Source organism: Plecotus auritus (assembly GCF_963455305.1).
Source record: "Plecotus auritus genome assembly, chromosome: X".
Taxonomy (NCBI): Eukaryota; Metazoa; Chordata; class Mammalia; order Chiroptera; family Vespertilionidae; genus Plecotus; species Plecotus auritus.
Window position 1 is genome coordinate 42,582,742 of NC_137784.1, and position 72,089 is coordinate 42,654,830.

At 44.9% G+C, this 72,089-nt stretch overlaps 2 protein-coding genes across 2 annotated transcripts; one reads left to right on the forward strand and one right to left on the reverse strand.

Annotated features, from left to right (window-relative positions):
* Window positions 1-24,347: 24,347 nt before the first annotated feature.
* LOC308240107 (uncharacterized protein) lies at window positions 24,348-25,541 on the reverse strand (the record flags this gene model as incomplete). Its single annotated transcript, XM_080653076.1, has 1 exon — window positions 24,348-25,541. The coding sequence occupies one exon, from the start codon at window positions 25,539-25,541 to the stop codon at window positions 24,348-24,350; it is 1,194 nt and encodes a 397-aa protein (XP_080509202.1).
* A 36,635-nt stretch (window positions 25,542-62,176) lies between these two features.
* On the forward strand, window positions 62,177-63,676 carry LOC308239918 (germ cell-less protein-like 1; the record flags this gene model as incomplete). Its single annotated transcript, XM_080652777.1, has 1 exon — window positions 62,177-63,676. One exon carries the CDS (start codon window positions 62,177-62,179, stop codon window positions 63,674-63,676), a length of 1,500 nt encoding a protein of 499 aa, XP_080508903.1.
* Between the last annotated feature and the right edge of the window lie 8,413 nt (window positions 63,677-72,089).

Consider the following 72,089-nt stretch of genomic DNA (forward strand, 5'->3'; position numbering starts at 1 on the left):
TCAGTATACATGAGGCATATGAAGCACTCATTTATGAGGTCTTAAATTGACCATCCATAGGTACTAGTCATTTTTTTTCTTTTTTAAAAATTTCATTATTGATTAAGGTATTACATATGTGTCCTCATCCCCCATTACCCCCCAAACCCCCCACTCTTGCCCTCACCACCCTGTTGTCTGTGTCCATTGGTTAGGCTTATATGCATGCATACAAGTCCTTTGGTTGATCTCTCCCCCTTGCCCCCACCCTCCCCTACCTTCCCTCTGAGGTTTGACAGCCTAATCGATGTGTCTCTGTCTCTGGATCTGCTTTTGTTCATCAGTTTATGTTGTTCATTATATTCCATAAATGAGTGAGATCATGTGATATTTAACTTTCTCTGACTGGCTTATTTCACTTAGCATAATGCTCTCCAGTTCCATCCATGCTGTTGTAAATAGTAAGAATTCCTTCTTTTTTTTACCACAGGATAGTATTCCATTGTGTAGATGTGCCACAGATTTTTTTTAAAAATATATTTTATTGATTTTTTACAGAGAGGAAGGAAGAGGGATAGAGAGTTAGAAACATCGATGAGAGAGTAACATCGATCAGCTGCCTCTTGCACACCCCCTACTGGGGATGTGCCCGCAACCAAGTTACGTGCCCTTGACCAGAATCGAACCTGGGACCTTTCAGTCCACAGGCCGATGCTCTATCCACTGAGCCAAACCGGTTTTGGCAGATGTGCCACAGATTTTTAATCCACTCATCTGCTGATAAGGCACTTAGGCTGTTCCCAAATTTTAGCTATGGTGAATTGTGCTGCTATGAACATAGGGGTGCATATATCCTTACAGATTGCTGTTTCTAGCTTCTTGGGATATATTCCCAGAATTGGGATCACAGGGGCAAATGGGAGTTCCATTTTCAGTTTTTTGAGGAAACTCCTTACTGTTCTCCACAATGGCTGCACCTGTCTGCATTCCCACCAGCATTGCAGAAGGGTTCCTTTTTCTCCCCATCCTTGCCAACACTAGTCTTTTGTTGATTTGTTAATGATAGCCATTCTGATAGGTGTGAGATGGTACCACATTGTCACTTTGATTTGCATCTCTCGGATAATCAGTGACTTTGAGCATGTTTTCATATGTCTCTTGGCCTTCCTTCTGTCTTCTTTCGAAAAGTATCTATTTGGTTCCTTTGCCCATTTTTTGATTGGATTGTTTATCTTCCTTTTGTTAAGTTGTATAAGTTCCCCATAAATGTTAGAGATTAAACCCTTATCAGTGATAACATTGGCAAATATGTTCTCCTGTGCAGTGTGCTTTCTTGTTTTGTTAATGGTTTCCTTTGCTGTGCAAAAGCTTTTTATTTTGATGTAGTCCCATTTGTTTATTTTCTCTTTAGCTTCCATTGCCCTAGGAGCAATATCAGTGAAGAAATTGCTTAGGCATATGTCTGAGATTGCGCTGCCTGTGGATTCCTCTAGTAATTTTATGGTTTCCTGTCTTATGTGTAAGTCCTTTATCCATTTTGAGTTTATTTTTGTGTATGGTGTAAGTTGGTGGTCTAGTTTCATTTTTTTGCATGTATCTGTCCAATTTAACCAACACCATTTATTGAAGACACTGTCTTGATTCCATTGTATGTTCATGCCTCCTTTGTCGAATATTAATTGGGCATAGTGGTTTGGGTTGATTTCTGGGTTCTCTATTCCATTCCATTGATCTATATGTCTGTTCTTGTGCCAGTACCAGGCTGTTTTCAGAATGGTAGCTTTGTAATACAGCTTGATATCTGGTATTGAGATCCCACCTCCTTTGTTCTTCTTTCTCAGGATTGCTGCAGCTATTCGGGGTCTTTTTTCATTCCAGATGAATTTTTGGAAAGTTTGTTCCAGGTCTGTGAAATATGCCATAGGTATTTTGATGGGGATTGCATTGAATATAGATTGCTTTGGGTAGTATGGACATTTTTTTTAAAATATATTTTATTGATTTTTTACAGAGAGGAAGAGAGAGGGATAGAGAGTTAGAAACATCGATGAGAGAGAGACATCGATCAGCTGCCTCCTGCACGTCCTCTACTGGGGATGTGCCCGCAACCCAGGTACATGCCCTTGACCGGAATCAAACCCGGGACCCTTCAGTCCGCAGGCCGACGCTCTATCCACTGAGCCAAACCGGTTAGGGCTAGTATGGACATTTTGATGATGTTGATTCTATCAATCCATGAACATGGTATGTTCTTCCATCTGTTTATGTCTTCCTCTATCTCTTTTTTCATTGTCCTGTAGTTTTTTGCATATAGCTCTTTTACCTCCTTAGTTAAGTTTATTCCTAGAAATCTTAATTTTTTAGGTACGATGGTAAATGGGATTGCTTTTCTAGTCTCTCTTTCCGTAAGATCACTATTAGTTTATAGAAATGCCATAGATTTCTTGGCGTTAATTTTGTATCCTGGTACATTGCCAAATTTATTTATTAAGTCTAATAGTTTTTTGATGGAATCTTTCGGGGTTTTTATGTACAATATCATGTCATCTGTGAGTAAGGACAGTTTTACTTCTTCTTTTCCAATTTGTATGCCTTTTATTTCTTCTTCTTGTCTAATCGCAATGGTTAATACTTCCAGTACTATGTCAACCAGGAGTGGTGAGAGTGGGCATCCCTGTCTTGTTCCTGTTCTTAAGGAGAAACGGTTTTAGTTTTTGCCCATTGAGTATGATGTTGGCTGTGGATTTGTCATATATGGCTTTTATTATGTTGAGGTATGATCCTTCTATTCCCGCCTTGCTGAGAGTTTTTACCAAGAAAGGGTGTTGGAATTTGTCAAATGCTTTTTCTGCATCAATTGATATGACGATGTGATTTTTATCTCTCAATTTGTTTATGTGATGTATCACATTTATTGATTTGCTGATATTGTACTATCCTTGCATCCCTGGGTTAAATTCTACTTGGTCATGGTGTATGATCTTTCTGATGTTCTGCTGGATCCCATTTGCTAGAATTTTGTTGAGGATTTTGGCATCTATGTTCATGTGGGATATTGGCCTATAATTCTCTTTCATTGTGTTGCCTTTATCTGGTTTTGGTATTAGGGTAATGTTGGCTTCATAGAATGAGCTTGGAAGTGTTCCTTCTTCTTGATTTTTTTGGAATAGTCTAAGGAGGATAAGTTTTAGTTCTTCCTTGAATGTTTGGTATAACTCCCCTGTGAAGCCTTGTGGCCCTGGGCTTTTGTTTGCTGGAAGTTTTTTGATGACTGCTTCAATTTCTTCCATAGTTATTGTCCTATTGAGAAGTTTAGAATCTTCCTGATTGAGTTTTGGAAGGTTGTATTTTTCTAGGAACATGTCCATTTCTTTCAGGTTGTCTAGTTTGTTGGAGTACAGTTGTTTATAGTATTTTTTAACAATCTATTGTATTTCTGTGGTGTCTGTTGTTATCTCTCCTCTCTCATTTCTGATTTTGTTTATTTGGGTCCTCGCTCTTTGCCTCTTGGTGAGCCTGGCTAGAGGTTCATCAATCTTGTTTATCTTTTCAAAGAACCACCTCTTGGTTTCATTGATCTTTTGTATTGTTTTTTTGGTCTCTATGTCATTTATTCTTCTCTGACCTTTATTACCTCCTTCCTTCTGCTCACTCTGGGCTTTTCTAGTCGCTCTCTTTCTAATTCTTTGAGTTATAGAGTTCCATGATTTACCGCCATTTTTTCTTATTTTTTGAGGTAGGCCTCTAGAGCTATAAACTTCCCTCTCAAGACTGCTTTCATTATGTCCCACAGATTTTAGATTGTTGTGTTTTACATTGTTGTGTTGCATGGTACATAGGAGAATTATCAATGGAAACACTTTTTAAAGTATGTAATGTATATGATTGTCTTACCACTCTGCTCTACACCTGTAACTAACACTAAATAATTTTGAATGTAAACAGTAATTTAAAAAAGAAAATAAAGATGCTCCTGCATCTTTTGCATCTATGTACAATTGATGTTCCTACCCATTTTAAGTTACAGAGTCTATCTTTTACTCTGAAACATTTATTAGGAAGGTATATTCTCTGTGATATAAACCCTAAAGAAAAGAAACTAAATTAACAAACAATTCTATGATTTTATGTCCTTCTCTAACCTCAACAAGACAGTGTGTGTGCAGTGATTAGAGCTTAGTCCTGGGAGCCTGAAGAGAGGGACAGGGGAATGGTTGTTTCTGTTTTGTGTTTTTTTTTTGTTGTTGTTGTTGTTTTGCCCAAGAGCATTTCATCTTAGAACATTTCAATCAGTGTGAGTCTAAGCATTTAAACATGAAATAATAAAGCCTCACTACTATATTAATGTAAAAAATACTTTAAATGTTTCAAATCATGTATTATTTCTAAGCCAAACAGAAAGCTGCTCTTTATTGGAAATAACCTTTTAGAAATTTCTGTGACATATACATTAATTATCTGGTTGATCCAACATCTGCCAGGACCCTCTTAAAATTTTCCACAGAAAACTGAAAAGTAGGTATTAACTTGCATATTTCAAGTTAAAATTAATAAGGGTATAAATGATGCTATTGAACATTTGAAATCTAGTGCTACTGTTTGCTTTTATTGTTCACTTAAGAAAATAAACATCCTTACCAGATGTCTCCAGATGCCACAGTGACATGCAACTCAGGAAGAGGTTCCTTGGAGGTGATCATCCTGTGAATGAGTGTCTCCTCAGGCCTGGGTTAGAGATGGGGGGTAGGCTCTGTACAATCAGAAAAATTCGGTCTGTAAGATTGCTTAGGGGCCCCATCTGTAGCTCTATGTAAACCAGGATTAAAGAGACTACCGCGTTTTCCCGAAAATAAGACATCCCCGAAAATAAGACCTACTTACAGGTTTCCTTCTGAGTGAAATATAAGGCATCCCCCGAAAATAAGGCCCCCAGGCTCTGTCTCAGAATGAAAGTTAATTTACCGTAAACTGGTCGCTAGGGCCGCCCCGACTGGCGTCTAGCAACCAGTGACGTTACGCGGAGTCCTGACGTCACTGCTGTGTGGAGGCGGAGCGGAGGTCGGAGTGAGCGGTGAGCGCGGGGCGGGAGAGAGGAGGAGACTTTCGCAGATGCGTGTAGAAGAACAGGAGGATTAGAGCGGACGGGATGCGGCGAAGGTGGTGAGTGCTGGTCTGTCTCTGGTGACAATACCTGATGCTCGCGGCCGCCTTCATGATGACTGAAGGTTCTCAGTCAGTGGCAGACCCTGCTCCAGCCCAGATCCAGGCCCCAGCAATCCCAGTGACAGTCCCCAGGCAGGCCCCAGGGGGTAAATGTCTGATAAAGGGGGAGGGGGACTGTCTGGTGAAGGTGTTCAGTGGCACAGGGGTGGGGGAGGGGGATCACTTAAAATGACACAGGAGGATCAGAGGGGACAATCAAAATGACACAGGAGGATCAAAAGGGGTTACTAAAATGGGAATCCCCCCTCTGATTCTCCTGTGCCATTTTGATTCCCCCCTCTGATCCCCCCTGTGTCATTTTGAGTGATCCCCCTCCCCCCACCTTGATACCCCAATTCCTTTTTTTTCACCCCTAGAAATGAGCGCAAAAAGAAAAAGCTACTCCGTGGAGTACAAGAAAGGAATCGTGGAAGACTCTTGGGGCCAAAATCTTACTGCTTTCTGCAAAGAGAAGATGTTGAGTATCCGATTGGTCCGAAAATGGCGAGCAGAGGATGGTAACCTCATTGAACAAGTGGACAAGGGAAATGCTAAAAAGCGCAAGTGTGGATCAGCTCGGCAACCATTATTTTCCGAGCTGGAAGACTTGATCTGTGAATGGGTTGTTGACAGGAGAGCAAAGGCTTTGGTTGTGAATAGGGCTCAGATTCAAGAATTTGCCCTTGCAATGGCACCACAGTTTGACATAGCCCCTGAAGACTTCAAAGCATCACAACACTGGCTGGATAATTTCCTTCAGTGAAGTGAACTGTCTTTAAGAAGATCTACAACATTGTTTAGGTTGGAAGATACTCAAGTTATTAAACGGGCACTTGCATTCAAGTCCTTTATTGATGATGCTGACTTCTCTAAATACAATCTTTCCAACATGATTGCTATGGATGAAACTGCAGTGTTTATGGGCCAATCATCTCAAACAACAATTGAACAGCGGGGTGCCTCCTTAGCGTACATTCCCTCCACTGCTTACGAAAGTGCATGTGTTTCCTGTATTTTGGCAATTCGTCTGGATGGCACTAAAATCCCACCTTTAATCATTTCTAAGGGCAAGAAGGAAAAGATTGAACTTGTTTTGGGCGTTTTTATTCTTGAAACTGAAAAAGCCTGGGCCACACAAGCAGTTATAAGGAAGTGGGTCGATTTAATGCTGCCGCTTATTATGCGAGGGAGCCAAAGAGGTCTGCTGGTCTGGGATGCAGCCAGCACTCACCGCGCTAAAGACATGAAGACATTTCTTCACGAAAGAAAAATAGATCAGATAATGATTCCCGCAGGAATGATGGCCTATCTCCAGACTCTTGATATTGCAATAAACAAGCCATTCAAAGACAATTTGCGCATGGAAATTAATGACTACATTGAAAATAGAATGGAGAGAAATCAGCGTGGAAACTTTGTGAAACCTAAACTGTAAGACGTTGTGACTTGGGTGAAGAATTCATGGGAGAAAATCACTGACAGTTGCATTGCACATGCACTGCAAGCAGGCTACCTTGACAAGAAGTACTCATTTAAAGACAATGCTATTGCTAAACATGAGACATTTGGTCCACTGATTCTGAAAGAAATGGAGTCACAAGAAATTCACCAGGAAATTCAGGAATTGGATTGTTATGATGATGTTCCAGAAGATGATGACATGATTGTCATTGAATAAATGAGTAAATTCTTGATACTGTAGGATTCACAGTTTGTCTGGTTTGTGTTGACAACTACCATACTACCATACCGTATACAGGTAATAAATTTCCTTTATTTTCACTTAACAATAAATGTGTACGGTATTCTTCTTCATGGAAAAATAAGACATTCCCTGAAAATAAGACCTAGCGTGTCTTTGGGGGCAAAAATTAATATAAGACACTCTTATTTTCGGGGAAACAGGGTACATATGCAGTGATGTATTAATGTGCACAAATGCCCAAGAACCTATGGGAAAGAAGACTGATAGAAGAAATAATCTTTTCCTAATTTTATAAATGCATTTGAAATTAAAGAAGAGAATCAAGGCTTATAATTCTGACTAAAAATATTAATAATTTTAGTAGAGTGAAATGTTCAGAGTTAGAACTAACAGTTAAAGAGGGTTTTTTAATCATATAATTAGCTTTAAATGTGCAATGAACCTGATTTTGTAAGAGTAAGCATTTCTTATTCACAAAAACCCTGGTGTTCATGTCCAGAGTCTCATTCAGCAGGTGTTTTAAGTAGAAATGGTTGTAACTGAGCAAAGGCATAAAAGGCATATGGGAGCTAAATGTAAGAGGTAAACATATAGAACACTTAGATGAAAACATAGGTATAAATCTTCATGACGTTGCATTTGCCAGATTTTCAGATATGACGCCAATACCAAAAGAGAAAAATAAAATAAGAGAAATTGGTCTTCATCAAAATTAATGCTTCAGCCTGGCCGGTGTGGCTCAGTGGTTGAGCATTGACTCAGGAACCAGGAGGTCACAGTTCAATTCCAAGTCAGGGCACATGTCCAGGTTGTGGGCTCAATCCCCAGTAGGGGGTGTGTAAGAGGCAGCCGAACAATGGTTCTCTCTCATCATTGATGTTTTATCCCTCTCTCCCTCTCCCTTGTGCACTCTGAAGTCAATAAAAACATGTTTTTTTAAAAAACGTAATGCTTCATTGGATCCCTGCCCTCTACTTACCTGAAGAGAGCACCTGGCAAGGCACATTGGGCATTTCTTTAATTATTGTCAGCTGAGTCCAGTGGCGTTAGCAGAGCCAGGTCCTGGAAACGCACCATGCTAGAGGCAGGTACATTGCCAGCCTAACCCTTAGCTCAGGTGCCAGGGGGTGGGTTTCATTGTTTAAGTTCAGCCAGGTGCAAGGAACAGACGCAATTATCCAGGCTTAGCCAGGAGTGACTATTACAAAGAAGCCACAAGAATGAAAAATTACAGCTTGATCTTTAACCATGACTATAGCTTGATCTTTAACCATGATTTCACATAATTTCCTTTGTTTTAAACTCTAGTAAAACTTCCTGGAATTATACTGTATATAATAAATGGGCTGCACCAGCTCTGGGTCACTGTCTCTCCATCAGAGGACAGCTGTCCCACCTGGTCCCAGCTTTCCCTACTGTTTCTGCATCTGTCTCTTTCATTTTCTCAATCCCCCGTCACCCCTACTCAGGACTCCTGTCCGCTCTCTAGCCGTGCTGGTCATGGAAAAGAGAGAAATACTTAATATCTGGTGCCACAGAATAGGGACTGAATTCTGGGGAACTCTCAGCCAGGCAAGGGGCATGCTCCAGGAGTGCGCGCACAACAAACTCAAGAAGTAAGGTAAGGAGCATAAGGTAAGAACTGGGTGTAAAACATGGGATATTCAGGGTCTCAGGAAAGAGATCTCTACTCTCAAATGCTTAAAACTATGCTTAAAGGTAGAGGATGCTCTGTTAAGCGTAGTCAAATTCTTGGTTTCTTAAGTTTTATTAATGAAACTTGCTCTTGGTTTCCTGAAGTGGGGAACCGTCAACTTTCAAACCTGAGAAAAGGTTGGAAAGCAGTTGCGTGACTGATACAAAGCAGAAGATCCAGAGAAAATTCCTATTCCCACACTCACACTATTGTCTGTAATTCGTGATTGCCTTGATCCAGAGCAGGAGAGTTTTAGAATGTCTAAGCAGGAGAAACCAAGATGGCGGCATAGGTAATCACCTATACTTGCTGCCTCTCACAACCACATCAAAACCACAGCTAAACAGCAGAACAACCACCACCCAGAATTGTGAGAAAGCTGGCTGAGTAGAAGTTCCACAACTAGAGAGGCGAAGAAACTGCATTGAGACTGGTAAGAGGTGCGGAGGCACAGAAAGTGCTGGCACCTGGATGTGCTGCTCTTTAAACTGGGAGGGAGATACAAGCTCCCGCTTGCTCTGAACTCCAGTTCCAGGCGAGACTCTGGGGGACCCAGGCACATATGGAGAGAAACTCGACTGTCTGGCATCGGGATAGGAACGTGAGGGCAGCTTACTCTTAGAGGTGCTCACAGCCATCGTTGTTCTTGCATGGGGGCATGGGATGTGGAGAACCAGGGATTTATCTGGTTCAGGGCAGCCATTGCTGGTTGCTCCGCCCTGGTGATTCCCAGAGACCCTGCCCCACCCAGTTTACAACACCACCCAAGCTGTGCACATCGGCTTTTGCACATTAATGGCCTGTCCTTTCGCCTTAAACAAACTGCAGCTGGGTCAGAGAGCCCCAGAGATTCCAAAAGAAGGCCCACTGCCTGGCAGCAGCAGCGGCCTTGCTTCACAGCTGGGCCTTGTCTGAGCACTTCCAAACCCCATACAAAGAGGAGGAATCTGCAGATGTCTCTGTAGCTCCTGCTGGGTGGCCCCAGAGGGTGGCTGACCTTGCACCACCTTGGAGATCCAAGAGCCAGTGTACCCAGTGGTCAGTGTGAGACCATACCGGATTACAACTCTTCACATCCATAAGAGACACAATCAAGGGGCAGACTCATTGAGCACCAGAGCCCTACTGAAGCAAGTCCTGCCCCATAAGGCTGCCTCCTGCACAACAGATCTTCCAGTGTAGACAAAGCTGGTCATCACAGCCAATTGGCCTGGAGGTCAATTCCTCCCAGTGATACCAACAGCAATCAAGGCTTAACTACAACAAGACTGTGCAAACAGCCCACAAAGGGGTGCACCAAGAACGTCCACCTCAGGTGACTCGGGAGGCTGAGCCACTGGGCCCTATAGGACACCAACCACACAAGGCCACTATATCAACTCAAGGAGAGTTAGAAGCTACCTGGTATATAGAAACAAACAGAGGGAAGCAGCCAAAATGCAGAGACAAAGAAACAAGTCACAAATGAAAGAAATGGATGAAAGCAAAATACTGGATATAGAGTTCAAAACCACAGTTATAAGGTTACTCAAGAATCTTCTAGAACCCTCGGAGAAATTTAGTGAGACCCTCAAGGATATGAAAAAGGACCAATCAGAAATTAAGCATACACTGACTGAAATAAAAGATAATATACAGAGATCCAACAGCAGACTAGAGGATCCCAAGAATCAAGTCAAAGATTTGAAATACGAGGAAGCAAAAAACACCCAACCGGAAAAGCAAAAAGAAAAAAGAATCCAAAAATATTAAGAGAGTGGAAGGAGCCTCTGGTACAACTTCAAGCATACCAACATCCAGATTATGGGAGTGCCAGAAGAAGAGAGAGAGCAAGATATTGGAAACCTATTTGAAGAAATAATGACAGAAAACTTCCCCTACCTGGTGAAAGAAATAGACTTACAAGTCCAGGAAGCTCAGAGAACCCTAAACAAGAGGAATCCAAAGAGGACCACACCAAGACACATCATAATTAAAATGCCAAGGGCAAAAGACAAAGAGAGAATACTAAAAGCAGCAAGAGAAAAACAGTTAGTTAACTACAAGGGAGTACTCATACGACTGTCAGCTGATTTCTCAACAGAAACTACTAGTATTCAGGCCAGAAGGGAGTGGCAAGAAATATATAAAGTGATGAATAGCAAGAACCTACAACCAAGATTACTCTACCCAGCAAAGCTATCACTCAGAATTGAAGGTCAAATAAAGAGCTTCACAGACAAGAAAAAGCTAAAGGAGTTCATCACCACCAAACCAGTATTATATGAAATGCTGAAGGGTATTCTTAGAAGAAGAAGAAGAAGAAGAAGAAGAAGAAGAAGAAGAAGAAGAAGAAGAAGAAGAAGAAGAAGAAGAAGAAGAAGAAGGGAGGAAAAAGAAAAAGGTAAAGATAAAAAATTATGAACAACAAAGTGACAACAAATACATATCTATCAACAAGTGATTCTAAAAATCAAAGGAATAAAAAATCTGAGGAACAGAACAAAGTGGGGAATGTAATAGAATCAGGGGCATGGAAAGGGATCGGACTGACATTTCTCAGGGGGAAGGGGGTGTGGGGGGTGCGGGAAGAGATTGGACAAAGAGCTTACACCTATGGATGAGGACAGTGTGGGGGGTGTGAATGCCTGAGGTGGGGTGGGAACGGGGTGGAGGGGAGCTATGGGGGGAAAAAGAGGAACATCTGTAATAATCTGAACAATAAAGATTTTTAAAAAGGGGGGTTTATTGGGGATTACAGGGTACAACTAGTCTCCTGGGAGTTAAAAAGGATGTGTAAAATAGACTGGCCATCTTTTGGAGTAGGATGGCCATTGGAGGGTATATTGGATGTACCTACGATTAGGAATGTTCACTGAATTATCACAGGAGACCCAGGTCATCCCAACCAGTTCCCTTATATTGACTAGTAGCTAGAAATAGCAGAGCTTAAGTCGCTTTGGATCCAGTTTTGTGTATATAAGGGAAAAGGGCAGGCCCCCTCAGAAGGAGAATAAGCCTCCTATTCTGCAGGAACCGCTTGAGGAAGCCCTGCCAGTTCTACCACCTCCATATGTGCCTCATCAAGCGGTACCCAGTGCCCCTTTGCCTAGCCAGGGAAGCTTAGATACATCACCTCCTTCCATCTCCCCCCAACCAGACTCTCCAGAGCCAGTTGGATGCAGTATGGAGGTTTGCACTCAGCTGATCGGGGACCCAAACCGCTCCTGGCTTTCCAGATGCCTCTCCAAGAAATGTGGGGTCCTCATATAATTGAAGAAAATGGGACCCCCACAAGAGGGGGGATCGGTCTTTTACTACCAGCCTTTTACTATGACCGATCTCTTAAATTAGAAGCATCACACTCCCGCTTATTCTGAAAAACCTCAAGCCATGGTTGACCTTCTGGAGTCAATTTTTCAGACCCATAAGCCCACCTGGGTCGATTGCAAGCAACTCCTTCTCACGCTTTTTAACACTGAGGAGCGCATGAGAATAATAACAGAAGCTCAGAAATGGCTCCAGACCCAGGCCCCGCCAGGGACATTAGACCCAGACAGATGGGCCAGGGAGGCTCTCTCAGATGTGGAACCCAGATGGGACCAAAATTTGGAGGACAGGAGGGCCAGATTAGAGAGATATCGGCTGGCCTTTCTCCAGGGGCTCCGTGCTGGGGCCAAGAAGCCCACTAATATGGCCAAGACCTCTGAGGTTTTCCAGAGGCCTGATGAAACTTCTTTGCCCTTGCTACTCTGACAATCCACTTGAGGAATGTGGGATCCCTTAACACGACCCGCGTGGTTCAGGGCCCACTGAGGGTCCGGTTTCTGGAGGAGGCCGCACACTAAAATGAAGAGAGAGAGACTAGAAAAGAGTTAATTTGGGAAAATGGGGGGCCAGGCGGGAGTCAACCTCTAGTGGCCTTGCTATTCCTTTTATTGAGGCTATGGGATACACCTATTACCCTTAAGCAGCTTTGGGAAACACCCATAGCCCTTAAGCAGGTAATAAGCGGATCATCATATCAGTAAGGATTTACATGATTACAAGATGGGGAAGTTGCCTCAGTTACCATTGTCTCAGTTAGATAAGGAGTGGTTGGCTCTGACCTTTCAGAGCTTCAAGGTTGACCAGCCTCTTTCTATTAGTGAGACAATGATTGGTTTCTGGCAGGGGAAGATGGTAAAGACTCGGGATACTGAACCCACTTTTTCGTCACGTCCCTCAGCAGGAAGTAGCTAGAGTGGTCCTTGGCCTTATTCCCAACTCCTAAGTCTTTTGTAATCCCCAAGGCTAAGAATAACTTGTGGAACAAGAGGGGAGAATGAAAAGGAAAATGCAGGGGAGGGGGAGCTTGCAACCTCGTTCAGTATCTGGTTAAAACTGTAGTCTTACCCACTCTGACTGACTTGGGTGGAGCTGCAGAGCCCAACCCCAGGGCCCCACCACAGCTGACTTGGGCGGAGCTGTGGAGCATGGCCCCAAGAGCCGCCAAGATTGACTTGGAAGGAGCTGTGGGGACCCTCAGGGACCCCTCACAGGAGGAGATATATAGGTCAGAGCCTCCCCACTAGTTCAGTTACGGCTTTGGATCTGGAATTCCCCTGGACTAGCAGATCTGCGAAATAAAAGTTAAACTTTCCTCACTCGGAGTGCTGGCTGATCTTTCTCCCATGCAGTCTGCCACAACAACATCATATCCCTAACACTTCTGATTCTGAATCTACTTTTCAAACAGCAGACCACCGACCTCCACCCCCTTACACATCCCCTCCCTCACCTGCAGTAGATTCTTAAAACCCAGACCCTCCTAACCTGCAACCATCTTCTCCCTGGCCCCTGAGAGCCCAAATCCCAAGAACACATGCTCCAAAACAGCCTTTTCCCACCTAACACTTGCTCTCGGGCCCCCCAAAGACCACCCTCCTCAGCAGCCTCTTCTATTCCCGCCCCCATTCTACCCCTGAGGGAGGTTGCAGGAACTGAGGGTATTATGGTCAATTATGACAAACTTACTGAAATCACTCAAGACCCTGACGAAAACCTAGCTCTCTTTCTCTTCCTCCTCCCAGAGGCCTTACAGAAATTTACCTCCTTAGACTCCAGCTCCCCAAAGGAGCCCTTCTTCTGAACACCCATCTTACAATCCCAATCAGCCCCCAACATATGCTGTAAACTTTGACAAATAGACACAGGTCCACAAACCCCTCAACAAGAACTCATTAACCTAACTTTTAAAGTCTTTAATAATAGAGACAAGGATACCCAAATCCCAAAACAAAGGCGAGATCAAGCCAAGGCTGAGGCCCAGAAGGAAGCCTTCCAGCTCCTAGCCAGCACTCTCATGAACCCCAAACGAAGTGCCAGTCCTCCTACCGAGGGTAAGTCAGGGGCTAAGCCTCCTCCGGGCCCATGCTTCAAATGCAACAAGGAAGACACTGAGCCAAGTCCTGCTCAAACTCGAGACCCCTGCCTGGCCCCTGCCCAAGGTGTGGAAGGGAAGGCCACTGGAAATCAGACTGTAGTCTGGCTCCTCCAGGTTGGACCTCAGCCAGTCCAGCAAAGCCGCCCTCTGGATCCAGTTTGGAGCTCCCAGACCTCCTGGGACTGGCCACCAAAGACTGAAGCTTCCCGGGCCCTGACAGGGCCCCACAGACTTACATCACCAGGACAGAGCCTCAGGTAACAACTGAGGTGGCAGGTAAACCAATCTTCTTTTTAATGCACACTGGGGCCACTTATTCTGCCCTCTCTGAATTCGCTGGGACCCTTGTCCACTCCTAAGACTCTACTATGGGGGTTGATGGATTAGTCTCACAGCCATTAGCCACCTCACCTCTACACTGCATCTTACTAAATGCCCCCATTCACTCTTTTCTCATTCTGCCTTGGTGCCTGGCCAGAACTACCATGCATCCCCTCATAAAGCCCAGTTGTCCCAAACCACAGTCACCTACCTCAGTTTCACTATCTCACCTCACAAGACTGAGCCATTCCTTGGACTGTAAATGCCTTATCTCTTCATCTCCTCCATGACTATACCCTCCTCTGAACAAGGAATGGTCTCCTTTCTTGGGCTCGCTGGATACTTTCACCTCAGGGTTCCCAACTTTAGTCTTCTCCCACTGAGCAAAGGAATCACTCACTGAGCCTTTAGATCCCAAGGCCAGCATTCTCACCCCTTTAATGCTCTGAAAACTGCTCTCACCTCAGCACCTTCCCAAAGAACAACTTTCTTTACTGCACATATTACTTAACGGTATGGCTGCTATCAGAAGCTGAACTCATTATCACCCAAACCTTAGCATGTTATCTCTAAGGAAAAATGTGGCAGTTTTAAATCCAAGCGGCTAGAGGCCTGGGAATAGTCTGCTGGGCCTGCTTCTTCCTCCCCTCCCCCCGCCCCCCACTTTTTCTCCAGTCTCACATGCCTATACATAATTTTTCAAAGTCTTTATTAACTTTAAAGACTTTGGAGCATTTCTGGGTTAAGTGATAAACATCTAAATATTTTAAAATAGCATACAATACTGAAACATTGATGGCTAGATACGTTTTAATTCACCTGCTCTTAGTTTTTATTACAGAAGATCTCTTGTACTTTGTTGAATGTATATTTTCTTGAAAGTAAGAGTGTGTTTAAAGTGTGTTCATAAATGTAAATGCCGGTTGTTTACTTTTTGACCAAAGCTGCTTATTTGTGAATGGGTAGAAGGTTTGTGTTGTCCAGTGAGTCAGGACCTGATCACCCCTGACGTCTGAAGGGACCCCTTCTCTCCTAGTAAGCTAAAGCGGCCCTGCCCAGGCTCTCTCCTGATGCTTTAAGTCCTTATATCTGAGCCTAGACTTTCTTTATTTCCACCGCTCATTCACAGTTCTTGGCACTATCATTGAAAGCCTCAACAGGTCTTCCTGCTTGGTATTTAGGAACCTCTCTCCCCTCTTCTAGCCTTCTTAAAAGTCATACACTGCAAAAGACACAGAGTCAGGAATGATCCTGTAATACAGGGAGATAACAAAGCAAACCAAGAGGCCAAGACAGCAGCTCAGAGGAAGCCTCCGTCTTCCCAGCTCTTAGCTATAACCCATATAACACCCTAATACACTCCAGAGGAACTTCAGCCCCTATTGGCTCTTGGGACCACTCAGAAGATCCATGGTTAAAATTTCAGGGAAAACATAACCTTCCCCAGGGTCAGGCCTATGATATCTTATGGGATAGTCACAATTCCCTACATATAGGATACATTTACAACTCTTAAAACCCCTCATCACATGTTCTATCCTAGCCTTCCTACTGCAACATATCACCAAAACCTGTTCTACTTATTACTCCGTATCTCCCCAAGGACAGGTTAGGTCAGACCTCCTTCTTTCCCCACTCATCAGTTAAGGGGCCAAATCCCTGGACAAGACTGGCAGATTGACTTCACTCACATGCCCTCTATTTAAAAAACCAAATATCTTTGAACCCTCATAGATACTGTCTCTGGGTGGGTAGAAGCCATTCCCTACTACTTCTGACCTACCTCATTACAATCATAAAATGAACCTGCTTTCAGATCTCAAATAACTCAACAGATCTCCTGCACTCTTAACATCCACTGGAACTTACGTCCTCCTACCAGACCCAAACTTCAGGCAAAGTAAAAAAGGCAAATTCTTAATTAAGTTTCACCTAACTAAATTGACTTTCGAAACTAAAGAAACTTAAACTACTCTCATACCTCTAGCCTTTATGCACATCAGGGCCCTTCCCCCATGCACTCTCCTTCCTTAGTCCCTTTGAACTCATGTATGGAAGACCCTTCTTATTAGGAAACTTCCCTTCCACAGAGACCCCTCTTGGAGTCTATGTCCCCATTTTAAATCTCATCTGACAATTACTGAAGAACATGCTGATCAGGTCTTCCCTCAACTTTTACAGGAAACATCCCCCCTACTCCTCCTAAAGGAAATCTATCAATAATTTACAGCCCTTATCAGGTACTATTAACTGCCCCAATTGCAGCTAAACTATCAGGGCATACCCCATGGTTCCACCTTTCCAGGTTAAAACCCATTCTTGGAACACCTCCATCACATGAGATGGAGTCCCCTAAGTATTACAGCCACCAGATTGGGCCCACCAGACTCCACCTTACCCACATCCCAGAAGAAGAGGACGAATGAGTGAGCACTCCTTCAGGTGCTCCCTATGTACCCTAATGACCCTGACTTCCCTGAAAGCCCACCTCCTCTCCCAATACAAATCCTCCAGGTCCTAGCTACTGCCCCCTCCCCCTTTGCATCAGGATTCTCACCTTTCCATGGGACTGCCTTCTACAAAGGGACGTCGATTACCCATGGGACAAGATTTCCTTCTTTCTAGATCCTAAACATACCCTCCCCCGCCCCCCTTTGGACAATCCCGACCCTGGAAGTGGGAATTAGCTCTCCTTCTCATCCTATTTCAACCCTCCTCTCCTACACCCATAAGGAACTTTGTCACCTCCAGTCATCTCGAACGAACACTTAACCTTACCCATTCCCTCCTTAGCCAGGAATTGCTGGCTCTGCCTTTCCCTCTCCTCTTCAGTGTATACCACCACCCCTATATCAATCAAGAGATGGAATCAGGCAAAAATCACTCTAGCTTATAAAAAGGAAAGGGAACTATATTTATCAAAAAGGTAGACACCCTTCTATGTAATTATCCTACAGCCCAGGCAAATTGAGCTTCCCTTCTTTTCTGTACTTATATTCTATTTCTTACTAAGGTAGCTCCTTCCTCCCTCCCGGTCACAGGTCCTATCAGAGTACACACCCCACTAATCGCCCAAGCCCCTTTATGCTTTACAAGTTCACAGGGCAATATAACAAAAGGCCATCTCCCATCATCAGCTTGCACCACCACAGTTAACCCAGAACTGCCAAAGAGCCATTGGTTCCAACGGGTTGACTACCTGGTCTTCCCGTAAGCCAATGGTTATTTCCTACAGCCAGTCCATTTTACTTCTTATCCAACCATCCAGGCCCACGGCTTCAACTGCTCCTTTCCTTCCCTTTCTCTTTTCCCTTGGATAACAGCCCATTCTAGCATTCCCTCCCACTTTCACTGCAATAAAATCTCAACCACTCATCTGTCACCCCTTATTGATAGTGCCATGGCGACTACCCTCTCAGCGTGGAGCGTGGAACTGGGAAAGGGAATCTCATACCCTTTAGTTCACCTCTTCTCTCTATACCTTTCAGCTTGTCTCCATGATCAGGGATCCTTCTTCCTCTGTTGGGAGAACACATACATCTGTCTCCCCACCAGCTGGACAGGAACCTGTACTCTCATCTATCTCTCACCCAATGTAGATGTAGCCCCCAATAATCAGTCTCTACTGGTCCCCATAACCCACCATATTCGACAAAAAGGCAGTTCAGATAATCCCTCTCCTAATAACCCTTGGCATCACAGAAAAGGTTGGAACTGGCATGGGGGGGGCTAACCACTGCTCATCCTATTTTGAAATCCTGCCTCAGGACCCACAAGAAAGCTCTGGATGCGTAGCAAGGGGCAAAACTGGGAAAACAAGAACCTCACCCCCAGGGTAACCTATGCTCCCCTTTCATATCACTAGTCAGGCAACTTACACCCCTGATTTTTTCCTCCCTAAAGATAACAGCTAGGCCACAGTTTTGTTTCAGCTCCAGGCCCAGAAAAGCAGCAAAACCAAACAAGTGATGCTGTGGCAGCCTCAGGACCAGCTTTTACCTCCCAAGTCACACAACAGGACCGTTTTTGAGCCTTCACCAACCAGTCTCTTGGGGAAATCATGCTGCTGCAACCCATTGTCCAGCCTACTACTATCAAAGTCCATTCCCCCGTGATTTCCATGTCCCCCCTCAGCAGGAGGTAAATACAGAAGATATGACCTTCATCCCTATTCCATAAAACAAAAAGGCTAGAATGTTAGGTCTGATCAAAGAATTGAATCGATACCCCTTCCCCTGGGAGCTGACCTTTAGGCCACTTCACATTGGACATACCGCTTACTTAGTCCACATTCCACTTGCTAAGACCATTACCTCTCCCCTCTGGAGTTTCCCAGAATCCAGACCTGCACAGAGAATTCTCCACCCAGAAAAAGCCCGCCTAGAGTCCTTTAAAAACCTCTGACCCCCATCTTTGGGTGCTGGCGCCATTTGGGGGCTCAGCCCATCTGGTATCCAGATGACCTAATAAATTCATAATCCTTTACCCCTTTTGGCCTCGTGCGTTCCTCCTTTGGCAACAATGTTAACCTAAAAATAAAAGCCCTTTCAAAGTCAGAGGCAACAAGTATTTACATGAGATCAAAATAAAAAGAAAGAAAGAAAAGAATAGTGATTCAGGAAACACTGACTTAGGCAGACCCAAATAGTGTTCCCGATACGAGACAAAGGGGGAACAATTACATCAATATGTTAAGGTAAAAACAAACAAACAAACAAAAAAAAAACACAAAACATTCAGACCTATAAAGAATTTTTGTGAGTTTATTTGAGCCAAACTGTTGACAATTGCCTAGAAGCAGAACTTCAACAGATTGAGATAATGCTCCAGAGAATGGTGGGTTACGTCTATATTTATACATTGCAATCAAAGGAAGGGACATAGGTGGGTTACATGAAATCCATTGGTGATAGACTAGAGAGGCTGGAGAAAGCAAAGCGGGGAAACCACTGGGACTGGATAAAAAGTAAAATGATAGACCCATATTTAGGTGGGTGCAGGAACAATTAACATGATAACAATGAAGGGATTTGTGGTATCTGTCCTGATGCCCAGGCACATTAGGTTGTGCCCCAAGGGGTTCTGAAAAAGGGAAGTTACAAGTTACCCAGACATTTCAAGGGTATGTTATCATAGATGCAAAAAGACAGACAGGTTCAGTTAAGGTAAAGGTTGACCTTGTCAGTGAAGACACGGGTCTAGTATGTAACTACCCACCATAACTGCTTTTAGTTAAAGTTTAATTTCAGACCATCCTTTGTGGTTACTTTAGGTCTCCGAGTTTGCAAGACCGCCTTGCAGGCCTTCTCTGAGCTTGTCAGGATAGCATGTGTCCCCTTTCATCCACACATAGAAGGAAAACATTTTTTCTATTGGTGCAGATAAGCTAACATAAGTGGTGCTGATTCTAAACATTTTTATTTTCAGTCCAGTAGCCATCAGTCCCGTAGTCATAACATTTGCTTTCTTATCTTTGCAAACAGTTCTTTGAGACATACTGTTGGCTTAGGCCCAGTCCCAATGTTGTTGTTGATGTTGTTTGTTTGTTTTTGGTGTGTTGTTGTTTTTTTGCCCTGTTTTAACATTTCAAAGGTTCAAGGCATAAGACATGCAAGGCAGTTCCTCTGGGATGGCAGTCCCTGCTCCATATTAAAGTGGCTCTGTTTACATTACTTTTTTATAGTAGGAAGCTCATGTGAGGCTTGTATCCATTAAACTCAAATCTAAATTCATGGAGCAGTGTGATAAGTTAAAGATATGCTCCCCATCACTTACCTGAATACTGCCTTCCTCAAGTCCCCTCTTCACAATGTTTATGCTCTCTACCCTGGGGGGGGGGGGTCTGGCTAGCAGGGACTGCAGCCCACTCTGGGCATGTAGCTAGGCCTTGGGGAGCCTTCAACAAGTTCTGGTTGAGGTTGCCAGGGGCATGGGGCACCTGGGGTGCCCAGGTGGACTGGGTTTCTGGGCCTGCAGGGAACATGGGGCATGGTGATCCAAAGTCCCTGGGCTCCTGGGGCTCCCCAGGGGCCCAGCTGCTGGGCTTGCAGGGTAAGGTGGTAGGGGTATTAGTCTCCAGGGGGCTTACTGGGGGCCCGGGTGAAGGGGACAGCAGCAGGTACTACCTGAGTTGGCCTTGGGGTGCAAGGCTCTGGGGGGGGCTGGCAGGCTTGGGCTTCAGCTGACTGGGGCTGCAGTGGTCACTGGTTGAGTTGGCCTGGGGTGCAGGGAGCCTGGGGTGCCCTGGTGGGCCAGCTGGCCTTGGCTGCCGCCCTTGCAGAACAAGGTGGTCTAGGATGGGGAGGTCCTGCTGTGGAGGCCTTGCAGGGTGGCTGGAGTGCTATCTAGCTGGAGGAGGAATATCAACAATGGCAAGTGCCAGCTCCTCAGATCCAAGTGAGTTCCTGCAAGTTCCCCCCACATTCATTTGGCAGGTGCCTGGGGTTTAGTAAATGGATTATTTTCATGTGTAGTTTAGTTGCCCTTTTAATCGCTGTTTTATCACTGTGCCTCATAGCAGGCAAGTCTGCCCTCACCAGCCCCTCAGTGATATCCCTTTCCACCACAGGTCTCCCCATTGGGGTGAGGTTCCCGTGATTACCTCATCTCAGTCTCTCCTACCCTTCTCTATGTGGTCTTTCTCTCGTTTGTTGTTCAGGAGGAATTGCTCTGTATATAGGTGTATATTCCCTGTATCCTACCCTACCATCTTGGACCCAACACTTACTTAGTCCACATTACAATTTCAATTCAAGTATCCCTGGTGCCAACCCTGTCATCATCTGGATCACCTGTGTTTCCTCTCAGCAGAGCACTCACTCCATCCCGTAGTCATTGCCAGTTCCGTCTCACTTTCCACTAGACCTTGGGCTCCTCAAGAGTAGGAACCATCTTCTTTGCCATGATGCAACTCCTAGTATCTGGCAAAGTGTCTGGCACAGGTTGGCACCCAAATATTTGCTAAATGAGTAATCTCTACTGCTTTTACTCAAATTGATTGAGGCTATTCAGCCATACTGAATGATCAAATACTCCCTCTCCTAACCTCTTATGCTAGTCTATAATGCGGTGTAAAATGTCTCAACATTAAAACAAGAAAAGTACACCCCAGCCGGTTTGGCTCAGTGGATAGAGTGTCGGTTTGCAGACCTAAGGGTGGGTACCTGATTTGATGCCGGTCAAGGGCACATACCTAGGTTGCAGGCGCCTCACAACCAATCGATGTGTTTCTTTCACATCGATATTTCTCTGTCTTTTCCTCTCTCTTCCACTCTCTCAAAAACTCAGTGGAAAAATATCCTCGGGTGAGGATTAAAAAAATAAATAAAAATAAATAAATAAATACTTAAAAAGTAAAGTGAGTACTTTGATTTTGCTATTGGATATCCAATTTCCTTAATTTGTAAAATGAGGTTTTAAAGACTCCTGTTGGTTTCAAATGTATTGATCACCCACTCCCGGCAAACCCAACCCCTGCCTCCTACCCACCAACCCCACTATATGTCCAAATGAAAACCAGGATAGGGAAGACAGAACTTCTCTCTTTGAGGGGAAAGGGCCAGAGGTGGGCTAAACCTCACTTGCTCAGCCTTCCATGAATCCTCCACAGCCGCCGCCCCCACCCCTACCCTAGAGGGACTTAACCAGGAAGCACAGATGGAAACTATGGACTAGATCAGGGGTGGGCAAACTTTTTGACTCGAGGGCCACAATGGGTTCTTAAACTGGACCAGAGGGCCGGAACAAAAGCATGGATGGAGTGTTTGTGTGAACTAACATAAATTCAAAGTAAACATCATTACATAAAAGGGTACGGTCTTTTTTTTTATTATTATTTCAATAGTTTTATTCATTTCAAACATTTTAACAAGAAGAATGTAAACACTAATTATTATAATTTGAAACTTCATAAAATGGAGGAATCATAGCACAATAACATACCTTATATTGAAGATGGCAAAGGCAAAATAAAATTGCCTAACAAAGGAAAGGTACAAAAGCCTTTCAAATTAAACTTAAATATAATAAAATAATTTAAAACTAAAACAAATAGAAAAGAACAAAATGTGTAAACAGTAAATTAAACATTTTCTTTAGTGCAACTTCCAAATTATGCCCGGGACGTAGATGTAGATGGCAATGTAGACTGGGTTGAAAGGTTTTTGGTCTTTAAAACATCAACTTCAGTGGGAACAGTGTTGTTGGTCTAATGCTCTGACACTGTGCTCTCCAGGGGCCTGTCTCTCTACATCACCACCATAACGTGTCTACACATTCCCAGGGTGATGTCGGGGGACACGTCCGCGGGCATTACAAGGAGCCTCTGGAAGATTGAGAGGTTGTTCCTTCTACTGAATGGGCGGATATAAATCCGCCCACTCAGAAGAAGGAGCTGCGGTCGTGTTTCCCGACGTTGCCATGTTAACACTGCTGCTGGTGAAGGAGCGGAGGGGAGAGCAAGAGAACCCTCCACTCTTTCGGCTCCGTGGGCCGGATAGAACAGCCGAATGGGCCGGATCCGGCCCGCGGGCCGTAGTTTGCCCACGGCTGGACTAGATGTTTCTCTTCAGTTCTATGGGTACGCACAATAATAATTATACCTGCATCCATGCCCACTTTGTTCTTTAGTCCCCCCCACCCCCACATCTTTATCCTTATATAATAAAAGGCTAATATGCAAATTGTCCCCTCCAGAGTTTGACTGACCAGGAGTTCGACCGCTTGCTATGATGTGTGCTGACCACCAGGGGGCGGTGCAGAATGAAGGAAGGCCCCGGCTGGCAGCTGGGGAAGGAAGGCCCTGGCCAGCAGCTGGAAGGCCCCGATCGGCCCTGATCACAGGCTAGGCCTAGGGACCCTACTTGTGCACTAATTTCATGCACTGGGCCTCTAGTTAGGATATAATTGACATTTAATATAATGTAAATTTAAGATGTATCATGTGATGATTTGATGCATGTATTTATTCTGAAATGTTTACCAAGATAAGGATAATTAACACATCTGACACCTCACACAATTACCATTTTGTTGTTGTTGTCATGTTGAGAACACTAAAGCTGTACTCTCAGTGCAACTTTCCAGTATACCAAGGAATATCTTTAAGTCACCATGCTGTAGATTAGGTACCTTTTGACCAACATCTCCCCATTTCTCCCACCCTCTAGCCCTTCATGGCCCATTTTCTTTCAAATACTTAAATGGTATTAGGTCAAATCCATGGAAAGAAAAAAAATACAGAGGAAGCAAATTCTGTTTCGAGAGAGCCAAATTGTTTTGCTCGTCATGATGTTTTGCTCAGTTTTTCCATGTTTTGCCTCAGAGAGTACCTAAGCATTAAGTGTGGGTAGGTGGCCCTCCAGACTTACTGCTCAAATGCAGGGTGGGAAGGGGTGGTGAAAAAGAAAGTGATGGGGCCATTTCTAATCCTTTAGAATATCCCGAGAAGTTCAATCCATAAGCCCAGAATTAGCCTTAAGTTTGTGACTTGTAAAAAGAGTGACAGGTATGATGTTTGCTAAAATTGGTTCTGATAAAAGGACTGAAAGGACTGTTTCAGTATAAGTATGTGCTGGCAGGCTTTAAAAAAAAAATCAGACAACGGCGATAACAGATAAAATGAACATGAAATGATTTATTGAGGAAATGATCATCCAGTTAAGTAATATCACACAATGTCAGGTAATCTTCAATATCAGATCATCTTTGTTTTTGCATTAGAAAGAACATTTTTAAGTGCTCCATCTAATTCAGTTGTGATCCTGGTCAGATATTTTAAAAGAATGGATACAGGTGTGTGTGTGGGGGGGTGGGGGAGTGCATGTGTGTACAGAAACTGCCAAGGCAGATGGTAAGAGGGAGTTCAGAAATATACAGATCTTGTCGTTTATCTTGAAACCTTGGGGAAGGGCTGTGTCTTTTTCTCAGGGCATAAACCTGACAGTCAATATGGATGTTTGGACTGTGTAGCGCCAAAGGGCACCTCAAGAGGACATCACCTGCAGCCCAGGCCAGGGAGTCCCTGGGAGGGGGCAGGAGTGTCACTGGGCCTGTGCAGCAGAGGTGGCATCTGCAACTGTGGCATCCTCCTCTGAGGCGCTGCTCTGATTGGCAAGGCAAGCGGGTTTTCCAGCAGGGCCCTTCCCCTTCCCGGTCTCCTCCTCTCCTCCTTCAGGGCTCTGGTCCTGGGCACCAGGCGGCTGCTGTGGGCGGTGGAGGGGGTTGTTGGAGCTGCGGGCTGCAGAGCCTGCATCGCTCCCACTCTCCTTGTTTTCTGCTTCCATCTGCTCAGACGACTTCGGACCAGGGGCAATGCCTCGGCCCCTAGGGCGACTCAAGCGGTAGCTAGGGCCAGGACCGCGGCGTGGTGGTGAGCTCTCGGGCCTGGCGGCTGGTGCAGACCCAGGCAGCTGGGCGGCCCGTGGGCCACTGGCGGGAGCGAAGGTGGAAGGGCGGCGGGTCACAGCCCCCGCCCTGCGGAAGGGCGGAAAGCGCCTCAGCCTTTGGTCTTGGGGGCGGCGGGGCAGGCGGCGCCTCTGGCCCTGGGCTAAGGCGAAGTCTTCTCTGCTGCCCTGGTAGTGGTAGTCATAGTAGCCGTAGTAGCCGTAGTAGTGGTAGTAGTCGTAGTAGTCGTAGTAGTCGTAGTAGTAGTCGTAGTTGTAGTGGTAGTCATAGTCGTAGTCATAGACGTCCCCCTCAGGGCCCCTGGCACTGTGATGCTGTGGCGCGCGATGGCGGGTGTAGAAGCCACGGCGGAAGCGGGGGCGGTTTGCAGCAAAGCGGCTGCCCTCTACTGGGGCGCCGCCTGGCCCGGTCACGTTCGCAGCCTCGATGCCCTGCTTGCCCTGCACCACATCGAACTCGACGGTCTCGCCTTCGCCCACGCTGCGTTGGTACTTGTGGGGGTTGTTCCGGGTGATGGCCGTCTGGTGAACGAAGACATCTTCCTGGGTGTCATGCCTGCTGATGAAACCGTACCCGTTCTTTACATTGAACCACTTGACGGATCCACTCACCCTCTTGGCGATGACTTTCTTGGGCGCCTTTTCCTTGGTGCCAGCTGCCACGGTGGCCTCGGGGACGGAGTCTCCGCTGAAGTGGCTGGTGACTAGGGCTTGGACAGAATCTCCGCCTCCCAAGGACGACAGATCTTTCTGCCCAGCTTCGGGGGAGACGGCTTGGGGGGAGATGGAGGCGGCCATCTCCGTGAGGGTGGCCTCTCCTGCCTCACTCATGAGGCCTTCCTTTCTCTTCTTGCTCCTAGAGTCCCAGGGAAATCTGCTCCTAGGTAGTTGGGCAGGTGGGGTGGGGATGGGGGGCGGGGTTGGGGTGGGGGTGGTTCTGGAGGCGGAAGCCTTGCTCTGGGAGGGTCTGGGTTAGGGCTGAGGACTCTCTGGCTTGGCACTGAGGCTCTTGGGAGAGGTCTGTAGCGTCTCCTAGGAAACAGGACCCGGAAGAACCGGGCTGCAAGGGGTGACGTCTCAATGGGGCTCCAGGCCAGCCTCTAGCTAGGGGGCGGGGCATATGAGCTCTGCCACGTGCTCCTGGCGCCACGTCACAGTGCTTCTTGGTTGGTCCCTAGTAGAGAAGGAGCACACACGAGCTCTAGGGAGTGGTCTTCTTGAAGACCCTCTTGCTTGCTTGAGTGGACTTGAAGAGAGGACCCACTTTACATCCCTCTACCTTGGCTGGGGAGATCCACAGCCTTCTAAGGGCACTCCCTACGTACTCTCTGGAAAAACCCAGGTTCTCTTCCAACCCCTTGTGTGCCCTCTTTGTGAGTGAGGCATTTTGTGTAATTCGAGACAACCGCATTTACTGTAAATGACAACCACATGAAATGAACGCCCAATCAAAGAAGCCCACTGTTTCATTTTGTTGTTGTTGTTGTTTTTGTTTTCCTGCAGAGAGGCAGAGGAAACCTGCCAGGGCTAGAACTCTAGTACTGAGAAGACATTAAACTGGTGCAGGTTTATATTCTAGACTGATGCTAGATTTCTAAAGCAGGGACTCTGAGTAGGAACACCTTTGTAACTAGAATATTCTGAAAACCCTGTTGAACTCTGTGTTCTTGCCTACATGAAGCAAATGATCACACAGAGTGAAACAGAGTTCAGGCAATTCTCCCTTGTGTTTAACTGCAGATACAAACTTTTTTTTTTTTTTTTCAAATAGCTGTCTGATCTTCATCCTGAATTGGTCTTCAGATTTAATTATATAGAAACCCTCATACTTCAGCCTAACTTCAGTATCTTATATATGGGAACTTAGTGATGCTGACTGTGATGGAGCCTTGACCCTGCCTGAGTTCTTTGCTGTGGTTCATCTCATTGTGGCAGGGAAGAACCCGGGAAGAATGGCTATCCACTGCCCAAGGGCCTCCTTCCAACTGTGCAGCCAGAGTACCTGCAAGCAGGCTTCCCAAAGCCTACGTGGGAGTGTGTTTTATTTGATTCCTATTCTGAACCAATGTCAGCACAGGATACTGTGCTAAGGTATAGCTAGCTTTCTGAAATATAGCCTTTCCCAGGTGAGGATAGAGCACACTGAAATAGTAGATTATAACTGATCATAAAACTCAGTTTTCATTTATTGACAAGAAAAATAAGCGGTGTTGTCCTGCCATTTTAGAGTTTATAGAAAGATCTCACATGTTGTGCATTTGATCGTTATCAAAACCCACTCTATAAGGAAGTGGGACAGGTACTGTTTTTGCTTCCGTTTGACAGATGAGGGCCCGGGCCCAGAGACAGGAAGTTGCTTGCTTACATTCAAATATTTAGTATAGGGTGGACCCTTAAACTTATCTCAGGTAAGTTTCACTCCAGGTTCAGGTCTCTTTCCACCACATCTCACTGATCTTCATGTATAGTTTTGTCACCTGTTTCATCTGATGTCAGAGACCAGTGACCTCTTTCAGAGAGGCAATGGTCTCATACAACCCAGCAGGGGACCAAAGAAATACCTCCTGCAAGGCAGACCTGTCTCCCCCGTGTCCAGACACCCGGGCCTGTCACTCTCCCAGGCAAAAAATTGCCTTCATGTCAATTAATCAGTACCCCCTCTCTCCTCCTTACACACACACACACACACACACACACACACACACACACACAATACCCTGCCTACAGCCCAATAGAGAGAAAACCCTACTTACTATACACCCAGGAACCATTTCTTCACCATGCTGATGTAATAGAAAATGGAAGAAAGGGACTTGATTTTTATTTCACTCTTAAAAAAATAAACAAAAACAAACAAACAAAAAAAACCACACACGCTTCTTCAGGCATCAGCTCTTATTGTTTTCTCAGCAAGAGTTAGAGCAGCAGGCTAATGTCAGTATCCTCACATGACAGAGTAAGCCAGGGCAGCAGGGCAGGGAGCAGCTAATTGACCTAACCAAGGCCACCCACATAATAAGTGCAAGGCTAGGATGATACCTCTGGACCTGAGGGCCCTCTGATTCCTAGTCCACTGTTCCTTCGTGGCCCCATGAGGCCACTTCTATGATGCCTTCAATAGTTCTTTCATATACATACTTGTATATGTTTATATAATGTTTTTTATTGATGAGAGGGAGAGAGAGAGGGAGGGCGGGAGAAAAGGGAGAGAGAGAGAGATAGAGAGAGAGAAGCATGAGAGAGAGAGAGAGAGAGAGAGAGAGAGAGAGAGAGAGAGGACATTGAGACATCGCTGTGAGAGAGAAACTTCCATCAGCTAGCTGCCTTCTGCACGGCACCTACTTGGGATCTCGAGCCCGCAAACCGGGCATGTGCCCTGACCTAGAACCAAACTGGGGAGCTTTGGTGCATGGGAGGACACCCAACCAACTGAGCCACACCAGCCAGGGCAACAGTTATTTTTTTCATGTCTTGATAACTCTCCTTGCTGCTTCCCACATTTGCCATGCCCATTCCCATCTCTGTGCATGTATTCCCTTTTTCCTCATTCTCTTAGGAATACTTTTTCTTCTCTCCTCCATCTGTATAATTCTTACTCACCCTTCTAGTCCCAGTTTTGCAATCCTCTACCACCCCCATTTTAAATGCACCAGTCCACCTCCTTGTCATTCTTCTCTGAAACCTAGTTGCACTTATAGCCTATGATTAATGGCTACTCTGCTTTCCTATGTGTAAGGTTTTCTGTCTCACTATTATTCCCAACTGAATTCTAAGGCCACTGATGATTTTTTTTTTCCTCTCAGTTTTCTTTCCAGGTAACATGATGCCTGGAACAGGGCTGGCCGTATAAATGGCCACCGCACATGTGTGCTTGTGCATTAAACCTATGGCTCTTTTTCATCCTTGAATTCCTTACAGTTGGTAGCACATTGCCAGGCACAACATAAATTCACTGAGTTGGACTGACTATGTCCTCTTGAGTATCCTGTTGTTGTTTTCATGATAGACAGGAAAGTGCTTTGGAACCATCATGGAGATCAGTTACCTTCCTGGTTTGGGTGTATTTTATGCAAGAAGAAAGGCATTGTGAAAAAATTAATATGATATGAATTGCTTGTTCGAGCTTACGGTTTAATTTGCTGAGCCCCTTGTATTATTTTTATTGAAATCATCAGGTTCTGTTTATCTCTTTTTCTTTATTTTGCACTTCATCCATCCTGTGAAGGATATTGTTTAAGTTTTATTATTTAAGAGCTGGAGGTTAATTCAGGTATAAGGTATACCGTCTGATCCATGGGCTTATCATTTAAAAGTAAAATCTCTGCTGCTTCAGCCACAAAATGGGGCTGAACCCAAGACAGCATAGTCCATCTAGGCTCATGATGAAAGGTAATAAATCACATTGTCTAAGCTAAAGAGCAAACAAATTGGCAGTCTTATGAGAGGACGAAAATGCTTCAGGTCCTCTTTTCTTTCCAAATCACTGGTGGTTCCAGTTTGAAAGGTCAAATGGCTAAATGGAAAGAAGAACCTTATCCATCTTGCTCCTGCTATAACCACACCATCAATTCCAGGCTCTCTTGAGTGCTGCTTACAGTCCAAGGCAACACAAAGCTAACATAATACAGACAGAAATAATAAAAGGGGATTTAGAACATGCAACTGAGAATGCCGACCCTTGCCCCATAGCCTGCAAATGACACAGGGTGACCCAGGGATACTATGATGTTAATAAGTGGTTTAAAATATGGGCAGTGTCGCAATTTTCAGTGCACTCACAGCTGAGGTTTTGGGAGCTAAACATCATTTGAAATAGCTAGGAATCTTAATTCAGAAGGTCTGGGTTTGACTCCTGGAAGGGGCTATTGTTGTCTGTTTAGTCTTGAGCAAGTCACGGCGCCTTCCTGAGATGTGATCTTCTTGCGTGTAACAATAAAATATAAATGCTTTCATTATCTAGTTCATAGAGTTGTGGTGGCAATTACATAGAATACTTTAAGTGAAGGAAAATTTATGTAAACCATAAGCCGAGAACATCTTTCCATACATCTTTCCAACTCTGTGTTAAAAAGAGAAAGAGATAAAGAGGGAATGAAATAGAAAAGACTGAAAGAAAGTGTGATGGTTAATTTTATGTGTCATTTTGGCTGGGCCATGGTGCCTAGGTATGTGATCAATCATTATCATGGGTGATTCTGTGTGGGTGCTTTTGAATGAGGATAAGTTTTAAATCCATGGACTTTAGGTAAGTTGCCATGTATAATGAGGGTGGGCCTTATTCAATCCACTGAAAGCCAGAACAAAACAAAACAAAAAATTATCTCCCCTGAGCAAGAAGGGATTCTGCTGCAGATGACCTATGGACTTGATCTGCAACACTGGCTCTTCTCTGTGTCTCCAGCTTGACCACCTTTGGATTTAAACTGCAGCCTTGGCTCTCCCTTCAGTAGCTAGTCTGTGAGCACATCCTATAGATTTTGGACTTGCCAGTCTCCATAATCATATGAGCCAATTCCTTGAAATAAATCCCTCTCTCTCTGTCTCTGTCTCTCCCCCTTTACACACACACACACACACACACACACACACACACACACACACACACACACACTCATGCATGTTATTGGTTCTGCTTCTCTGAGAACCGACTCATGCAAACTTTGGCACCAGGGCTGTTTCTAAAGAACAGAATCTTAAGAATGAATTTTCTGAATTGGTTCTAGATTTAGCTCTCAAATATGATTATATTTAAAAGCACTAATGACTGTATCTCCAGCAGTAAATTTGCACCCTGAGAGTCCATGGTGTGATGTGGCAATAGAAATACACAAAGTCTCATCATTGGATACTCTTAAGCAAATACTTATAAGATGCAAGGAACTGAGTGACCATGTATATGATACCTTCAGACATTTTTGTCAAACTCAAGAATATCATGAGAATGTCCAGTTGCTCCTAATGACACTGAACAAAGTGAGACAGGAAAAGGATGAGCTCAGATATTTCAATTCCCTGCTCAAACACTACACAAAAGACCTTAAAGCTTCTATGTTTGCCCAGTTTTCTGGAGCCTGGAGGCTGAGCTTGCTGAAAACAAAACGCAGAATTTCTTTGTGGGTGGCTGAATTACAATGCAAATTGGATTCCCAACCTCACTGTGTAACTACCATTAAAGTGAAGGCATTGAATGGGAAGGAATGGGATCCTGAATGTTGAGATGGGAATATGTGGGAAGACAGTGATGAAGCTGGGAACATCGAGCCCCTAAATACTCATGAGTCATCTTCACCAGTGGAAGCAGCCTCTCCAAACCCTGTAGAAACAGCCTCCCCACCCAAGTCTGAGGAAATTAACCCTGAATTGCCAGAGCAAAGTGTAATGGCCTCCCCTGAGGAAATGTCCTTGAAAGACACTGCTGATGCTCCACAGGACCCCCACCCTCTCCCCTCATGCTTCTACATCTATAACAAGACTCAAGTCTCACTAGGCCTCTTAAGGTGAAGTAAAAAGTGTAACCCATGAGAAGGTGTGCTGTACTCCAAAAGAGCTACTAGATTTTTCTAATCTATACAGACATAAGTAGGGAGGCATGGGTCGGGTTGGATGTTAAAGGTGTAGGACAACAGTGGAAGGAACATAAATTTGGACCAGGGTGACTTTACTGATCCACTAAGCAGAGATTCTGCACTTATTGTTACAGCTTGGAGAGTTATAAAGGGTTCTAAGAGCTGGTTTGGATGGTCAGCTAACACGTGAACCAAAATGTGGCCAACAACAAGTAAACTAGAAATGACCTTGGTTTTCTGTAGAAGAAAGGATTCAAAGGCTTGGGGACATTGGAGTTTTAAAGTGCATTTGTTATTCAAAACCTGCTCACCCTCCCTGAAAGGGTCCTCAGGACACACCTTTCACCACAGCTGTGATAAATGAATGTATGAGGGGAGCCCCAGCATCCTTGAAGAGCTCCATGATCACTCTTCTCTGTAGATGAGAACTTATAGTGGGAACTGCAGCCACTGAACTGGGAACCTAAAGGCAATGGGAGCAAGTAGCAGGGGCCAAGTGCTGTCACCCAACCTCCAAAGGTAAGGCAGGCATGGTTACCATAATGGCCCGCAGAGTCAAAGCAGAATCAGAATAGTCTGGCACCTAGAATCCTATTTGACCTGAGGCAAGTCCTTTCACTATTCTCCATATAAACTGAGAAGTTCACAGTTGATGATTACAGTACTTCATCCATCTCTAAAACTGAATGAATCCCTGGCTGGAAGTATAACTCTATAGTTGCAGTTGTTTAAATGAATTAGATATATAATTTTCATGATTTTCCATGGAATTTCTAAATGTTTTACACATATAGAAAGGTGTATAATTTTTTTTTTGTGTGTGTGTAATTTATACGTTACTCAATTGGAATGAGTGATCACTGCTCTAATAACTGAAATTTTGTGTGTAACTGAGAGGCATCCTGGGTTATCCTACTTCATTGCCCTTTCCTTTCATACACACCCCCCTCCAAGGGACAAATATCAATGTGATGTTTTGATGTGATAAATTCCCTGCTCCTACTCTTCTGTAAACTCTGTCTCCTGCCTCTCCTAACTCCCTCCAGTCCCCAGGCAACTACTGATTTCTGTCAATATATATTAGCTAGCATTTTCTGGAATTTCACATAAATTCAATCAAAGAATACATACTAATTTTTTTTCTGATCCTCAGCATACTGAGATCCGTTAATGTGGCATGTATCAAAAGTTCATTCCCTTTTACTGCTACAAGTATTCCATTATATGGAAATACCACAGTTTGTTTATCCATTTGGGTGTTGGACATTATTAGAGATGTTTCATTATTTGTTATTACAAATATGGCTTCTTCTCTGAACATTAATATAGAAGCCTCTGTTTGTATATATGTTTTCCTTTCTCTTGGGTAAATTCCTAGCACTAAGAATGTTTGGATCATATGATATGCTTAATAGTTTAAGAATCTCCCTGCTATGATCTTAATGTTTGTTTCCCCCATGAATTCATATTTTGAAACCCTAATGCCCAATGTGTTGGTATTAGGAGGTGGGGCCTTTGGGAAGCGATTAGGTCATGATACGGAAGCCCTCAGGAATGCCATTAATAGCCTTGTAAAAGAGGCCCCAGAGAACTAGCTCACCCCTCCACCAGGTGAGAACACAATGAGAAGGCGCCTGGTACCAACCAAGAAGAAGGCCTTCACCAAACCATGACCATGCTAGCTCCTTTATATTGGACTTTCTGGCCCTCAGAACTGTAGGAAAAACATTTCTATTATCAGCCACCCAATCTGTGTTATTTTGTTTGTAGCAGCCTGAATGGACTAAGACAAATCACTACACATTTTTCTAATGTACTTGTACCATTTGGCATCCCCACCAGAAGTTTGTCCAAGTTCTAGTTCCTCCATATCCTTGACAGCACAATTATTTTAAAATTTTAGTTTTTCAAATTATCACACTGTAAAATGTAGGTTTTGTACTTTTTGCATAAAGTTATATGAAGTTTAACAAACATATAGATTAGTGTAACCATCACCATAATCAAGATATGGAACTATTCCATTACAACTACCTTAGCCCCAAATCTTGGCCACTACTGATCGATTCTCCATAAGTATGTTATTTTGAGAATATATATAAGAGAAATTATGTATACCTTGTGATCTGTCCAAGTTGTCTCATGCATCAATAAATAGGTCATTCAATTTAAATGTATGAATATACCATGGTTTGTTTTAGTTTCATTTTTATTAAATGTTATTTTTCTTTTGTTTTCCCTTTTTAAAAAATCTTTATTGCTGCGAGTATCACAGATGTCCATCTTTTTCCCCCCATTGTCCCCCTCAACCCAACCTAGTTCCCGCCCCACCCCAGGGCTTCACCACCCTATTGTCTGTGTCCATAGGTAACGCACATATGCATGTAAGATCTTTGTTTAATCTCTTCCCACCCACCCCCGCACCTCTCTTCCCTCTGAGTAAATGTTATTTTCCAATTATAGTTTACATTCAATGTTGTTTTGTATTAATTTCAGGCATACAGCATGGTGGTTAGGCAATCATAATCTTTACAAAGTGGTCCCCATATATTTCCACCACACAACTGGCACCAAACGTAGTTATTACAATATTATTGACAATATTCCCTATGCTGTACTTTACATTCCCATGACTTTTTTGCAACTGCCCACCTGTACGTCTCAATCCCTCACCTTTTCTACCCAGTCCCCCAAACCCCCTACCATCTGGCAACCATCAGTCTGTTCTCTATATCTATGAATCTGTTTCAGTTTTGTTTGTTTGTTTATATTGTTATTTAGATTCCATATAAAAATGAAATCATATGGCATTATCTTTCTCTGACTGACTTATTTCACTTAGCACAATACCCTCTAGGGCCACCCATGCTGTCGCAAATACTATGATTTCATTTTTTTTTTTTAATGACTGAGTGGTACTCCATTGTATAATGTATCATATCTTTTATATTTTTTTCTTTATTGATTAAGGTATTATATTATGTGTCCTTATCCCTCCACTGCCCCCCTACCCCCTACCCCCGCACTCATGCCCTCACCCCCCTGTGTCCCTTGGTTAGGCTTATATGCATGCATACAAGTCCTTTGGTTGATCTCTCCCCCTTACCCCCACCCTCCCCTACCTTCCCTCTGAGGTTTGACGGTCTGATCGATGCTTGGATTTAAAAGATATGATACAACATAAACTGATGTATCATATCTTTTAAATCCACTGATGGGCACTTGGGTTGCTTTTATATCTTACCTATGGTAAATAATACTGCAGTAAACTCAGGGGTGTGTATATTCTTTCAAATTAGTGTTTTGGGTTTCTTTGGACATATACACAGATGTGGAATTGCTGGGTCGGTCATTTTGAGGTACCTCCATACTGTTTTCTATAGTCACTGCAATGGTCTGCATTCCCAGCAACAATACACTAGGATTCCCTTTTCTCCACATCCTCACCATCACTTATAATTTATTGACGTATTGACTATAGCCATTCTGACAAGTGTGAGTTCATATCTCATTGTGATTTTAATTTGCATTTCTCTGATGATCAGTGAATTGAGCATCTTTTCATATGTCTATCGACCATAAATATGTCCTCTTTGGAGAATTGTCTATTCCGATCCTCTGCCATTTTTTTAATTGGATTTTTGGTTTATTTCATGTTGAGCTGTATGAGTTCTTTATAAATTTTGTATATTAACACCTTATGGGGTGTATCACTGGCAAATATTTCATCCATTAAGAAGGCTGTCTTTTTGTTTTGTTAAATTTTTCCTTTGCTGTGCCAAAACTTTTTAGTTTGAAGTAGTCCCATTTGTTTATTTTTCTATCATTTTTCTCACCCAATAATTTATATCAGAAAAAAAATTGCTGAGAAAACTATAAGAGATTATACTCTCTATGTAGGCTTATAAGGGATTTATGTTTTAGAGTCTTACATTTAATTTTTTAATCCATTTTGAGTTTATTCTTTTTTTATTCTTTTCTTTGAATTTCTTTATTGATTAAGGTATCAGGTATTTGTCCTCATCCCCCCATTCCCATCCCAAACCCCTCCCCACGCATGCCCCCACCCCCCTGTTGTCCGTGACCACTGGTTCGTCTTATATGCATGCCTTTGGTTGATCTCTCCCCCTTACCCCCACCCTCCCCTACCTTCCCTCTGAGGTTTGACAGTCTGGTCGATGCTTCCCTGTCTCCGGGTCTGTTTTTGTTCATCAGTTTATGTTGTTCATTATTTCCCCTAGATGAGTGAGATCATGTGATACTAGAAATACACTTATAAGAACCGAAAATGAGACAAGCAATAATGGTTATGCTGAGAGGCAAATGAATCAGTCTGTAGTGTTTTTTTCATTCTTGTATATGGTTTTAGAAGATGATCTAGTTTCATTTTTTTAAGCTATCTGTCCAGTTTTATCCATACCATATATTGAATAAACTGTATTTACCCCATTGTACATTCTGGCCTACTTTCATATATTAATTGACCACATAGGCATGGATTTATTTCTGAGCTCTCTATATACCTCCACTGATCTATATATCTGTTATTATGCCAGCACCATGCTGCTTTGTTCACCATATAGCCCAAAAGTGTAGTTTGATACCAGGTAGCATGATAACTCCAACTTTGTTCTTATTTCTCAAGATTGCTGTGGCTATTCAGAAAGTTTTGTGATACCATATAAGTATTTGGATTATTTGTTTTAGTTCTCTGAAAAACACCATTTGCATTTTGATTGGAATTGCATTGAATCTACAGATTGCTTTGCCTATTGACATTTTAATGATGTTAATTCTTCCTATTCATGAGCGTGGTCTATCTTCCATTTATTTCTATCTTCTTCAATTTCTTTCTTCAGTGTGTTATAGTTTTTTGAGTACAGGTCTTTTACCTCCTAGGTTAAATTTATTCCTAGCTATATTATTTTTTTTATGCAGTTGTAAATGGAATTGTTCTCTTAGTTTCTCTTTGTGGTAGTTCATAATTATATAAAAATGCAACTGATTTATAGATATTTATTTTTATCCTGCTGTTTTACTGAATTTATTTATCTGTTCTAGTAGGTTTTTGGTGAAATCTTTAAGATATCATGCCGCCCTGGGCGGCTTGGCTCAGTGGATAGAGCGTTGGCCTGCGGACTGGGGGCCCGCGGGTTCCATTCAGGTCAAGGGCATGTGCCTGGGTTGTGGGCTCGGTTCCCAGTGAGGGGCGTGCAGGAGGCAGCCGATAGATGAATCTCTCTCATCATTGATGTTTCTCTCTCCCTCTCCCTCTCTGAAATCAATAAAAATATATATTAAAAAAAAAAGATATCATGCCATCTGCAAATAATGACAATTTTACTTTTTTCTTTCCAACTTAGATGCCTTTTATTTTTTTCTTCTTGTTCGATTCCTGTGCCTAGGACTTCCAGCACTATGTTGCATAAGAGTGCTAAAAAGTGGACATCCCTATCTTGTTCTTGACCTTAATGGGAAAGTTTTTAGTTCTTCCCCATTGAACATGATGTTAGCTGAGGGTTTGTCATATAAGTCCTTTATTATGTTAACTTATGCTCCCTCTATTCCCATTTTGCTGATAGGTTTGATCATAAATGGGTGCTGTATTTTGTCAAATGCTTTTTCTGTACCTCTTGATATGATCATCTGATTTTTATCTTTCATTTTGTTTATTTGATGTATCATGTTCATTGATTTGCGGCTATTGAGCCAACCTTGTATCCCAAAGATAAATCCCACTTGGTCTTGGTGTATGATTTTTTTAATGCATTGCTGAACTTGGTTTGCTAATATTTTGTTGAGAATTTTTGAATCTATATTTTCAGGGATATTGGCCAATTGTTTTCTTTGTAGTGTCTTTATCTGTTTTGGATCAAGATAAGGCTCGTTTTGTAAAATCACCTTGGAAGTATTTTTTTTTTCCTTTTGAATTTTTGGACTAGTTTGAGATTGATAGGTGTTGGTTCTTCCTTGGATGTTTTGTAAAAGTCGCCTCTGAAGACCTCAGGTCCATGACTTTTGTTGGTTAGTAGTTTGTTTCTATTAGTGCTTTGATTTTGTTGGTTATATTCAGTCTGTTTAGAGTGTCCGTTTCTCCTTGATTCAATCTAAGAAGATTGTATGTTTCTAGGAATTTATGTATTTCTTAAATTGTCCATTTTGTTGGCATGTAGTTGTTCATAATATTTTCTTATAATTCTTTGTATTTCTGTGGTGTCCGCTATTACTTTATTTCTGATTTTATTTACTGGGACAGCTCTCTTTTTCTGATGAGTCTGGTTAAAGTTTTCTCAATCTTATTTATCTCTTAAAGAACAAATTATTGGATTCATTGTTCTTTGGTATTTTTTGGACTGTATTTTATTTCTGCTGTGACCTTTATTATCTCCTTCCTCTGGTTCACTTTGGGTTTATTATTTCTTTTTTTCCCATTTCTTCAGATGTAACATTAGATTGTTTAGTTGAAATTTTTCTTATTTCTTGAGGTAGGCCTGTAGTGCTATGAATTTCCCTCTTAGGACTGGTTTTGCTGTATCCTATAGATTTTTTTGTTGTGTTATTTTTTACATTTGTGTCAAGGTAGCTTTTGATTTTTTTTTTTCCTTGTGGCCTAACGTGTGGTCTATCTAAGACATTATTCCATGTGCACTTGAAAAGAATATATAATCTGCTGCTTTGGCATGAAGTGTTCTTAAATATCAATTAAATCAATCTGGTCTAGTGTGTCATTTAAGGTCACTCATTCCTTCTTGATGTTGACCCTGGAAGATCTATTTAGTGATGTCAATAGAATGTTAAAGTCTCCTAATATGTGTGTATTGCTGTTGATCTCTTCCTTTATGTCCATCAAGATTTGCTTTATATATTTAGGTGGTCCTATGTTGGGTGCATACATATTTACAAGGATTATAATATCTTGTTTCATTCATCCCTTTATCAACAGGGAGTGTTTTTTGTCCATTATTATAGCATTTGTTGTAAAGTCTATTTTGTCATACTGCATCCCAAACTTATTTTACATTTCCATTTGCATGAAATATCTCTTTCCACCCCTTTACCTTCAGTCTCTGTGTGCCTTTCAATCTGAAGTGGGTCTCTTATAGACTGTATATGTATTGGCAATGTTTTCTTATCCATTCTTATCCATTCCCTATGTCTTTGAGGGAGCATTTAATCCATTTACATTGGAAGTGATTATTGATAGATACATGTTTATTGCCATTTTATGATACAAATTTTTGTTCCTCTTTTTACTTTTCTTTCTACTTAAAAAATTCTTTAACATTTCTTGTAATACTGGTTTGGAGGTTATGAACTGTAGCTTTTTTCATGCCTGGGAAGCTCTTTATTTCTCCTTCCATTTTCAATAAGAGCCTTACTGGGTAGCACAGTCTTGGTTATAGGTCCTTGCTTTTCATTATTTTGAATATTTCATACCTATTCTTTCTCCCTGAAATGTTTCTGTTGAGAAATCTGCTGATAGTCTTATGGGAGCTGCTCTGTAGATAACTGTCTTTTTCTTGCTGCTTTGAAGATTCTGTCCTTGTTTTTAAACTTTGCCACTTTTTTTATGATGTGTCTTGATGTTGGCCACTTTGGTTTCATCTCGTTTGGGACTCTCTGTGCCCCTGGACTTGTGTATCTATTTCCTTCAGCAGGTTAAGAAAGCTTTCAGTCATTATTTCTTGAAATAGATTCTCAATTCCTTGCTTTCTCTCTTCCCATTCTGGTACCCCTATGATGCAGATATTGTCATGCTTGATGTTGTCTCAGAGGTCCTTTAAAAAAAATCTTATTTCTTTTTGCTGCTTTGATGGGGTATTTTCTGCTACCTTGTCTTCCAAATCACTGATTCATATAATCTGCCTTTGATTCTTTCTAGTGTATTTTTCATTTCAGATATTGCATTCTTCCTTTCTGACTGGTTCTTTTTAATTGCTTTTATGGCCTTTTTAATGCTTACTATCTCTTTGTTGACTTCCATTCTTTCCCTAAGTTCCTTGAGCATCCTTATAGCCATTGTCTTGAGCTCTGTATCTGGAAGGTTAATTGCCTCCATTTCATTTAGTTCTTTTTCTGCGTATTGCCGGGAGCCAATTCCAGCATGTCATAATTACAAGAGTTGTATCAAAAGGTTGATGAAACTTGGGGGCTCAACAAGGGCTGAGTCACATATGTAATTACCTGTTGGAGTGGCTAATAGGCACTTCCCCCAAACCTGAATAGGATGATTGCTTGCTGCCAGACAGCTCAGGGCATCTTAACCTACATGTTATTGCCTCCTGTTGGCCAAACACCTGAACAGCGTTAGGCTATTCCCCAATCTGACAATGCTTCTGTAAACCCTACCCTTTGAAGTTTATGTCTCCACCTTGCCTTAGGACAAATTGTGTTAATAAAAAGCACGTGGTCCTGAGACAAGGAGATCCTTTAGCTCCTTTAGCTGAAGCTCCTCTGACCCCCAATGCCTTTCAAAACTATCTTTCGTCCTTGGACTCCTACTTAATCTACGCACAGCCTTTCTCCAGATTGCTGAACCCTTCGTAATGCTGGGACAAGAACCCCGGCAGGTATTTCTCCTATTTGGCATTCAGGGCATGTTTCTTGGTCTCCACATTTTGCCTGCCTCTCTCTGTTTCTGTCTATTAGGTAGATCTACATCTCCCATTTCTGATAGGGTGGACTTATATAATAGGTGTTCTGTGGGTCTCACCGGTGCAGTCTCCATGATCACTTCAATTAGGTGCTCCAGGAGTTTTTCATGTGTTGCTTATGTGAGCCCTACAGTTGTAGTTGCATCTTGATTGCTGTTGGCCTGTCAGGTTGGCTGGCTGTGAGAATTGACCCAAATCACAGTGTATGAGCTGCTTTGTGAGCACTGACCACATGAAGTAGGATTTGCCTTAGCAGATTGTGTCTGCCAAGATCTCTCTTTGAGTATGCTGCTGGTGGAACTAATTGGGTTGTGCTCTAATGTGGTCTGAAAGCCATCACTTGGTATGATTTTGATTTTTAGGGGCCTCTGGGGAGGGACTCTGGTGTAAGTCAATGTCAGAAGCTGCCATTGGGCTACCTGTTAGCAGCTGTAAAGTGATCCACAGTTTGTGGCTGCCTCTCCTGGGTCTGGATCGGGTTGGGAAGTGCCAAGCTGCATACCAAGACTGACTCCCACCAGTACCAAGCCTGGGGAAGGTTCAGCAAAAGTGCCCTGTGATTTGCCTCCACCTCCTGGCTGGCTGTTAGGCTCAGTCACTTAAAAAGCCTCTGGCAATATGTGAGTTGCATGAGGTAGGTTATCGGTGAGTCACCAGGTAGGGGCGAGTGTTGTTCACAAACTTGATAGAAATTCAAACTTAGTGCCAGTGCTAGGTCTGAGGCCACTCTGCAAAATCTCAGGGTACACCAAGGCCACCTCCCACCTCCCTGGGGCCCATGGACCTTTGAGATGGGGAGTCATTAGGTTGAAGCCGGTAGGGTTCATATAGCTAAAACAAAGTAACATTTGTCTGTGTGGAGGGGCATGGGGGAGGGGCTCTGCATGGGAAGTATGGCATCAGTTGGTGTGTGTGGGGGAGAAAAATGGCTCACTCTAGAACCACAAAGCTCAGTCTTTCCTTGTGCATCTCTGATACCCAGAGTCTGCAAGGACCACCTAGAGAGCCTTCCATGAAAACTGCACCATGGGCCCCAAATGGTCCCAGCTAACTTATTCCTCAGCAGAGTGTGAGCTTCATGGGGCAGGGCCACAGGGAGTCAGTAGGATGAACCTAATGGATTGCTCAAGTCTGATGCTGTGTGGAAGGCAATGCTTGACCAAGCAAAAATGGCATCTGTGGGCAGTGTTAGAGAAGGACTAGGCACAGTGACATTGGCTGCTGTCCCTCTAGCTTTCTCCTCAAAACTACATAATCTAGTGTCTCCTTTTACGACTTCATTCTGCTCTGAGTTGCTGTCTCTCTTCCAGAGCCCAGGGTGAATGGCCAGAAATGAGATTTTGTTTGCTGACCTTTAAGAGGACACCGCAGTTTCTAGCCATCTCCTGTCTCACCCTGACAGACAGAATCCTTGCTTATATCCACAGACAGATTTTATGTGAGCTCTTCCTCCTGGCACCGGTGCTGCAGGCTGGGGAGCTAGGTATGGAGTTGAGACCTCTGGCTCCAAAGGGAGGCCTTTTGCAGCTGAGACATCACCCTGGATTCTCCACTGCTGTACATGGGGGTGGGGCCAGCAATTTTTGTGTCTTTGCCCTTTATACCAGTTTGGACATGGCTTCTTCTGTGAATCCTTGGTCATAAGATGTTTGTTCAGCTAGTGTTCAGTTGATCGTTCAGGTTTATTGTTCTACAATTTATTTGAAATTCCACTTTGGTCCTGGGTAGAGGTGAGTGTAACTTCCCCTTACTTTGCCACCACTTTGCATCCTCTTGTATTTCCATTTTCTAACTCCTCCCTACTGCAACAAACATCACCAACTGACTTAGGGGTTATCCCTATATTCAGAAGTTGAAGGAAGGGTAAAAATTCAGTTGGGTCCATTGATTACGGAACAGAACAGTCTAACAGAACTCTTAGCACTGATACAAAAGTTCTATATTTGTGCTGTACACACTATTCACGTGCAACCATTGAGCATTTCCAAGGTGGTTATTGAGACTGAGAGAATAAATTTTCAACTTTATTTGTTTTTTATTAATTTACATAGTTACATATGACTAGTAGATACGATATTAGAGGTCTCAACAGAGAAAGTTTCTTCTGCTGGTGAACCATTCTCAAACATATGCCTTCACCAAAACACGCTCTATGTGACTGTTTGGAAATTTTTAATTCATTTAGAGCTACAGGTTCAGCATAAAATTCCACATACTTCAGATGTGCTTATCAAAACTATCAGTTGCTTGTAGCTCCTTATTTTTACCATTTTCCCTTTTTAATTTTTAAATAATTGACAGGTATCACCAATGTAATGCGGTGTGCTTAAGTGATGAATACTTCTCAGAGAATTAAGGATCTTTAAGATATTCAAATCTTAGCATTAATTTGCCCAGATTGTTTCCATCCTCTCCACTGTTATATTACCTTTCTCACAGGCCTTAAACCAAATTTGATAGTTGAATTTTGCTACAATATAGAGTGAATTCATGCTTTAGTGTCTAAACCAGGGAAATAATCACAACAATTGATGTGGAAAATGTGTTCATAGTGTAAACCAAACTTTCACCTGAATTGTTAGAACAAATGAATCCCAAAGAGTGTTCATATATCAATTTGCTATTTATTTTCTAAATATGACGTAAATTTCAGTTCTCTTGCCTACTAACAAAATGCTGCCTAACTTTAGAACACGATGCACAGACAAATAGTCCTCTGCCCCTGATAGATTTATTTATAAAATCTTTATTGTTGTGAGTATTACAGATGTCCCCTCTTTTCCCCCCATTGCCCCCCTCCACCTTGTTCCAGCCCCCCCTCCACCTGGTTCCAGCCCCACCCTAGGCCTTCACCACCATATTGTCTGTGTCCCTAGGTAATGCTTATATGGCATACTGTTCTTTGGTTAATCTCTTCCCACCCCACCCCTTCCCTCTGAGATTCGTCAGTCTATTCCATGTTTCCATGACTCTGATTCTATTTTATTCATTAGATTATTTTGTTCATTAGTTTCCTTGTTCATTTATTTTGATTTTTAGATTCAATTGTTTTTAGATATGTATTTATTGTGCTTTTATTGTTCATATTTTTTTATCTTTTTCTTTTTTCCCCTTGTTCTTCTCCTTCCCCTTGTTGTCGTTGTTCTTCTTCTTCTTTCTCTCCTCCTCCTCCTCCTCCTCCTCCTCCTCCTCCTCCTCCTCCTTAAAGAATACCTTCAACATTTCATGTAATACTGGTTTGGTGCTGATGAACTCCTTTAGCTTTTTCTTATCTGTGAAGCTCTTTATCAGATCTTCAATTCTAAATGATAGCTTATCTGGGTAAAGTAATCTTGGTTGTAGGTTCTTGCTATTCATCACTTTGAATATTTCTTGCCACTCCCTACTGGCAAATACAGTTTCTATTGAGAAATCAGCTGACACTTGCACCGGCTCGCCATTGTGGGTAACTAAGTGCTTTTCTCTTGCTGCTTTTAAGATTCTCTCTTTGTCTTTAAACTTTGGCAGTTTCATTATGATGTGTCTTTGTGTGGGTGTCTTTGAGTTCCTATTGATTGGCACTCTCTGGGATTCATGGATTTGTAAGTCTATTTCTTTCAACAGGCAGGGGAAGTTTTCTGTCATTATTTCTTCAAATAGGTTTCAATATCTTGCTCTCTCTCTTCTCCTTCTGGCATCCCCGTAATGTGAATGTTCATATGCTTGAAGTCCCAGAAGCTTCTTACACTATCTTCATATTTGTGGTTCTTTGATTGAGTGATTTTTTAACCCTGTCCACTAATTCACTGATTTGATCCTCAGCTTCCCCTAATCTACTGTGTATTCCTTCTAATGTGTTATTTGTGTTATGTCATTCTTCATTTCTGTGTACAGAGTTACTATATCTTTTCTCATGTTGTTGAGCATCTTTACCATCATTACTCTGAACTCTATATCCGATAAATTTCTATCTCCATTTCATTTATCTATTCTTCCAGAGAATTCTCTTCTTCTTTCATTTGGGGTTGTTCCTTTGTCTCCTCATTTTGGTTGCCTGTTTGGGTTTGTAACTATGTATTAGGTAGTTCTTTTATGCCTCTCAATCTCTAGTGCAGGACAGTGTCAAATGCTGTTTCTGATTAATTAGATCAGGCAAAGACTCAAAGCCTCCAAAGACCGCCTCTGCCTATAGACTGATAGGATTCCATCTTGAATTGCCCTTAGGCAATCACCCACAGGTGTGGTGAGATTTTTTCAACATGGTGGGGCAATTTCTTCTGCCTGGAGGCTAATTTTTATTCTCATTCTCTTAATGGGCTTCAGAAACTCTGCACTGCAGGGCAAGGTGTTTTTTAAGAGGGTGGGTCAACTGTCTTCCCCTCAGGCAAAGCTGCTTGTATACCAAATGTCTGCATGAGAAAGATGACCTCCACAGCATGCTAGAATGACTCAATACAGGAAACCGGGGGTGTCTGCCTTCTGAGCTTTAATCCCAGATCCCCTGATCCTGGCTTCTGCTCACAGAGCACCAGTACACTCTGCCCTCCCTCTGCCAGAGCACAAGGTGAGTAGCTTCACAGGGAATTTTGTACATTGGCCCTTTAAGATGGTGCCTGAATTTCCAGCCATCTCTCCCTGGCCAACAGCAACCAGCTACTTTTCACAGCCAGATGTTATGTGGGTACCCTTCTCAGTTCTGTTGCTCTCTGCTGTGGTGGGGGGGAAGCTTGGGGATTAGACCTCAGAGTTCTCATTCGAAACCCCCCACAGTTGAGATATCTCTCCAGAACTTCAGTTGCTGTCTGTGGGAACCCGGCCAGCCCTTTTGCGCCTCCAACCCTCCTACCAATCTCTGTGCGGTCTCCACTTTCTGCCCTTGGTTATTAGCGCTCCCTCTGGAGAGACTTCTATTAATTATTCAGGAAGTGTTTTTCTGTATTTTAGTTGTAATTCCAGTTTGGTCCTGGGAGCATGTCAGTGCAGCATCCACTCACTTTGCTGCCACTTTTAATCTTGAGACTGGATCCTTTTAATTGGAAGAACTTCTCTTCAAAAAGTCTCTGATACAGTTTCAGCAGAAACTCACATCTGTGCCTGAACCTCTTTCCCATTAAGTCCACGCAGCAGCTGACATGAAGAAATTCCAGTGAATTCCTGTCTATCTTCATATTTGTGGATCCTTTTTTCTTTTTGCTCTTTTGATGGGGTGTTTTTTGCTTCCTCATATTCCAAATCTTTGACTTGATTCTCAGAAGCCTCTAGTCTACCTTTGAATCTATGTAAATTATTCGTTATTTCAGTTACTGTATGCTTAATTTTTGACTGGCCCTTTTTCATATCTTTGACATTCTCCCTACCATTCTTGTAAGTCTTACTAAGTCCCTTGAAGCTCTCATTAAGATCCTTGAGCATCCTTATAACCATTGTTTTGAACTTGTGTTTACTTCCGTTTCATTTAATTCTTTTTCTGGAGATTTATTCTGTTCTTCCCACTGTAAAATGTTTCTTTGTCTCCACATTTTTCTGCTTCTCTGTGTTTGTCCCTACATATGAGGTAGAGCTGCTGCTTCTCCTGGAATTGGTAGAGTGGTCTTGTGTAATAGGTGTCCTGTGGGGCCCAGTGGCTCTGCCTCCCCAATCACCTGAGCTGGGAACTTTAGGTGGGCCCCTGTGTGGGCTGTGTGCACAGTCTTGTTATATTTGAGCCTTGATTGATGTTGGCATCACTGAGAGGAATTGGCCTCCAGGTCAATTGGCTATGAGGACCATCTTCAACTACAGTGGAAGACCTGCTGTGCAGGAGATACCCCTATGGACTAGGACTTGCTTCAGTGGGGCTTTGGTGCTCACTGAGTCTGCACCTTGAGTGTGTCACTCGTGGATGTGTAGAGTTGTAATCTGGTATGGTCTGAAGTTGTCCACCAGGTGCACTGGCTTTGGGGTCTCCCAGGAGGTGCAAAGGCAGCCACTGCCTGGGGCCACCCTGAAGGAGCTATAGAGGGATCAGCAGATGTCTGCTAAATCTGTTGGTCTGGGAAGTACCCAGGTGAGGCCAAGCTATGAAGCAAGGCAGGCTGGTGCCAGAGTCAGGTCTTGGGTCTTTTCTTGATAGATTTGGGGCATGCTTGTTTGAGAGATTTTTAACAAATTCTGAAACCTGAGCCAGGACAGGGCATTCATATGGAACATTCACTGCAAACAGCTTGGGTGGGGCTTCTAATTGTATGGGGCAGGGTAATCACCAGGGTGGAGTGAACAGTGTGAGCCAGGCTGGTGGAAACTCAGATATGGCTGTCAGTCAGTTCTGTGATGGGAGAGGTCTCAGCATAGGAACAGTGGCATCTGTAAACACTCCTGCCTGGGAGAAAGCCACCCCCAAATTCTTGCTACGATGCCAGACAATGCAGTTGATCCCCGTATGTCCCTGGATACCCCCAAGCCACTGCCCAGCACTGGAGCTCAGAAGGTGTGAGTCCATATAAGTTTGTGTGCTGGCCCTTTAAGAGGACCTGCTTGGTTCTCCAGGAGACTCTGTGTCACTCAGACACAATACCCGCTTTTTTTATAGCCCAGAGTTATGGGAACTTCTCTTCCCAGGTCTGGAGCCCTGGGCTGGGGATCTGCTGTGGGGCTGGGTCCCCTTGCTTCTCACAGGAGGCCTCTGCGGGTGAGCTATCCCTCCCAATGAAAAATAATGCCACACGTGGTTGTTGCACCAGCCAGTTCCATGCCTCAACCTGGATATCAGTCTCAACGTGCTTTCTTCTTTACTTGTCTAATTGTAAGACTTCCATTCAGCTAGATTTCAGGTGGTTCTGAATGATGGTTGTTTTGTATTTTAGCTGTAATTTTGATGTGGTTGTGGGAGGTGGCGAGTAACGGTGTTTACTTACACCACAATCTTTGTTCTATCTTGTCCCTGGTATATTGCTATATTCTGTAAGACATCAAGTGTTCAGAAAACCCACAGAGGCAAAATTTTATTTCTGAAACACAAACACTGCAGGAGGTATAGCTTTTAGAAAACATCTTGATTATTACCTCTTTACTACAATCAATGCCTTTCTATTAATTTATTTAAATGAGGAAGAAGGATGCTACATTTAGATTCAAATTTGTTGCTCTACTTTGTTCCTTTGTAACTTGCCACACTTCTTGCAATCGCTGTGTAAGTTACCCTATAACAGCTTCTTGTGACTTTAATCACATGTCTCTGATTGAATCCTCACATATCATTGTTTTTAAATCCCTTTAGCCTTCTCATACTAAAAGAAAAATGGAACTGAGGAGAGGGATTATAAACACCTCTTGCTTTTGCGAAAACGAAAGCTAATTTTTTTCACATTTAATTTTGTAGCAACTACAATTACTTTTAAATTAATCTGACTATTTTGGGTCAACCATTTCAATCTATACTTCATCTAAGTGTTCTCCCTGGGTGTGCAGTTCAGTGTCATCTGTTTTTGAATAAGCAGAGCTTCTTTCATCACATCCAGACCCAGCACAATCAAGGAATCACTCACTGTCTCCATTCCATAGCCTCTAGGGAATGACCCTTTATTTCACAAGTGCAGATAAATTTTGGAGGCTGAGACTTTAAGCTATATATTTCCCACTCTCCTTTCTTTTTTATACACTGTCTACATATTTTCTTATTGCAGAATTTATTTAGACCCCCTTAGTCACCCTGTCTGTAGAGTCCCATACAGAATATTTAAAATGAAACAAGGCTATACTGCTATATACAAATTTGGGAGACATTGTACTCAGGCCATGTCAAAAGACCTAAGAGGTTTCCCAGTATCAAGGGCTTTCTTTTGTAATTACCCTTTTTAGACTTGTATCTCTTTAACAAATCATGTTACTCACTCAGAATATATTTTTATTTCCCCTCATACTGCACTTTCCTTGCCATTAAACCCAGACTCTCTTAGCAACACATCATTTGTTTAGAGTATTTAATATCCATGGAGTATTTAATATTCCTCGTTCCTCAAAAATGGAAAACCATTTCATTCATTCTTCATTTTATTTCATTGTAATTTTGCTATGTGCTTGGGCTGGTGCCTGGTGCTTGCAATCCAGAGTCTGGTAGGCATATGGAGAAGTTTGATCAATGCATAATAGGATTACAGTTGAGGAAAGATGTATCTCTCCCTGCCTTGGAGGTTTGAGAAAAGATTGTCTCTGAGCCATATCTCAGACATTGAGAAATGGTCAGTTGTTTGCAAGAAACAGGGAAATTGCCAAAGGCAGAGGGATAAAGATGTATAAACAGATGGAGAGGGAAAAACATAAATAAGGCTGAAAGATATTCCTGGAACTTAAAATCTTCCTTAAGCTAAAGTTGTCTATTTAAAATGAGGCATGAGCCCAAAAGCAGCTGATTTGGATACAACACACAACACACACACACACACACACACACACACACACACAGTTTAAAGCAGTTTCATAACTAGAAACACTTAAACAGAAAAGCAAAGTAAAAAAGAAAAGTTAAACAGCAAAGCAAAGAATGGAGCAAATATTACCAACTTTATTAGATAAGTGGTTTCACAGCCTCAAGTGATCAGATAGCCTTAGAAGTTAATAAGGGGAAGAGATTCAAAGGTAAATTTTGGAGGCTGCAGATTAGATGTAGGCTGCACACCAGCTCCTGTCCCCAAACCAGATTCACCCCTAAATTACAGAGCAATCAACCTGAGCAATCAACTGAAGGCTACCTGCACTGAAATATTAAAAGCAAGGATTACAGAAGACACCACATAGAGACTGGTAAGAATGGAAGAGGCCCAGAAAGGGATAGCACCTGTATGCAGGTGCCGCATTGGCTGAGAAGCTGGATGGGGTGTGGTGACTGAAAAACTCTCTCCCCCTAAAAGTGTAGGGTCTCAATACCACTCACGTATCCCCAAGTAAGAGTGTTATGCCCGGATTTCGTGATCCCCAAAGACCACCAGGGAGCCGAGTCCGATGCAAAAGCAAAGAGCCTTTATTCGAGCTAGCTCGAGCTCAGTCCCACACACACACACACACACACACACACACCGGCGCAGCGGTGAGGTGGAGAGAGAGAGCGAGAGCTTCAACAGGACAAAGGTTTTATAGGGGTCTGGGGAAGGGGGAGGGTCCCCTGAGTTGGCTGACCCCGATTGGTCAGTTCCAGGTCACCTGAAGGGACTAGCAAGGCTGTCCCCTACCCACACAGTTTTCCCAGGCTTGTTTGGATGGCGGTTATCAGTAGAATGAGAGCAACCTTTCATAGCTTACCAAGAAGTCTGTAACTATTTACTGAGATTTGCTATACTGAGAATTTGTCCTTCTGCTCTGTCTCTCCATTAGAGATTAAGAGGAACAAAGAATACATTCCTCTTGACAGACCTCCTATTCAGTGTTTTGTGCACAAAAGGCATTACACAGTTAATAAACTTGCTGCAGTCTCTCGATGATCTGTAGTCCTCCCGATCCCGCTCTCCTGTCTTTCTTTATTTTCTCAATTCCCACCTCCCTACCTCAGCCCCGGTTCAACCTGTCAGGCTGGCCCTGGCACCTGATGGGTGAAGGAGCATGCTACGGTATAGCCCAATTTGGGCCTAGCTGCTTTCTTGTAGTCTTTCTCGGAAGGGAGGTTATTCTGGGGACAGGATGAAGGGCCTAGCACAAAAATGGAGTCTCTGCCCTTTCAAGAGCAACAGAGATGGGAGGAGGAGCCCGCATAGCATCTGGGGGTGACAATCAGTGGGGATCTAGTCTTCCTGGGAGACTCAGACCACACACTCCTAGGGAAGAACACTCCTATTGTTACAGCACCAGCTTGGGGAGTTCACAGCCTGGACTCTGACTGCTGGCAAGATATGGTGCCATAATCACATCCTACAAAGCAGTCTGCTGCCTACACCCAGCAGTGACTTTAAGGGGCCCTCTATTTTCTGGGGAGCCTTTTGGCAGAGATCCAGACAGTGACTAAACTGTGTGGCTTGGGAAAGAAAACCAATCTCTTCTACTTCAAGTGTATAGCTGGTGCCCCGCCCCCCAAAACCTGTTGAGTCATTTGGTCTGCCCCACTTCCCTGAGTTTGGTGATACAGGGCTGGGACTTTTGGCATCATACTGCTCAGTTCAGCGGCACAGGGGTGCCACACTGAGCTGAGACTTTTGGCACACCCTGTTGAGAGAAAGCATGTACCCTGTCCTGCTTGGTTTGGCAACATGGGGTGACCAGGGAGTCATGCAGAGCTGGAATTTTTGTACTGGGTCTCCTGCGGAGACTTCTGGAGCCAGACTGGTGAGTGCTGAGCTGTGTGGCTATATTCTGGGTTGGTAAATCCAATCTCCCCTGCAAGTTCACCTGTGCTACTCCAGGAAGGTTTAGAATTGTGCGCCCCCCTCCTATAGGCTTGCTGGTACCACCACCAATGAGAGACGGTATTTTTTTTTTTTTTTAGTTTATTAAAATGTATATATTTTTATTGATTTCAGAGAGGAAGGGAGCGGGAAAGACAGAAACATCAATGATGAGAGAGAATCATTGATTGGCTGTCTTTCACATGCCCCCTACTGCGGATCAAGCCCACAACCTGGGCATGTGCCCTGACTGGGAAGCAAACTGTGACCTCCTGGTTCACAGGTCAATGCTCAAACACTGAACCATGCCAGTCAGGCTGGGCGACTGTTTGGATCATCCTTGCCAAGTCCCGGATACCCCTGCGGTATGCAGACACATTCCAAGTATGAGTCCTTCCAAAGCTATTGTCTGTTATTGGGACAAAGTGCTTAGCCCCCACCCGAGGTTTGGGCCAGCATCATACCCAAAAGAGACTCTTTTGATCTATCACCCTCACCCTGGGGTGGCTGAAGTTGCTTCTTCTTGTGGAGGGGACGGCTGGCTGCACTCAACCTGAACCTGCAGTGAGCCATTCCAGGTGGAACCACCAGAGTTGGAGACTCTGGCAGAAAACGAGTGGTTTGGCTTTGAACCAGGGGCCACTTTCCCCTCATTGAGTACCTGAATGCGTGATACCCACCCAAGTCAGGGACCAACTAAATCTCTCCTCCCAACCCCGGTAGCTCTGCCCTACAGAGGTCTAAACCTGTAGAAAGGGCTGTATATCTCAGCTATCCTGGGCTCATCCTACAGTTTCTCTTCAGAAGGCTATGGAGAAAGATTAGGCAAACTCAGGGTGAGGCAGAGTAGGTGACAAGTGGTGGCAGACCTCAGAGAGCCTTGGTCCTTTTACATATCTTTCCCCAGCTCTAATCTTGAAGAAGCTGACCCTTTTACATAAATTGCACACTCAGACACAAACAGTGAACAGAGTGGTAGCTCCAAATAGGTAGCTCTAGGCTGGTTACACAAAATGTCTGATAGAAACTGGAACCTGAACCCCACCCAAGTGGACCCAGAACCAACACAACCAGTGGTGGGCTTCAGACCACTCCAGAGCTTGACCCAACTAGGAACACAAGTGGCACACCCAAATAAGAATTCTGGAAGGAAGCAGACCCTCCTGGGAACAGTCCTACCTTAAGTGGCAGCCCCAGCACAGCATCTCAAACACAGTGAATGAGGTTAATCTTTATAGTCACCCAGCCTGATGGGTTAACTCCACACACAAAAGAACCAACAGCATTCAAGACACAACTACAACAGGGGGTGCTCATAAACCACAAGAATAATTCCTGGAACACAGAGTTCAGGTGATCTGAATGATTGGTGCCACTGAGCCCAACAAGACACCTTCATCATAAATCCATCATAACAAATTTGGTAGTCATAGATCTCCCTAAGAAACAGAGAAAGAAAGGGAGACAAAGAAAAATGCCCTAAACAAAAGAAAAAGGGACATACCCAGAAAAAGAAACAAATGAAATGAAAGCAACCAAAATAACCAATACAGGGTTGAAAACAATGGTTATAAGGATGCTCAAGTACCTTAGGGGAAGAATGGATGACCTCAGTGAGAACTTACACAAAGAGATAGTAAGCATTAAGAAACACAGACATCATAAAAAAGAACCAGTCAGAAATGAACAATACAAAATCTGAAATGAAAAATACACTAGAAAGAATCAAGAGCAGGTTACATGAAGGAGAGGTGCAAATAGGCCAATTAGAGGATAAGATAACATCAAGCACCCAAGCAAAGCATGTAAAAGAAAAGAGAATTGAACAAAATAAGGAAAATCTAAGGGACCTCCCTAAGCTGGTGAAGAAAAGTCACTCAAGTTCAAAAAGCCCAGAGAGTCCCAATCAAGATGAATCCAAAGAGACCCATTCAAAGACACATTATATTAAAACGACAAAGGTTAAAGACAAAGAGAGAATGTTAAAAGCAGCAAGGAAGAGACAGTTATTTATCTACAAGGGAGTTCTTATAAGTATGTCAGTTGATTTCTCAGCAGAAACCCTACAGGCCAGAAGGGATTGGCATGAAGTATTCAAAGTGATGACAACAAAGACCTGCAACCAAGACTACTCTATCCAGCAAGCGTATTATTTAAAACTAGGGGTCCAGTGCACAAATTTGTGCACCTTGGAAGGAACTGTGGGCTGTGAGGCTGCAGTGGGCACAGGGGCAGGTCTCGGCCCATCCTCTGCGCCCCCGCCCGGCCCCTCCCACCAAGGACCTGGTAGCCTGTCTGCTGGCAGCCCTGCTCCCGCCATCTCTCCCACATGCGGACGGCGCCAGCCCCGCTTGCACCCACTGATGGCGCTGAGCAATTGGGGGCGGCGCCAGCAGTGGGTGTGAGTGGGGTGGGTGCCGTCAGTGGGTGCGGGTGGTGGCTGCTGCCCCTATCTCCCCTCAGGAGCAGGGGGAGGTGGAGAAGCCCTCTGGTGGCAACTGGAGCTGGCAGCCACCGTTCACACCTACTGATGGTGCCAAGCGATCGGGACTGGCGCTGGGCGCCGGCTGCTGGTGTGAGAGGTGGCTGCTGGCCCCGATCTCCCCTCAGGAGCAGGGGGAGGTGGAGAAGCCCTAAGGGGCAATCATGGCTGGCAGTCACCATTTTCACCTGCTGACAGCGCTGGGCGATCAGGGCCGGTGCCAGGTGCTGACAGCAGGTATGAGCGCTGTGCGGGACCGTGGCGTGCGAGAGCAAAGAATTTTCAGTAACCACCAGAGGCTCGCACCGATGACAGTGACCAGCGCCCCACCTTGGTCTGGTACCCCTGCTCACCTGCTCCACCATCCCACCATGTTCCATGCTCTGTCACCTGCTGCTGATGCCCGCCATGTTCCACACATGCCCCCTGGTGGTCAGCGCACATCATAGCAACCGGTTGTTTGGTTGTTCAGTTGTTCCACTGTTCGGTCTCTTTGCATATTAGGGTTTCATATATATAGATTGAAGGAGAAATAAAAAGCTTTCCAGACCCCCCCCCCTTCCCCCAAAAAAAATCTAACAGAATTAATTGCCACCAAACCAGTATTGCAAGAAATGTTACAGGGGCTACTTTAAGAAATAGAAGAAAGAGCCGAAACTGGTTTGGCTCAGTGGATAGAGCGTCGGCCTGCGGACTGAAAGGTCCCAGGTTCGATTCCGGTCAAGGGCACGTACCTTGGTTGCGGGCACATCCCCAGTAGGGGGTGTGCAGGAGGCAGCTGATCGATGTTTCTCTCTCATCGATGTTTCTAGCTCTCTATCCCTCTCCTCTCTCTTCCTCTCTGTAAAAAATTAATAAAATATATTTAAAAAAAAAAAGAAATAGAAGAAAGAGAAAGAGAGAGGAACATAGTGGTAAGGAAAAACATGGCAATATATAGGTTCCTATCAATAATAAACTTACATTTAAATGGATTAAATTCCCCAGTCAAAAGACATAGGGTAACTAAATGCATGAGAAATTATTATGTGTGTATATATATATATATATATATATATATATATATGTATGTATATATATGCTATGAACAAGATACCACATCAGAACTAAAGGTTCACACAGGCTGAAAGGAAGGGATGGGGAAAAAAGTTCCATGCAAATGGACATGACACAAAAGCAGGGGGAGCAATACTTACATCTGACAAAATAGGTCAAAGGCTATAACAAGACACAAAGAAGATCACTACATACTACTAAAGGAATTGATCCAACAAAAGGATATAAACCTTGTAAACATATATCCATCCAATATGGGAGCTCCTAAATATATAAAGATGATCTTGGATGGGTTTTAAGAGAGATATCATCACCAATACAGACATAGTAAGAGATTACAACACCCACTGTCTCAGTGGCTAGATCTACCAGACAAAAAATCAATAAGGAAAAGCAGCAACCTTAAATGACAAACAAGATCAGATGGATTTAGTTAATACTTACAAAACATTTCATCCCAAAGTTGCAGAATATACATTTTTATACAGTGCACATGGAACATTCTCAAAGATAGACCAAATGTTAGGACACAAACCAGTTCTTAGGAAGTTCAAGAAGATTGAAATCATACCAAGCATCTTCTCTGATCACAAGAGCATGAAAGTAGAGATCAACTACAATAAAACAACTGAAAAATATTCAAATACATGAAGGCCTAAAAGCTTGTTATGAAACAATGAATGGGTTACCAATGAAATCAAGGAAGACATAAAAAATGTTCTGGAAACGAAAATGAATATGCAACCACCCCAAATCTATGAGACACAGTGAAACAGTCCTGAGAGGGCATTACAGGCCTTCCTAAAGAAGCAAGGATAATCTCAAATAAACAATCTAAACTACACCTATAAGAACTAGAAAAAGCACAACACAAATGCTCAGAGTAAGGAGAAGGAAGGCAATAACGAAGGTCAATGTAGAAATAAATGCCACAGAGACTTAAAAACAATACAAAAGACCAATGAAGCCAAGAGCTGTTTCTTTGAAAAGATAAACAAGAGTGACAAACCTTTAACTAGACTCCTGAATAAAAAAAGGAGACAGGACACAAATAAATAGAATCAGAAAAGAGAGAAGTGATATAATAGCGGATACCACAGAAATACAAAAGATTTTAAGAAAATATTGTGAACAATTCTATGCCAACAAATTGGACAACCTGGGCAAAATGGTTAAATTCCTAGAAAAATACAATATTCCAAAACTGAATCAGGAAGATTCAGAAAACCTGAATAGACTGATTATAACTAATGAAATTGAAGCAGTAATCAACATATCCCAGCAATCCAAAGTCCTGGACCGGATGACTTCACAGGCAAATTTTACCAAACATTCAGGGAAGAAATAACACCTACCCTCCTCAAACTATTCCAAAACATTCAACATTCAAGAAGAGGGAAGACTTCCAAGCTCTTTGTATGAGGCCAGCATTATCCTAATTCTAAAACCAGATAAAAACACTACAAAGAAAGAAAATTATAGGCCAATATCCCTGATGAGCATTGATGCTAAAATCCTTAACAAAATATTAGCAAATCAGATCCAGCAATACCTCAGAAAGATCATACACCATGATCAAGTGGGATGCAGTGTGGGTACAATATTGACAAATCAATAAATGTGATACATCACATAAACAAAATGAAAGATGAAAATCACATGATCATATTCGTAGATGGAGAAAAAGTATATGATAACACTTAGAACACATTTTTGATAGCAACTCTCAGCAAAGTGGGAATGGAGGGATTATACCACAACAAAATAAAAGCCGTATATGAAAAACCTACAACCAATACCATAATGGGCAAAAACTAAAAGCATTTCTCTTATGATCAAGAACAAAACAGGAATGTCTGCTTTCACCACTCTTATTCAACATAGTACTGAAAGTCCTAGCCAGAGCAGTCAGACAAGAACAAATAAAAGGCATCCAAATTGGAAAGGAGTGAGTAAAACTGCCATTATTCACAGATGACATGATATTATACGTAGTGGACCCTAAATATGCCACCAAAAAAACTACTGGATGTAATATATGAATTCTGCAAAGTATCAGGATACAAAATTAATATTCAGAAATTGTGGGGAAGCATGGGATTTGGTTGGAGAGTCTGTAAGGAGGATTCTCTGAAAGGTCAGAGGCCTCTGGGGGACCTTGCCAAAGGCGGTAGACCCTGCCTTGACTTTTCCAAACAAGTCTGAGCCCCCGGGTTTTGCTAGAATCTTTATGTTGAGACTTCAAACGTCCTTGTTTGAAAGATACTACAGATACAGGTGTTTTCTCAAGGATGCTTACCCTGCTGATTGTATCTAGAGCAGTGGTTCTCAACCTTTCTAATGCCGCGACCCTTTAATACAGTTCCTTATGTTGTGGTGACCCCCAACCATAAAATTATTTTCGTTGCTACTTCATTGGGCTAAGAGAAGGCTAAGGGGCTGTTTTGCTTTAGGAGCAAACAGCCCTGTATGCCTGCCTCCTTAGGCTTTTATTGTAACAACAGCTTGAGTTAAAATTAACCTCTAGATCAGTGGTTCTCAACCTTTCTAATGCCGCGACCCTTTAATACAGTTCCTCATGTTGTGGTGACCCCCAACCATAAAATTATTTTCGTTGCTACTTCATAACTGTAATTTTGCTACTGTTATGAATCGTAATGTAAATATCTGTGTTTTCTGATGGTCTTAGGCGACCCTGCTAGCGGTTATCAACCTGTGGCAACGAAAATAATTTTATGGTTGGGGGTCACCACAACATGAGGAACTGTATTAAAGGGTCGTGGCATTAGAAAGGTTGAGAACCACTGATCTAGAGGTTAATTTTAACTCAAGCTTTTGTTACAATAAAAGCCTAAGGAGGCAGGCATACAGGGCTGTTTGCTCCTAAAGCAAAACAGCCCCTCAGCCTTCTCTTTCACAGAAACTTGTGTCAGAGTAATCATCCATCTGTTGTTCAGGGTCTGCCGGTCAGCCCCGGCAAGAAATCAGTGGCATTTTTATACACCAAGAATAAACTATCAGAAAGAGAAACTAAGAAACGAACCCCATTTATTATTGCTACAGAAAAAATAAAATTACCTAGGAATACATTTAACCAAGGAGGCAACATTAAAGAAAGAAATCGAGGAAGATACAAATAAGTGGAAGCATACACCGTGTTCATGGACTTGGAAGAACTGACATCATTAAAATGTCCATACTACCCAAAGCAACGTATAGATTTGACACAATTCCTAGTAAGAGAGCAATGGCATATATTACACAGATCCAGAAAAAATATTCAAAAAAATTGAAATACTTGGAACACAAAAGGCCCCGAATAGCTTCAGCAATATTGAGCAAGTACAACAAAGTTGGAGGTATCAAACTATACTACAAGGCCAGTGTAATAAAAATAGTGTGGTACTAAGATAAGACCAGGCATGTAGATCAATGGGAGAGAATAGAGAGCCCAGAAGTAAACCCATGCCTTTATGGTCAATTAATATTTAACAAAGGAGGCAAGAGCATACAAAGGATTAAAGGCAGTCTCTTCAATAAATGATGTAGGGACAATTATACTGGTACATACAAAAACTGAAACTAGACCACCAATTTACACCATACTCAAGGATAAGCTCAGCGTGCATAAAAGACGTCAATATAAATGGTGAAATAATAAAATTCCTAGGAGGAATCACAGGTAGTAAAATCTCATACATGTCTCATAGTGATATTTTTGCCTATATATCTAGGACAAAGGAAACAAAGGAAAAATAAACAAATAGGAATACATCAAACTAAAAAGCTTCTGCACAGCAAAGGAAACCATCAACAAAGTGAAAAGGAAAGCCAATGTATAGGAGAACATATTTGCCAAAGATACATCTGCTGAGGGCTTAATTTCTGAAATATATAATGTACTTATACAACACCGGGATGACAAACAATCCGATTAAACAATGTGCAAAGGACCTGAAGAGACACTTCTCCAAAGAGGACATACAGATGGCCAATAGACATAGGAAAAATGCTAACCGTCACTAATCATCAAAGAGAGGCAAATTAACACCAAAGTGAGGTATCACCTCACACCTGCCAGAATGGCTATCATCAATAAATCAGCAAACAAGTGATGGCGAGGATGTGGTTAAAAGGGAATCCGAGTGCACTATTGGTGGGGATGCAGACTGGTGCCGCCACTGTGGAAAACGGTACGAAGTTTCCTCAAAAAATTAAAAATGGAACTGCCTTTTGACCTAGTGATACAAATTATGGGAATATATCCTAAGAATCCCAAAACATCAATTCAAAATAACGTATGCACCCCTATGTTCATACCAGCATTTATAATTGCCAAGATCTGGAAACAGCCCTAATGCTCATCAGTACATGAGTGGATAAAAAAGCTTTGGTACTAGTACCCCTACACAATGGAATATTACACAGCCATAAAAAGATGGAACTCTTCCTTTTTGCAACAACATGGATGGAGATTATTATACTAAGTGAATAATCCAGTCAGAAAAAAAGAAATAACATATGATCTCACTTATATGTGGAATCTAACGAACAACATAAACAAATGAACAAAATAGAAACAGAGGCATGGATACATGGAAGAGACTGACTGCTGCCAGAGGGAATGGGGTGAGGGGGACTGGGTGAAATGTGGTGAAGGGATTATGCCAAGCATGTCAAACTCAAAGGCTAACATGGGCCAAATAAACAAGGTTTAAGTTTATGTGGGCCACAAAAAAACAAAAGCTTCAATTTTCATAGAAACGTAGGTTTATTTCGATAGAGATATGCCGAGTACAAAAAGCTGAAATAAATGAGTAACCGTTAACATAAAATAATAGAACATTTTAATAAATATTCATATTTTTTCTTGAACATTAAATTACCAGACACTGAATAACTGCACAAATCAATAAGCATAATGCAAATAAACCAATTTTTCTTGTTCTCTGAAAGTGAAATATTTCCTGTTGCACAAACCAAACAAGTATGACGTGGCAATCGGCTGCTAAAATATTCACTGCTAGTATTAGTGGAGAGAAGCAGTACGCCTATGCATAAGGGAAATGAATACAACATGATTATAGTAATCAGTCATTAGCGAATATTGTAGTTCCTTATTAATAATCCTATATAATAAAAGCCTAATATGCTAACTGTCAGGTCATCTGGTCGGCCGTTCAACGAATCAAAGCTTAATATGCTAATGATATGCTAAGGCTGCTCAACCGCTCACTATGACATGCACTGACCACCAGGGGGCAGACACTCCACCGGTAGATTAACTCGCTGCTGGGGTCCGGCCAATCTGGACTGAGCGAGATGGGCTGGACACACCCTGGAGCCCTCCCATGGTCCCTCCCCAGCTGGCCAACCTCCCGTTTCCTTCCTCAGCCCCAATAGTGCACTGCTGGGGTCCCTCAGCCTGGCCTGCACCCTCTCGAAATCCAGGACCCCTCAGGGGATGTCAGAGAGCCAGTGTTGGCCCAATCCCGCAGGCCAGGCAGAGGGATCCCACTGTTGCACGAATTTGTGCACCCGGCCTCTAGTCCTATCTAATAAAAAAAGTAATATGCAAATAAATCATCACTCCGCTACACCCACAAGCCACGCCCACCAGCCATGCCCACCAGCCAATCAGGAGCGAATATGCAAATAAAACCCAACCAAGATGGCTACAGCCACAGAGAGCAGGAGGGAGGCTTGGGTTTCCCCGGCAATGGAGGAAGCCAAGCTTTCCGCCTGCCCTTGTCGGCCCAGGCCTCCACTCAAGGCTACAAAGTTTCAATGACAGAAGATACATAAATCCAAACAGAAATGGCAGCAGCCACAGAGCTGGAAAGAGCAGGAGGCTAGGATTGCCCGTGCCGATGGAGGAAGCCAAGATTTCCGCACACCCTGGTCGGCCCAGGCCTCTGCTTAAGGCTACAAAGTTTCAATTATAGAAGATACATAAATCCCAATAGAAATGGCTGCCGCCACCGAGCAAGCAGAAGGCTTGGCTCTGCTCCAGGCTACAAAGTTTCAATTATAGAAGATAAATAAACCCCAGATACCAGGGCCTCCACTTGGGTCACCGGGGGGCGTGGCCAGCCTGCAAACCACCACAAGCCCCTCGCCCAGGCCGCCCCACACCCCAAGGGAACCCCCACCCTGATCCGGGACACCCTTCAGGGCAAACCAGCTGGCCCCCACCTGTGCACCAGGCCTCTATCCTACCTAATAAAAGAGTAATATGCAAACTGACCATCACTCCAACACACAAGATGGCTGCCCCCATGTGGTCAAAGATCCTGCCCCATGTGGACACAAGATGGCCACCACAAGATGGCCAGCAGGGGAGGGCAGTTGTGGGCGATCAGGCCAGCAGGGGAGGGCAGTTGGGAGGGACCAGGCCTGCAAGGGAGGGCAGTTGGGGTGATCAAGCCTGCAGGGGAGGGCAGTTAGGGGTGACCAAGCTGGCAGAGGAGGGAAGTTGGGGGCAACCAGGCCTGCAGTGAAAGGCAGTTGGGAGGGACCCAGGCCTGCAGGGGAGAGCAGTTGGGGGGGACAAGGCCTGTAGGGGAGGGCAGTAAGGGGTGACCAGGCCTGCCGGGGAGGGCAGTTAGGGGAAAACAGGCTTGCAGAGGAGCAGTTAGGCATCAATCATGCTGGCAGGGGAGTCGTTAGGGGGTGATCAGGCTGGCAGGCAGAAGCAGTTCGGGACAATCAGGAAGGCAGGCAGGTGAGCAGTTGGCAGCCAGCAGTCCTGGATTGTGAGAGGGATGTCCGACTGCCCGTTTAAGCCCGATCCCATTGGGATCGGGCTTAAACGGGCAGTCGGACATCCCTCGAAGGGTCCCAGATTGGAGAGGGTGCAGGCTGGGCTGAGGGACACACACACCCCCGTGCACGAATTTCGTTGCACCGGGCCTCTAGTTATGTATAACAGGATATTGTCAAAATTAAGTTATGAAACTTTTATTAAAATGTTTCTTACATACCGTTATATTGGCTGGGCCACAAAAATATTCGTGGTGGTCTGCACATGGCCCGCAGACTGTGAGTGTGACATGCTTGGATTAGGCAAAGACCATATATGCATAACCTGTAGACACAGACAACAGTGCAGTGTTTGCCAGAGGGAAGGGAGGGTGAGGGCTGGGTGGAGGTAGGCATGGGGGTTGGAGAATTGGGGACATCCCTATTAGTGTAAACAATAAAAAATTATCATGTCTGATTGAGAGTGATAGAAATTCAACTCAAATGAACCTAATAATTAGCCTTTATTTAGGTAATGTCATTGGAAAATTTGATTATGGGCCTCAAATATCCTAAACACTATTGGTCTTTCTGTGTCTCTGCTCTGCTAGCTCATGCTTGGTTTTTGTTGTTGTTTGTTTGTTGTGTGTGTGTGTTTGTAGGCTGTCTCATCAAGGTGAACAAGATGGCCCCAGTAGTGACAGACTCAAATCCTCTGACGGTGGCAACCCCACTGAAGAGAGATGGCTTTTTCAGGAACTAATGGCTTGCTTGTTTCATATATCCATGGTGAATATGGCACAATGTCCATGAGGAGAGGGCCTTGACAGGCTCAAGCTAAATTATATTACTATTCTGAGACAGGACTTGTGATTGTTCCACAGGGATGACCTAAGTGGAAGAGTACTTCATGTCTTTTAAATGCAATGATGATCATTCAAGATTAAAAGAAAAACAGCAAAAATGAAATTTCAGTCCAAAACTTATATATTATATACCAGAATAACGTAACAATCATAACAGTCAATGAAATGTTTTGTGCAATTTTAAAAATACTGCATATTTATCTTTCCATTAATATAAAGAATATATTGTGTACTGAGTGTATAATATGTGCCCTGCTTTTTATATATATTATCCCTACTCTCCACAGCAAAACTGAGTGATTCTATTTTTATTCCTATTTTAAGAGAAGGAAAACTGTCGTCATGGCAAAATTGTGATTAAAATCCAGATTTACCTTGAAGAAAAGAAAGAAGTTAATAAGGGAAGTTAACGTGCCTAGAGGACAAAGCTGGCATCAAGATGTCATTCTCCCTCTAAATGATCACTAAATATTTTAGGCGGGGCGGGGCGGGGGCGGGCAGAATTGTGTTCTTGAAAGTAGAAGGAAAACTCACACACAAAGGCCTCTATTAAATCATCAGTGTGTGAAGGGAGCCACAGAGCAATCACCACAGTAGGAGAAGGTGCACAGAGTGGTCTTCCTAGTAGGGCATGCCCTTCTCTCGCGTTGTTTCCTAGCAGACGCGAGAGCAGACGTCAACTGTACCCAGAAGCCCTCTGGGCTGAGCGAGTGCCAGTGGAAGCTTCGCCTTGAAAGGGAGTGAGCGTCCTTTGTGCTTTGAGGTACATACAGGCCATGGGGGCACTAAGCAGTCGGATGCTACGGCTCAGGGCCGGCCATGCTCCAGAGCAGCCAGGTGCCGGTGGGGAGGAGGAGGAAGTGGCAGCCATGGCTGTAGTTGATGAGGTGGAGGAGAGTGAAGATGGCGGCTCCACCCCCAGTCAGGGTGGCGTCAAAAGGAAGGCAGACTCAGAAGGGCCTCACGAACAAGAGCCCCACCGGAAACACACCAAAGACAGTTCAGGTTCCGTTTACGAGGCACTCTTCTTAAGGGGTGAAGGCAGTGATGTGCAGATCCGCGCACTAGGGGAGGTGTGGAACTTGCACAGGGTCTACTTGTGCCAGTCAGGTTACTTCGCTAGCATGTTCAGTGGTGCTTGGAGGGAAGCAACCATGAATACCATAGAGTTGCAAATGCCTGACGAGAACATTGATCGGGAGGCACTGCATGAGGCTTTAGGCTCTCTGTACGAAGACTCCGTGCTCATTCAACCCAGCCGAGTCATCCCCATCCTGGCTACGGCCAGCATGCTGCAGCTCGACGAGCTGATTCAACAGTGTGGGGAGATCATGGAGGAAACGGTTAGTGTCCAGACCGTATGCAGCTACTATTACTCTGCTGGGAGCTACGGCCTCCCAAACATCAGGACCATGTGCTTTCAGTGGCTGCTGTACAACCTGATGACTCACCGTAGTGAGGAACTAATGAGAGAAATCAGCCTGGATATCATGGAAGAGCTCATTGTCTCTTCAGAGCTCTTAGTGATGGAAGTGGAGATGGATGTGTACACAATGCTGAAAAAGTGGATGTACTTGCAGCTGCAGCCGACATGGAGGGGCCCCCACAGAGCCTTATTGTCCGACGCCAATTTGTGGTTTGCTAGGTCCAAGAGGGAGTTGGATGGCACTCCTTTCTTGGAGACCCCGCAGGGCAGAGCCTTCGTGCCAGTGTTCCAGCATCTGCGGCTGGCCTACATAGTCTGTGACCTGCCATCAGCACGCATCATTGACCAGGATGCACTGATCCCTGCCACGTGGCTGACCCCAGTGTACAAAGAGCAATGGCTTGCCCTCCTCCAGGCTGAGCAAACCAGGGAGCTCGGGCCCATTGACGTCCACGTGTCCAACTTCCAAGGGAACACCATGCGGTGCGGGCACCAGGTCCACAGGGAAGAGCCATGCAGCTGGCGGTGGGCAGGCTTCAACTTTGGCTGGGACTTGGTAGTGTGCTACGCCAGCCGGCGCGTCACCTTCAGGCGCAGTGCACTGAACAATTCCCATGGCCTCGGGGTCAGCTTACTCTGGCAGAGAAAGATTGCATTCCGCCTGTGCCTGGTTTCCCTGGACAGGGCTGGAAGAACCGTTTTCAGGAAGGACACAGAATACCAGGTGCTTTCCCTGGGAAAAGATGAAGAGCTAGAGGTAGCGAACTTGGGGAACCAAGATGTGGTCTTCCCCATATATGTGGCCTGTAACTTCCTGTACCTCCCCAGAGAGGGGTCCTGCCAAGAGTAAGGACCCCCACCAAAGCTCAGAGTGCCGAGCAGCTCTTTTCTGGGCACAGGAGCAGCCAGCTTTCTCTAGATGCCAGATCTTTCCATGGGATCAACTGGCCTTGCCCATCTCTGGTGATCAAATTCTGTCAGAGGCTCTGTTGAACTGTAGCTTGTGATACTTGAGACTGTTTACCAACGCTTATGAAGAGGACACATTTTGAAGCCCTCAAGCACCTCAAGAACTCATTCCTGCTTTCATGTGGCAACCTGTTCTCCTGGTTTAACATACATAGGCACCACCCGCCGCCCCCCCCCCCCCCGCCCCCTGCTGCCCCACATCATTTCTGTGAAACAAAGACCAATTGACTTTAAAGAGAAACTCTACAACTCTTGGTTTAGCTCTTTTTCTTTTCTTTATTTGCATTTCCCTGATGATCGGTCATGTTGAGCAACTTTCCATATGCCTATTAAGTATTTTCTTTAGTTTGATTAAATAAAATTTAAAGGAATACTTTGACTTCTCTTTGACTTGGTGTTTTTAGAGCTGCCCTGCCCGACTCATTACCACCACCACCACTGGATCCATTGGGATTTTTATCCCTTTCCCATTTCCGGCCACTGGGTGTATTACTTGCTTTATACATTCGCTCCCTAAGTGAGCACACCCAGGCTACACTGATGATCTTCTTTCTGTTGGTTGTTCTTCAACCTAAGAGTATCTTTTTAATTTTTGAGGGGCCTCTATACTGTTAACCATGATGGCTGAGCCAGTTTACACTCCCACCAACAATGTCGGAGGGTTTGCTTTCCTCCACATATCTTCACCAACACTTGTTATCATTCTCCTTGTTGATAATGGTCATTTTTACACGTGTAAGGTGGTTTTGATTTGCATTTCCCTGGTGGTTGGTCAAGTTGAGAAACTTTTCATATGCCTATTAAATATTGGAATGTGTTTTTGGAAACACGTATTTTTATTTCCTCTGCCCATTTTTAAACCAGACCACTTCTTGATTTCATTGTTTTTATTGGGTTGTATAAGTTCTGTATAAATGTGGAATAGTAATCATTTTTCATACATGGTTTGCAAATATCGTAGCTTGTAATTTAATGTTGAGGAGTTTCTTCAACATGTTTTCTTCTAGGAGTTTTACATTATCAGGTCTTACATTATAATCTTTGATCCATTTCAAGCTAAATTTTGTGAGTGGTGTAAGACTGGGTTCCAGTTTCCTTTTCTACATGTGGTAATGCAGCATTCCAAGCACCATTTGTTGAAGACAATATCCTTTAACCATTATGATGTCCTTGACTGTCTTATCAAATATTAGTTGACTGTATCTCCACTGGTTTAATCCTCAGCTTTCTATTCTATTCCATTGGTCTGCATGTCTCCTTTTCTATGCCAACATCATACCTTTTGCATTACTATAGCTTTTGCAGTATAGCTTGGAATCAAGCACTGTGAGGCCTCCAGCTTTGTTTTTCTTTCTCACTATTACTATTCAGGGATTTTGTGATTTTATACAAATTTTAGGGTTATTTTTTTTTTCTATTTCTGTGAAAAATTCCATTGTAATTTTGATAGGGATTTTGTTAAATCTATAGGTGGCTTTGGGTAGCATGGGCATTTTAACAATATTATGTCTGCCAGTGCATGAAAATAAAATGTTCTTTTATTTGTTGGTGTCCTCCTAGATTTCTTTCACCAAAGAATTTTAAGTTTCTTTGTAAAAATCATTCACTTCCTTGGTTAATTTATTCCTAGACATTTTATTATTTTTGATGTTATGAATGGGCCTGTTTTTTATTTATTTTCCAGCTGTTTCATATTTAATGTATAAGGAAGAAACTGCTTTTTGCATATTGATTTTACATACTGAAATTTTGCTGAATTTGTTGATATGTCCAACAGTTTTTAGTTGAGCCTTTGGGTCTTTTCTTTATATAAGCTCATATCATATGACAATAATGACAATTTTACTTCTTTATTTCTGATTTGGGTGCCTTTTATCTCTTTGTCTTGCCTCATTGCTCTATACAGAATTTGAAGTACTATCCTATAAAATAAAGAGGGAATATGCAAATTGACCGTCACTTTGCCACAAAGATGGCAGCACCCACAGCAGACGCGGGGCGGGGGGGGGGGGGGCCGTTTCCATAACACAAGATGGTTGCACCCACAGTGGAAGCCGAGTTCCCATAACAAGCCTTAAAAAGCAATCAGCAGGGACCTGAGGCTGTGCCCCCCAGCCTCCTGGGGCTTGACAGGGGACCTCAGGCCATGCCCTCCGCCACGGCAGGGCTTGAAGGGGGACCTCAGGCTGTGCCCCCCACACTGGCACTTGGGCAGGGATCTTAGGCTGTGCCCTCCCCACCACCCCTGTGGGGCTTGACAGGGGACTTCAGGCCACGCCCCCCACCCAGTGGGGCTTGATGGAGGACCTCCTGGTGCATCCCCCTGCCACAGTGCTGGGCCAGGGGACCTCAGGCCACGCCCCCCGCCCAGTGGGGCTTGATTGGGGACCTGAGGCTGTGCCACCCTCCTTGACAGGGGACCTGAGGTTGCGCCCCGCTCCTGGCGTCAGGCCGGGGGACCTGAGGCTGCGCCCCTCACTCAGCGGGGCTTGACAGGGGACCTCAAGGCGCGCCTGCTTCCCCGAAGCCAGGCCAGGGGAGCTCAGGCCAAGCCCCTCACCCTGGCGCCAGGTTGGGGGACCTCAGGCCATGCCCCCCCACCTGGCAGGGCTTGACGGGGGCCCTCAGACCCTGCCCCCTGCCCAGCAGTGCTGGACGGGGAACCTCAGGCTATACACCCCACCTGGCGGGGCTTATTGGGGGACCTCAGGCAATGCACCCCACCCCAGCACCGGGCAAAGGGATCTGAGGCCGCACCCCCTGCCTGGTGCGGCTTGACAGGGGACCTCAGGCAGTGCCCCCTGCCTGGCAGGGCTTGATGGAGGCCCTCAAGGTGCACCCGACTGCCCCAGTGCTGGGCTGGGGGACCTCACGCTGCTCCCCTCACCCCAGGCGGGGGACCTCAGGCCGTGCCCCCCACCCAGCAGGGCTGGACTGGGACCTGAGGCTGTGACCCCCTACGGGCGCCAGGCCCGGGGAACTGGGGATGTGCCCTCTGCCCGGCGGGGCTTGACAGGGGACCTCAGGCTGCGACCCCCCGCCCAGCAGGCCTTAACAGGGAACCTCAGGCTACACCCCCCACCTGGGGGGCTTTCAGGGAATCTCAGGCCGTGCCCCCGCACAGGCACCAGGCTGGGGGACCTCATGTCGTGCCCCTGACACCTGGGCAGAGATCTGAGGCTGCGCCTGCCCCCCCAGCCCCCGTGGGGCTTGAAAGGGGACCTCAGATTGTGCCCCCCACCCTGGCACCAGGCCGGGGGACTTCAGGCCGCACCTCCCACCCAGCAGGGATTGACAGGGGACTTCAGGCCATGCCACCCACCCTGGCACCAAGCCGGGGGAACTCAGGCTACGCCACCCACAAGGTGGGGCTTGACGGGAGACCTCAGGTCACGCCCCCCACCCAAGCACCAGGCCAGGGGCCTTGAGGCCACGCCCCCTGCCTGGCAGGCCCTGACAGGGGACCTCAAGACATTCCCCCTGCCTGGGCATCGGGGCAGGGATTTGAGGCAGTGCCCACCCCTCCCTACTCCCATGGGGCTTGACAGGGGACCTCAGGACATGCACCCCACCCTGGCGCTGGGCTGGGGGACCTGAGGCTGTGCCCTTCACCCGGTGGGGCTTGACAGGGGCCCTCAAGGCGCGCCCCCGGTCCCGGTGCCAGGTTCGGGTACCTCAGGTCAATCCCCCGCCCTGGCACCTGAGCAGGGATCTGAGGCTGTGCCTACCCCCCTGCCCCCCTGCCCCCATGCGGCTTGAAAAAGGACCTCAGGCCATGCCCCCCACCCTGTGGGGCTTGATGGGGGACCTGAGGCTGCACCCCTCCCAGTGGGGCATGACGGGGGACCTGAAGCTGTGCCCCCCTCCCAACACCGGGCCGGGGGACCTGAGACTGCATCCTCTGCCCAGCAGGGTTTGACAGGATACCACTAGGCACGTCTCCTGCCCCAATGCCAGGCCAGGGGACCTCAAGCCATGCCCCCCACCTGGGCATCGGGGCAGGGATCTGAGGCGGTGCCCATCCCCCCTGCCCCAGCAGGGCTTGACAGGGAACCTCAGGCTACACCCCTGCCTGGCGAGGCTTGACCGGGGACCTCGGGCTGCGACACCCCACCTAGCACCAGGCCAGGGGACCTGAGGCCGTACCCCCTGCCTGGCAGGGCTTGACAAGGGCCCTCAAGGCGCGCCCCCGGTCCCGGTGCCAGGTCCGGGTACCTCAGGTCAATCCCCCACCCTGGCACCTGATCAGGGATCTGAAGCTGCGCCTGCCCCCCTCCCCCCCTGCCCCTGTGCGGCTTGAAAGGGGGCCTCAGGCCATGCCCCCCACCTTGGTGCCAGGCCAGGGGACCTCAAGCTGCACCCCCACGCAGCAGGGCTTGACGGGGGACCTGAGGCTGGGCCCCCCTCATGGCGCCAGGCCTGGGGACCTGAGGCTGCACCCCTCACTCAGTGGGGCTTGACAGGGGACCTCAAGGCACACCCGCTGCCCTGATGCCAGGCCAGGGGACCTCAGGCCGCACCCCCCACCCTGGCGCCAGGTTGGGGGATCTCAGGTCATGCCTCCTACCCGGCAGGGCTTGACGGGGGACCCCAGGCCATGCCACCTGCCCTTTCGCCAAGCTGGGGGCCCTTAGACCATGTTCCCACCCCCCCCGCCCAACAGGGCTTGACCGGGGACCTCAGCTTGACAGGGGACCGCCTGGGGGGCTTGATGGAGGACCTCAAGGTGTGCCCTCCCTCCCCACTGCTGGGCTGGGGGCTCTCAGGCTGCTCCCCTTGCCCCGAGTGGGGGTACCTCAGGCCATGCCCCCACCCTGTGGGGCTTGATGGGGGACCTGAGGCTGCACCCCCCCCCAGTGGGGCATGTCGGGGGACCTGAAGCTGTGCCCCCCTCCCAGCGCCGGGCCGGGGGACCTGAGGCTGCATCCTCTGCCCGGCAGGGTTTGACAGGGTACCACTAGGCACGTCTCCTGCCCCAATGCCAGGCCAGGGGACCTCAGGCCATGCCCCCCACCTGGGCATCGGGGCAGGGATCTGAGGCGGTGCCCATCCCCCCTGCCCCAGCAGGGCTTGACAGGGAACCTCAGGCTACACCCCCCACCTGGCGGGGCTTGACTGGGAACCTCAAGCTGCACCCCCCACCCTAGCACCAGGCCAGGGGACCTGAGGCCACAACCCCCGCTATGGTGCCAGGCTGGGGGACCTGAGGCTGCGCCCTCCACCGGTGGGGCTTGACAGGAGACCTCAAGGTGGCCCCTTGCCCAGGTGCCAGGCCTTGGGACCTCAGGCTGTGCCCCCCACATAGGCACCAGGCCAGAGGACCTCAGGTTATGCCCCTGCCCTGGCACCGGGGCAGGGATCTGAGGCTGCGCCTGCCCCCCCTACCCCCATGGAGCTTGAAAAGGGACATCAGGTCGTGCCCCCCAACCTGGCGCCACGCCAGGGGGGACTTCAGGCCATGCCCCCCACACAGCAGGGCTTGACGGGGGACTTCAGGCCATGCCACCCACCCTGGCGCCAAGCTGGGGGACTTCAGGCCATGCCTCCTGCCCTGCAGGCTTTGACGGGGGACCTCATGCTACGCCACCCACCAGGCGGGGCTTGACGGGAGACCTCAGGCCATGCCCCCCACCCAAGCACCGGGCCAGGGGACCTGAGGCTGCACCCCCCACCATGGCGTCGGGCTGGGGGACCTGAGGCTGTGCTCCCCACCTGGCAGGCCTTGACAGGGGACCTGAGGCTGTGCAACCCCACCCGGGCATCAGGGCAGGGATCTGAGGTGGTGCCTGCCCCCCTGCCCCTGAGGGGCTTGACAGGGCACTTCAGGCCGTGCCTCCCACCCTGGCACCAGGCCGGGGGACCTGAGGCTGTGCCCTCCACCCAGTGGGCCTCGACAGGGTACCATTAGGCACGTCCTCTGCCCCAATGCCAGGCCAGGGGGCCTCAGGCCATGCCCCCCACCTGGTGGGGCTTGAAGGAGGACCTCAAGATGTGCCCTCCCCATTGCTGGGCTGGGGGACCTCAGGCTGCTCACCTTGCCCCGGGCAGGGGGACCTCATGCAGTGCCCCCCACCCAGCAGGGCTTGACAGGGGACCTGAGACTGCGCCCCCCTCCCAGTGGGGCTTGTCAGGGACCTGAGGCTACACCCCCCTCCTGGCGCTGGGCTGGGGGACCTGAGGCTGCGCCCTCCGCCTGGCATGGCTTGACAGGAGACCTCAAGGCATGCCCACCACCCAGCAGGGCTTGACAGGGGACATCAGGCTGCGCCCCCCACCCTGGCCCTGGGCCAGGGGACCTCAGGCTGTGCCTCTCGCCCAGCAGGGCTTGACGAGGGTGGGACCGGCCAGGTATGGATCTAGCCCAATGAGGGTGTTGGTGGCCGCCTCTCAGTCTTGCAAGATTTTGAGGTGCACGTGGGTGGGCGGTAACTTGACTCTGGGTCCTGTGGTGCGTCCCAGACTCTGACAGGAGGAAGATTTTCATATACATTTTACTAATTTTCTTTCATCTCTGACACTTCTATTATAGAGAAAGGGCAAATAGCAATATTAAAATATTTCCTCTAATTAATCCCTTTTTAATGTGCACGAATTTCATGCACTGGTCCACTAGTATTGAATAAGAGTGATGTGAGTGGACATTCTAATCTTGTTCTTGATCTTAAAGAAAAAGCTTTCTAATTTTTGCCATTGACTCTGATGCTAGCTGTGGGTTTGTCATGTATGGCCTTTATCACATTGTAGTATTTTCCTTCTATACCCAAGCTATTGAGGTTTTTGTTTTTTTTTTTCCTTCTCATCAATAAAGACTGTTGTATTTTTTAGAAAGATTTTCCTGCATCTATTGATGTGATTACATGATTTTTTTGTCATTCATCATATTAATGTGGTGTGTTTTTATTGATAGTGTGGGGTAAATATATTGATATTCATAATTTTAACTATTTTTGCATACCAGGGATAAATCCCATTTAGCGATGCTATATAAACCTTTTAATGAGTTCATTAGTTCAGTTTTCTAATATTTTGTTGAGAATCTTTGCATCTATGTTTATCAGGGATATTGGTCTACAGTTTTCTTTGGTTGTAGTGTCCTTTTCTGGTTTTGGTATCAGGGCAATGCTCCCTTTCAAAGAGAATTTGAAAGTGTTTCCTCCTCTTCAGTTTTTTGGAACAGTTGAGAAAGTTTGGCATTAATTTTTCTTTAAATGTTTGGTAAAATTCACCAGTGAAACCATCTATTCCTGGGGTTTTCTCTGGTGGGTAGTTTTGATGAGTGATTGAATCTCCTTATTCATTATTGGTCTGTTAAGATTTTCTGTTTCTTCCTGGATCAGTTTCAGTAGGGTGTATGACTCTAGGAACTTTTCTGTTTCTTCCACATTATCTAATTTGCTGTTGTATAATTATTCATAGTCTCTTATGATACTATTAGTGGCCTGGTGCATGGATTTGTATACATTGAAAGGAAATTAATTAGAAGGTGGGTGGTGGGGTGGGACTGGGCGAGACAGGCTGGACATGCCCTGGAGCCAACCTCCCGTGGTCCCTCCCTGGCCAACCGCACCTGGGGCAGCACCGTGGCTCAAAGGGCGACTGCAGAGTGAGTGGGGTCCTTCCAGCAGGTGAGGTCCCTCGACCTAGCTTACGGGGATCAGGCGGAAACCAGCTCTCCAACATCCCCTAGGGGTCCGAGTCGGGAGATTGCACTCTGCAAAGTTGCTGTTGCTCAGCAACTCCTGCGTTGAGTATCTGCCCCCTGGTGGTCAGTGTGTGTCATACCAACCGCCCTGGTTGGCCAGTCGGCCAGTTGGCAGTCAGCCAGCCACTTAGCCTTTTATATATATAGATGTATTTCTGCAGTGTCAGTTGAAATTTCTCCTCTTTCATTTCTGGCTTTGTCTTTTTCTTTTTTCTTAGTTTGTCTTGCTAAAAGTCTGTCACTTTATCTTTTTGACAACCCAGCTCTTAATTCAGTGACACTTTCTATTATCTTTCTGGTCTCTATTTCATTTATGTCCACTTTGATCTTTATTACTTGCTTTCTTGTGCTAACTTTGGCTCTAATATGTTCTTGATTTTATAGTTCCTTAAGGTGTACAGTTAGGTTGATTGCAAGCTTTCTCATTTCTTAATATGTGCATTTATGTCTGTAAACTTTCCTTTCAGGACTACTTTTACCACATCCCATAGGTTTTCATATGTTGTGTTTCCATTTTAAATTGCTTGAGATGATCTTTTATTTCTCATTCTATTTCTTCTTTGATCAACTGGTTATTTAGATGTGAATTGTT